At 60.8% G+C, this 57,016-nt stretch overlaps 3 protein-coding genes across 21 annotated transcripts; all 3 read left to right on the top strand.

The window, feature by feature from the left end:
* Positions 1 to 437: 437 nt before the first annotated feature.
* Positions 438 to 14,351, top strand: SF1 (splicing factor 1). Of its 18 annotated transcripts, none has more exons than XM_074273641.1 (14): positions 438 to 684; positions 1,890 to 2,018; positions 4,632 to 4,707; positions 7,860 to 8,012; positions 8,176 to 8,265; positions 8,523 to 8,706; positions 9,753 to 9,868; positions 9,976 to 10,083; positions 10,971 to 11,151; positions 11,407 to 11,680; positions 12,002 to 12,061; positions 12,187 to 12,363; positions 12,926 to 13,130; positions 13,591 to 13,853. In XM_074273641.1, the coding sequence occupies exons 1-14, from the start codon at positions 654 to 656 to the stop codon at positions 13,715 to 13,717; spliced, it is 1,911 nt and encodes a 636-aa protein (XP_074129742.1). In that variant the 5' UTR covers positions 438 to 653; the 3' UTR covers positions 13,718 to 13,853. The 18 variants fall into 18 exon arrangements, with proteins under 18 accessions (XP_074129742.1, XP_074129746.1, XP_074129744.1 ...); XM_074273645.1 differs by having other exon boundaries at positions 12,007 to 12,061; positions 13,591 to 13,767; XM_074273643.1 differs by having other exon boundaries at positions 11,407 to 11,684; positions 13,591 to 13,767.
* Positions 14,352 to 17,466: 3,115 nt separating this feature from the next.
* PYGM (glycogen phosphorylase, muscle associated) lies at positions 17,467 to 31,532 on the top strand. The gene is made up of 20 exons (XM_074273630.1): positions 17,467 to 17,806; positions 18,438 to 18,539; positions 18,657 to 18,735; positions 18,948 to 19,051; positions 19,210 to 19,341; positions 23,272 to 23,383; positions 23,596 to 23,678; positions 23,880 to 24,023; positions 24,342 to 24,434; positions 24,730 to 24,876; positions 24,959 to 25,122; positions 25,253 to 25,367; positions 25,936 to 26,037; positions 26,292 to 26,439; positions 28,291 to 28,349; positions 28,543 to 28,684; positions 29,934 to 30,141; positions 30,434 to 30,568; positions 30,855 to 30,921; positions 31,107 to 31,532. Exons 1-20 carry the CDS (start codon positions 17,564 to 17,566, stop codon positions 31,254 to 31,256), a joined length of 2,529 nt encoding a protein of 842 aa, XP_074129731.1. The 5' UTR covers positions 17,467 to 17,563; the 3' UTR covers positions 31,257 to 31,532.
* A 591-nt stretch (positions 31,533 to 32,123) lies between these two features.
* On the top strand, positions 32,124 to 43,538 carry RASGRP2 (RAS guanyl releasing protein 2). 2 transcript variants are annotated; one of them, XM_074273652.1, is made up of 17 exons: positions 32,124 to 32,801; positions 35,554 to 35,678; positions 36,374 to 36,476; positions 36,953 to 37,015; positions 37,174 to 37,305; positions 37,401 to 37,551; positions 38,189 to 38,362; positions 38,885 to 39,001; positions 39,224 to 39,505; positions 39,621 to 39,698; positions 39,820 to 39,942; positions 40,753 to 40,868; positions 41,393 to 41,534; positions 41,903 to 41,939; positions 42,075 to 42,248; positions 42,707 to 42,774; positions 43,345 to 43,538. In XM_074273652.1, the coding sequence occupies exons 2-16, from the start codon at positions 35,606 to 35,608 to the stop codon at positions 42,769 to 42,771; spliced, it is 1,830 nt and encodes a 609-aa protein (XP_074129753.1). In that variant the 5' UTR covers positions 32,124 to 32,801; positions 35,554 to 35,605; the 3' UTR covers positions 42,772 to 42,774; positions 43,345 to 43,538. The 2 variants fall into 2 exon arrangements, with proteins under 2 accessions (XP_074129753.1, XP_074129754.1); XM_074273653.1 differs by lacking the exon at positions 32,124 to 32,801 and adding an exon at positions 32,899 to 33,191.
* The last annotated feature ends 13,478 nt before the right edge of the window (positions 43,539 to 57,016 follow it).

The raw sequence follows: 57,016 nt of genomic DNA, 5'->3' as shown, positions 1-57,016 counted from the left end.
ACAACCTCTTCCCCAAAGAGGAAGAAACTGCTCCCCCGGGCGAAGGAGGCGGGGGCAAGAGCCAAGAACTCAGAGCAGCCAATCCCGACCTATCTGCGCGCTTGATAGACTGAATTCAGCTCGGCCAATGGGAGGGCCGCTTCTCCTTGACGTCATAGAGTTCGCCTCCATCCCCCACACGCACCCAGATAGCCTAGAACTCTGTTCGCGCAGTAACAAATGGATAGCGCACCGCGCTCCCTCCCACCCCCGCCGCCATTTCCTCTCTCCTCCTAACGGCTCGGGCCAATCCCGGCTCACCCAGCTTTGAGGAGCAGCTCGGCCAATCCAAGCGCTCCCGTCCCCTCTCTGGGCCGGCCCTCCACCAATTGGCGACGAGCACCCTGGCCGCGGGCCCGCCCCCCCGGCCTCGGCGCCCCCCTCCTCCCTCTTTGTGCGTCTCGCGCCGCCCGCCCGCCGTCGTCGCCGCCGCGCCCGCCGCGTGAGAGGAAGGAGCTCGCGCTCGCTCCGCGGTGCGCTGCGGTCCGGTCCGCTCGGAGGAGCCTCGCCGCCCGCGCCGCGGCCCCAGGGAAGGTTCGCGAAGCTCAAGCCAAGTCCAAGTCGCCGCCCCGGAGCCGCCCTAGCCGCCGCCGGCGCCGGTCCCCGGGGGCGCCATGGCGACCGGAGCGAACGCCACGCCGCTGGGTAAGCTGCACCCGCCGGCCGCGGCCCCGCCCGGCCTCCCCCCGGGGCCCGGGCCCAAGCGGGCCTTCGAGCCGCCGCCGCCGCCGCCGCCGGGGCCTGGGGGGGGCGGGCCGGGGCCCGGGGCGGGGCTGCCGCTGGGGCCTGTGGGCCCGGGGCTGATGGCGGCGCCGCTGGCCGCGGCCTTCCCCTTCGCGGCGCTGCCGCCGCCTCCCCCGCCGCCGCCGCCCGCCGCCGCCGCCCCCGGTCCGGCCTCCGGGCCCCCGCCGCAGCCGCCCCCGCCGCCGGGTCCCGCGTACCCGCAGGCGCAGCCGCCCCCTCCGCCGCCGCCGCCGCCTCCTCCGCCGCAGCCGCCCCAGCCGCCGCCGCCGCCGCTCTTCCAGCACGTGTCTCCGCCGCAGCCGCTGCCGCAGCCGCTCCAGGACCCGCAGCCGGGCCCGGCCGGCGGGGGAGGAGGTGAGTCGGACGCTGAGAGCGAGCGAGAGAGAGGCCGGCGGCGCGCGGACAGGCCGGCCGCCCGAGGGGCGCGCGGCACCACGGCGGCGGCACGCGGCGGCGGGGGCGCGCGCAGCGGGGGCCGGGGGAAAGGGGACGGGGTGGGGGTGGGGGGGCCGGGGGCCGGCCGGGCCAACCCAACCCAGGCCGGGCCGAGGGGCATGCCGCCGCCTGCGCGCGCAGCCCGAAACGGGGGAGCGGCTGGCGCGCACGCGCCTTCCTCTGCGGGGTGGGAGGGGGGGCTGGGCAGGCGCGGAAGTATTGCGCGCACGCGCGGGCTGCTGGGGCTGCTTGGTCGGCCTTGCCGGGACTGCTCGCTGCGCCTGCGCGCCTTTGAAAGCAAATCGAAGGGGGCGGGAGTGGGGGCAGGTTGAACCGCGGCCGCCTCCTGGTGGACGGGTGGAGAGGGAGGGGGCCGGGGCGCCCCCGCCTCATATGGGGCAAGCGAGGCCTGTGAGGAAGGAGGGCCGGCGGCCCGCGGAGGAGCCTCGGCCATGCTGGGCCGCCCGGGTGGTGAGAACGGGGCCGGGAGAGAGAGGGGAACCTGGTGGGGGCGGGACTCTGCCAGGGGGTCTAGGGGTTCCCATATGCCCCGGTCGCTAGCAGAGGCTCCCAGCGGGAGCCCCCGGGGGGGTTCACGGCCTTCCGCGGCGTCCCCAGGCTCCTAGCAGCGCCTGGTTTGTCTGCGGCTAACGGTCGGTGTTCGCCCTCAGATTTCCCCAATAAGAAGCGGAAGAGGAGCCGCTGGAATCAGGACACGATGGAACAGAAGACAGTGATCCCGGGCATGCCGACCGTGATCCCCCCGGGCCTGACCAGGGAGCAAGAAAGAGCTTACATAGGTAAATAGGGGTTCTGCACACACGTACGGGGTCCGGCGGCGGCCAGGCGGAGAGAGACCCGGTTCAGAATTCCTGAGCCTCTGGTCACTGTGGGGGTGACTGCTTAACGTCTGAACTCGCCAGCTTTTGCCCAGTGTGCAGCCTTGCCCCGTCTGACCACGACCACAGTGTCTCGGGGTTGCCAGAGGGGGTCCCTGGGGTGGGGGAGCTTAGTCCCACCTGCAGTTTTCCTCCCAACAGCTACTTAGTCAACTTCGTGGGGGAGGGGGGTGTCGGGCTTCTCTAAGTCAGGGTTTCCAGGAGACCCCAAGGAGCAGCACTTGTGGAAGCGAGTGGCCTCCCTTCCACGAAGGACCCGGCCCTCGTTTCCCCAAGAAGCCTGTCTTCTTCCCCGGGTTCCCACTTTGTGGCCTGAGGGGGCAGAAGAGTCTTGGGCTCATGGGTGCTTGAGAGAAAATTGGGTGATGGTTCATCTTTCCTCACACATTTGGTTCCAGAAACTTTCCCTTCAGCATCTGTGGTGGTTTGGTCTCTGGAACCGTTTTAAACAGAGGCTCTTGTGTCTGCTCACAAAGAACTGGGCTGGGGAAAGAGATACTTGCTTGGGAACGGAACTGGGTCTGGGGAGTTGAGAGCCTGGACAAGGGCAGACGGGACATTTCAAGTGTTTTTAAAAGATTTTACCTCTCTCGGGAATAACTGCCACGGGCAGTGCAAGTTAACCACAAATTGATCTCTTGTTTTTGACGTCAGATATTAACGCAGATATTTATCTTTATTTGCAAACGTGTAGATATATCTAGAGTTAATTTAACCATTCATTTCCTGTTACGGAGGCTGTATAGTTCTTCCTCTGGCATCTGAGGCTGTGGCCTTAAACAAATCCAGAGGCTTCTTCAAGGCAGGCAGCAAAGGTGTTTTCCTGGGTCTGTGCCATGGATTTCTTTATGTGCCTCTGTGAACCTGAGAGCTGTGGCCTCTTTTCTGGGCTGCTGTGAGGCTCCCCAGGTGCCCCGGACTCCAGAGGCAGGCCTTCTGATGGGCTTTCCCCTTCTCTGGGAAACCCGCCCTCTAGTGGAGGGTTGCTCTGGGAAACTAACACCCATAGAAAACCCTTATCCCTTGGAAAACAGCCCATTGCCATGGGCTTCCTTTGTACGTAGGTCTCTTGTGTTAATGGACAAAGCCCCAGAGTTATTTACAGCAGCAGTCTGGGCAGAGTTGGGGGGGGCCAACCCAGGCTAGAACGTAGCTAAACCCAAACCACAGAACTCAGACAAGACCAACTTCTAGTAGAGGGAATTGATTGAAGTCCTAAGTGTGTGGGGCTCTGTCCAGAAGACTAAAGGAGGCTGTAGCTTTAGGTCTCCTGTACCCACATCTCAGTAAGTAAGTTAACATGAAGGTGAACGTCACCTTGGGCTGCTGAACCTGGGTTATTTTGACGTTTGGCGTAAAAGAAGAAACTAGATGCCTTGAGTTTGGGAGCCCATTAAGTCCTGTTAATTAAAAGCTTGGTAGGTCATTGCCCTTGGTTGTAGGTTTGCCTAACGCTCAGAATTCTCAATGGGTCTAAAGGTAAGAAATAGGTGATTATTCAGACAATAACTTTTGGGGGGAAATGGTCTTGTGTCCCTGGGTACTACAGGTCTCATTATTATCTCTGAAATTAAGTAACATTGCTCAGGGACACTGGTAGGTTAATATCATTATTATCATTATCATCATCATTATTATTATGATTGTGAAACCCTCACCTTCCTTTCTTCTATACAGCCTCAAATGTCGAGAACCAAGGTGGGGGGTCACATGTTACTCCCTTTGTGCCTGTCCCCTTAAAAACCTTTGTGGTAAAACAAAACAAAACAATTCTTGCATCTGTGGCTATTGGTTTATGTATATTGCTTGTAATCTAACACTTGCATAGCAGGTATTTTGGTAGCTATATTCTAATTTGAATGGGCCTGGTAGTATGAACATTAGGATGTATGTGAATTTCTCTACTATTAACATTTTAAAGTGGTAACCAGATTATCTTAAGGGGATTTGGAAGAAAATCAGTCTGCCCACATTGGAAAGGAAATAACCCTTGCTCAACTGGTATCACTTCCATATTAATCCTGTCCTGTATTAATTGGTCCTCAGCACAAATCACATTACTTGTTTTAATGAGGGAAACAGAAGAAAAAAGACTTGCCCTGAAGAGGTTAATTTGGTGGGGTGGGGTATTGCTGACATCCAGGATTTATTTCTGTTACCAGTTGCAGCAAGCTTTTGTCACTTGGGACAGGTAGAGCAGACATGTCTCACCTCCCCAAGAAATGCTTTGTTGTCAGCCTTAGTCATTAGACAGCCTTTGTTGCTAACCCCTCTTCCAACAAACTGTTTGCTTCCCAATTGATAAAACAGAAAAATAGCTAGAAGTAGAAACGGACTCCTGCCGAACTATATGATTGGTAGGTGGTTGGGGGTTTTCCTCAGTTTGTACCCTGGTCAGTCATCCCTTTCAAAGTCTCCAAGTTCTTCATGCTTTGATGTTGAGATTTGAGATGTTTTTTGGTAACATTGTCTTTTTTCCATCCTTTTTTTCTTTCCTAACCTGGTTTCTTCCAGTGCAACTGCAGATAGAAGACCTGACTCGCAAACTGCGCACAGGAGACCTGGGCATCCCCCCTAACCCTGAGGACAGGTTGGGAAACAGTTTTAACCAGCTGACAGTAACGCTTTTACCTTTTTCTCAATACATTTTTGGTGGCAACATAATGTGTCAGTTCAATGAAATCCTGATAAGATGCCTTTGGTACTCTGACTCTTTGGGGAACTAAGAATTAAAATTCTATATCAATATATTCAGCAGTTAACAGTTAGAAATTTGGAATGAAACTTAATTTTTAGCAAAGTCAAAAGTCGCAGGAAATGGACAACTGGTTTCCAATTGGTAAGCGTGTAGGTTTGAACCTAATAATGGTGCAGGGCGAGTCAGGCGGCCAGTTAACTGACCTTTCAGAGCCTGCTCTGGCCATGAGCCCACGTAGCATCTTCCTCACAGGTACACACGGTGCAGGATTAAGAAATATTTTTTGTGCATCATTGAGGTTGAAGCAACCCAGAGATTCAATTTGGGTAGCTGATAAACGTCAGTTTTCTTCTCATGGTTTTGAGATGGTTTTAAAGTCAGATGAGATTTCTAACCAACTTCCTTCACTGCCAGCTAATAATATCGCAGCTTTGGCCAAAGCCTGGGGGTGTTGGGAGGAGGGCCTAGGGTCTCTCATCTGTTTGGGGTGAAATGCAGCCCTAAAATATTTTTTTGAAAGGGGTAATGGGGCCCTCCCAAACCAGCTGTGGTCACCTTGGTCTTTCAGCTCACAATCTCGAACCGTTTCTCTGAGAGGATCTCACTTTTTTAACCAGTTGTTTTATTGGCTTGTTGATCTTGGAATAGCTTCGATCTGGTTGTCTTAAGAGGAGGGCCAGAATCCCTCCATTTACATTCGATTTTCGGTTAGAGCATGCAGCACAATTGAGCTCATTTTGCTTTAAAACTCGACTTTTGTGTCTAATTTGTTTTTGGCTTTCATTACCCAATTAATGGTGCATTAAATCAGGAAGATGATGTAATGGGCCGCAGGCCACTCACTCATGCATCTTTCTGCTGCCCCTTGTTTGCCAGGAAACAAATTAACTTCCTTCCTTCTCCACATTGACCCCTTAGTTTTACTTATCCCATTACATTTCATTAATTTTTCACTTGCAGTGTTTTGTCGTGGGTTGGGCTGTTTTTTTTCTTTTTCTTTTTCTTTTTTTTTTTTTTTTTTCCTTTTTTATTTATTTATTTTTTGGGGAGGGTTACGTATTCTAGGTTACAGACCACAACTGTAGAGTGCCCTTTTGGCTTTTTTCCCTTTAACTATGTGTTTACAGGTTACTAAACCAATCTCTAAAAGGTGAATTTTTAACAAAACCTTTGCTCCCTGGAGGAATTGGGATTAGAGATCAGTTTTATCTAATTTGCTATTGTGGAGGTGAAGAAGTTAAACCAATCTAACCACTAGGAAACTAGCTTTTGTTTTTCCAAGGTCATGGGAAGGGGTGAAATTCTTGGGAGGCACCTAAATAGCCAGTGTGGTTTGTAAGGAAGGACCGGAAAGCCAAAGTTTGTCCACACAGCAGTCAGCCAGAAATGCCCATTCCCTGATAGCAGCACACAAGTCCAGGCGGGAATCTGGCCAGGGTTGTCTGATCTTAGAAACGTCAAGCCTGTGATTAGAAATCAAACCTGAGCAGAGCGGAGTTTTTCCTTCCCCTCCCATTCATTTGGAGAGAGTCCGTATGGCCAAGATTGGAGGCAAATGCATGAATCAGTTTCCAATATGACTAAACGATTGCTTAAGAAGGTATAACCTTGAAATTAAGCCACTTAATGCAATTTCATTGCTGCTTAACTTGCACAGTTTAAATCGTTAATGAACTTCTCTTAGCTTAAATGTGTAAGGTGGGGTAGTAGAATGACAATGGGGGAGTCTTGTTTCCTACTGTTGACTTCTTGGATTGTGCCAACAGTTTATCCAGATGCTAGAAACGGAGGTGTCCTTTAGCCGTCATTAGTCATGAACAAACCTGACCTTTTATCCTACCGTGTGTCTAACAAACATGTGGCGTGACATGGTTCCTTTAGGCTGAGAAGACAGTGGGAGCAGCCGCTTTCAGTCCTTGCTCTCCAGCTAGGCAAGGCAAGGGCCTCTCAACTCAAACAAGGCTACTTCCAGGATGGTTTTTGATAACCTGATCCATATGCTCTCTCCCTTCTTGCAGCTGCTACTAAATTGTCATTCACAATGTCAAGCTCTGGTCCTTTTTATAACCATACTCAAAATTCTAGGAGTGTAACCTCTTTTTTATCACCGCAAAAACAGCTGTGGTAAACTGACCTTTTTATAATTGGTATTTTTTTACTTGTAGCAACAGCATTTTACTCTTTAAAAAAGAGAACGAATCTGCTTTGCTTTCTGGGCTTGTAAACCCTGGGGGAGAGCGAGACGGGCTCTCCCCAATCTTGCTGTTTGCAGGCTCAGACTTAGGCAGGTGTCTGACCCAATCTGCATTTGCAGCCTCTTCTAGAAGCTGCCTTACCATTTTAACGATTTTCTCTACTCAGACTCCCCAACCTCTAACCCTTAAACAGCCAGAAAACAGGTTGACTCGTGGGCCTTTGGCGCAGCCTGCCAGGACATTGATGGAAAAGCAGACGCGAAGCCTTGAACCATCTCTCTCCATTGTGGCAGCCATGTAGCTGCGGTAGCCTTGAGTCCCAGTTAGTCTGAATCAAAGATTTAATAATAACGATAGCTTACATTATCGAATAATAAATAGTTGTGCTGTTTTGGGGGTACAGGCTTTCTTCTCTCCCTAATAGAGCACAGGGTCTCTAAGAATATCTAAATTTTGGCTCCTTGGCTCATTGCGTTGAGTGGAACGTTCATGCCAATTCAAGTTTTTTCTCAATTCAACACCACAATTCATATGCTCTTTCCCCCCCTACCCCCCCGGGGTGAGTGTGGCTGAGGCCCACAATTATTATTATTGCCCCCAGCACACCCCCCAAGGATAGCACAATTTTTTCCTCTCACCCCCTTAACTCTTCTCTCCCCATCCCAGTGTTGTAAGCCAGCTTACGCCTCCCCATTGCACACTAGATTGAATAGCACACGTTATGGTCGGTTCCTCCGAAGAGAGTGGCATTAGGGTCTGAGAGGTAGCGGGGTCCGGGGGCAGACTTTAGTAGAGTCCTCCTGGGACAGGCGAGGGGTGGAGAGCTTGACGCCGGGTTGTTCCCCACAGGTCCCCTTCCCCTGAGCCCATTTACAATAGCGAGGGGAAGCGCCTCAACACGAGGGAATTTCGGACCCGGAAGAAGCTGGAGGAAGAAAGACACAACCTCATCACCGAGATGGTGGCGCTCAATCCCGACTTCAAGCCTCCTGCAGATTACAAGTGAGTGCCGGGCTGGGGACAGAGGCTTCGACCCGACTCCCTTTGGCTCCTCTGCCCCTGTGAGCTGAGGGGATGGGAGACCAGCTATTAGGGATCCCATTGTGGGCTCGGGGGAAGAGTGGGGGTCCGAGAATGGGCTTTTGAGAATGTGTTTGTTGTGTAGACCTCCAGCGACCCGGGTAAGCGACAAGGTGATGATTCCGCAAGATGAGTATCCAGAAATCAACTTTGTGGGACTTCTCATTGGGCCCAGGTGAGTGCTGTCTCTGGAGAGAAGCCTTATAGATATCAAGGGCCAGCACTGGGGTGGGGTTGGGGGGGCTCTGTAGGTGCTGCTCTTGCTTCTTTCTGCATTTTGTCCCAGAGAAAATAAATAGAACTGGCCACAGTAGACCCCTGGGGGCATGGAGGGGGCAGTGGTTTGGATTTCCAGGGCCTCCTTGGCACTGCTTTTACCCCATTTTTTTGGCACCCACCCGTTAGTCTCATAATTGACTATTACTTTCATAGGGGCAACACCTTGAAGAATATTGAGAAGGAGTGCAACGCCAAGATTATGATCCGGGGGAAAGGATCTGTGAAGGAAGGCAAAGTTGGGCGTAAAGATGGGCAGATGCTGCCTGGGGAGGATGAGCCCCTCCATGCCCTAGTTACTGCCAATACCATGGAGAATGTCAAAAAGGCAGTAGAACAGGTAAATGAATATTAGCAAGGTTTTCCAAAACTTTTTTTTTTTTTTTTAACTGCTGGCCAGACTTTCTATCACCTTCGTTTGCAAATACCTGTTCCCAGAGAACCACCCCTTTTAACAGGCAAGGAAAAGGTTGGGGGGGTAAGAGGGAAGTGGGGCGTTCAGCAAATTGATAGCAGATCTCCGTGGAGAAGGGGAGGAAAGGGGCTTTTTACTTTTTTCAGGGCAGAGCTAGGCAGTCCATTTTTATTTTAATAGTATTGTTTTAATATATTTCCATGTGAGTAATGTTGGAAAAGAATAATCTGAACAAAAGGGGAAAACCATGAGAAAGAAAGAAAAAAAAAGTGAAAATGCTTCAGTCAGCAGTCTTCATAGTTCTCTCTGGGTGGCAATTGGTATTTTTCATCCCAAGACTCTTTAGAATTTTCTTGCATTACAGCATTGCTGAGGAGAGCTCAGTCTATCATTCTTGTTGCTATATACGATGTTCTCCTGGTTCTGCTCACTTCACTGGCCATTAGTCCATCTTAAGTCTCTCCAGGCCTCCCTGAAATCATCCTGGTCTTTTCTTATAGAACAATAATATTCCATAACATTTATATAACTTATTTAGACACTACCCAACACAAAAGTTTCTTGCCACCACGAAAAGGGTTGCTACAAACATTTTTTGCCCAGGTGGGTCCTTTTCCCTCTTCTGATCCCTTTGCGACCCAGAAGTGAGATTGCTGGATCAAAAGGAAGGCACTTTTATAAAGCCTGATTGTCTTAATTGAATGTATTTTCATGTTGGTTTTTTTTTTTTTTTCTTTCCCATCTTAATATGCTCAGGTTTTCTTTGCAAGAAGCTCAGTAATACTCCCAGACTCTGATGTTGTAACCACTTTTTTGATGATTTGATACACAAGTCTGTTCTTCTCTTGTTCTTTGTTAAGACACAAATAGTTTGATACAGATCTTTCTTTGGCATATTACTGAATGGCATTTTTTTTTGTTGTTGTTTGACCTGTCTCTTTTTTTACCCCTTGACCCTTGTAATTTCCTAGATCCGGAATATTCTGAAGCAGGGTATTGAAACCCCAGAGGACCAGAATGATCTCCGGAAGATGCAGCTTCGAGAGTTAGCCCGCCTGAACGGGACTCTCCGGGAGGATGACAACAGGTACTTGGAGGAAGAGTTTTCAGAACCATCCTAGAGGCGAGGGATGAGGAGATGGGGGAGGAGCGAAGTGGAACTTAGCCCCAGAGTTGACCTTTCTCTCTTGGCAGGATCTTAAGACCATGGCAGAGCTCAGAGACCCGAAGCATTACCAACACCACGGTCTGCACCAAATGTGGAGGGGCTGGCCACATTGCTTCAGATTGCAAATTCCAAAGGTGAGATTCTGCGGAAGGTCCTGTGGAGGGGTGGTTTTTGCTCACTGGACTAGAACCGGGATAACCAGGGCATTTACCTAGCGTCTGACGAGCAGGGTCTTACAACAGCCCTGGCAGGCACTCCCATTTCACAGATGAGGAGACAAGCAGATTGAATGACTTGCTTCCCTGAATTTGTCTCCAGATCCGGCCCTGTGCTGGCCCCAACTGCTAAAATATGTTAAAAGTAGAGGCAGGTTAAGCACACCAGCTGCGGGAAGCAGGCCTTTGTACTTTTTTTTTTTTTAAGCTCTTGAGGCATGGGAACACTGCCCCCCCCCCCATGATGGTGAGCATCTGGGGGGGATGTCAACACTTATTCTTGTCCTTTCTGTGGCCCCAAGGGCAGCAGCTTGGGCCCCTCTGGAGAATGAGGTGTTTGCTCCTGTACCGAGGGCACTAATTGCTGCAGAAGACAGGTCTACGATCACAAGTAGTTTAAATTTCGCCTTAGATTGCAAAAAACTTGTCAGTTCTTCTACTGATAATAGTTATTCATGGATTTTCCTATTTCTGGTAGTTCAGAATGGGGGGGGGGTGTGAGGGCTTTCAGAAATCAAGAGATTGTGCTCTTTTAGCCCCCTCTGGTGAGCGTTCTCCTGGTTTGCAGGCCTGAGCTGTGGCTCTGGCTAGCCCTGAGTCTGTGGAAGGTGGCCAGCTTGCAGTTGGCACAGCAGCTGGATGATCTAAGGTGGGATGCCCGCATTTAGGGCCTTCGTGGGTAAAATAGAGGGTTTGGCCTCCCACGGATGGGCACAGGCTTTGGCACAAGGCCCACCTGGTGAACTCCAAGGACCCTGGGTCTCTAGCATGTTGGTGAAAGACTTTTTTTTTTTATTTCCTTCTAGGCCTGGTGACCCACAGTCTGCCCAAGATAAAGCCCGCATGGACAAGGAATACCTGTCTCTCATGGCAGAGTTGGGTGAAGCTCCGGTTCCGGCTTCTGCCGGCTCGGCCTCTGGGCCTGCTGCCGCCCCGCTGGCCAGCGCGCCTCGGCCTGCCGCCCCTGCCAACAACCCGCCGCCGCCGGTGAGTGCCAGGCGGTTTGCTTTCTGGCCGCACTGCTCCCTTTCCTTTGGGTTTGGGGGCAACCAGAGCCAGGTCGTCAGGTTTCATGGGGTCATTTGGGCAACATTGTTCTCCCAGGTTGTCGGGCCATTGTGAGACACAGCGATCTTTTGAGGTTCTCACCCTGCGTTTGGGGGCCGCCTCCACGGCCTGAGAGAGCAATGTTGCCAGCAGCAAATGCCGGCAGGGGTCTAGACGGGAAATGCTCTCACATAGTCTCTCATGTCCACCACCCAGAGCCGCCCGCCATGGATGAACTCGGGGCCCTCAGAGAATCGCCCGTACCATGGGATGCACGGCGGAGGGCCCGGTGGCCCCGGCGGTGGGCCTCACAACTTCCCACACCCGCTGCCCAGTCTGACAGGGGGGCACGGTGGTCACCCCATGCAGCACAACCCCAACGGGCCCCCGCCCCCCTGGATGCAGCCGCCGCCACCGCCGATGAACCAGGGGCCCCACCCACCTGGGCACCATGGCCCTCCTCCAATGGGTAAGTAAGTGTCAGACCAGAAACCTTGGGGATTTGGGGTAGGCTGGGGGGGGTCATGCCAGGCCACTGTGAGGGTCAAGAGCTGCTCTCGAAGTGACTGGACTAGCACGGGGACGGGGCGTGGCCGTGGCATTCCACTGGCCTGTCTCGGGGGAGGAGCGCCGCTCCCCGGGGGCGGGCAGGAAGGGATCAGCTCTTCCAGCGGGCCGGTCACGGGTGCTTTGCCGGGTCACCTGGAGTCCTGGGCGGCCGCAGGGGGGCGGGAGTCTCGTCCGGCCGGTTCAAATGTCCTGCTAAGTCCCTGCTCTTCCTTCCATCAAGATCAGTACCTGGGAAGTACGCCTGTGGGCTCTGGGGTCTATCGCCTACATCAAGGAAAAGGTAATGGAGCCGGGTGTCCGGCATGGGGGGGTACCCCCCCTCATGTGGCCGCTCGCCTCCCCTGCCTCGGGAATTGTGAGCACGGCCAGGCCCCAGGAACTCACCTGCCGCTTCCTACCTCACAGGTATGATGCCGCCGCCGCCTATGGGCATGATGCCGCCGCCGCCGCCTCCCAGTGGGCAGCCCCCACCCCCTCCCTCTGGCCCTCTTCCCCCATGGCAGCAGCAGCAGCAGCAGCCTCCGCCTCCCCCGCCGCCCAGCAGCAGTATGGCTTCCAGTACCCCCTTGCCATGGCAGCAAAGTGAGTCCGGGATTCCTCGTTGGGGGGTCGTGGGGGGTGGAGTGGGTTAGTCTCTGAGACAATGTCATTTGGGTGCTGGGGGCCTAGAGTGGGCGTGGCAGTCTGGGGTTCTGTGATGTCTGGTGTGGCGTGAATCTGGTCTGGCCGGTGCTGGGGCCTGGACGGGGTTGGGGGGAGGACGCAGGGCCTTGGAGGCTCTTGTTGCATGGACTGAGAGCCTGATGGGGGGTGGGGGCGGGGGGGGGGGGCCGAGAGCGACTGGTCTGGAGGTTGAAAGTGCCGTTGACGGGGGGAGGGCTGTCAGGGCTGGTTCTCGTGTGTTCCCCTCCGCCCGTACTGGGGCCTTGGTGATGAGGGGCTTTTTCAGTGAAGCCCCAGAGACCTTTAGGCTGAGCCCAGGGTACATGCTGTCCCTCCCCACCACGCCCCTTCCCCCCCGGCCCCACGTTAACGCATGCCGAGCAAGGAGCAGGCGCCCCCGGCCCCCAATCCCGAGCCAGCAGCCGCAGAGAGCCGCGGCGTGCCCCCGCGCGTGTGACCTTGGGCTTCTTTACCACCCCAGATACGACGACTACCACCACGAGCGCTGGCACAGGGTCCATCCCGCCATGGCAACAGCAGCAGGCGGCTGCCGCAGCTTCTCCAGGAGCCCCTCAGATGCAAGGCAACCCCACTATGGTGCCCCTGCCCCCCGGGGTCCAGCCGCCTCTGCCGCCCGGGGCCCCCCCCCCTCCGCCGCCTCCGCCACCTGGTTCCGCCGGCATGATGTACGCCCCGCCCCCTCCTCCTCCGCCTCCCATGGACCCTTCTAACTTTGTCACCATGATGGGCATGGGGGTGGCGGGCATGCCGCCCTTCGGGATGCCTCCAGCTCCCCCACCGCCTCCACCACAGAACTAGACTTGATTTTTTTTTTTTTTTTTAAGAAAATATATATATATTATATATATATTATATATATATATAATTGGTCTCGTTAAAACACACGCCGAACCTCACCATATGGAGCCAGACATTGGGACGCACGCATGTTGTGTGTGTGTGCACGCACAGGGCTGGGCTGTGCGAGGAAGCCTGTCCCGGGCGACTGAGGACTCGCTTGGGAGCAGGCAGGCGTTAGGAGGGGCGCCAGCTTGGGCTCTCCTGGCGCCCCGTAGCATCGAGTCTCTTCTTTGTCTTCTCTCTCCTCACCCAACTCCCTTGCCCCTCCCCAAATGGGGCCGCCAGGACCCGTCCCCGCGGCGGTGGCCCGCGCCATGCGACTGAGGACTTTCCGCGCCCATTGGTGACCCTTCCGGGGAGACAGCCTCAGCAGCGCCCCTGGTGGACGGGATGGTTCGGCAAAGCGGCCTGACTTATTTTTGTGGACGGAATCGGAACGCGCTGGCTCCATATCGTGAATTTTTTATTATTTTTTTTCTTCCTCTTCCTTTGTATTTCCTTCTCTCTTCTTCCCTCAGACTCCGTCCAAGGAGATGCTGTCCCCCGTCTTCTGCTGCAATTAGCCCCCTTTCCTCCCCAGGCCTAGATTGTTAGCTTTCTGTAGCGGAGGGAGCAAATGGAGATTGCCCTTTCGGTGGGCCGGGCGGAAAGGGCGTCGGGGGCCCAGGGCCAGGCTCCTCACTTCTCGGCCAGGGGGGGCTTTAGAGCCCAGCCCCTCACGGCCCCCCCCTTGTCGGGGCCCTGGCAAGGGCGGCACGTCGGCCCCCTGCCCGGCCTTCGATCCCGTTTGCTCCTCCTGCTGACAGAACGTCTTCATTTTATTTTAGTCCCAGATGTCTGAATGTTTTGTGGTGGGGGGGGAGAGGGTCCCCCCTCTGCTCCCTCCCTCCCCCCTTCCCTCTCCATGGAGTGATTATGTGGACAATGATGTGTAAAGCGCTCTCTCCTCCTCACCGCTTTCTCTGCAGAAATTTCTTTTGGCCTTTTATTTGGTGTACAATAAAACACTGCATTAAAAGGGGGATGTTCCATTGAGTAAAACAGCAGCCTGCCTTCCTGGGCCTCTTCTTTCTTTGGACACGTTCCGTTCTCTGGGCTGGGGCGGGCCTCCGTCCCCCACGTAGGGTGGGCTCTTCTCCCCCGGGGCCAAGGCAGCTTGGAGGGCGCTCCCCTGGGAGCGGGTGCGGGGCTTTGGGATTTATGTCTGCAGGCGGCAGCCACCTGCCGGCCCCTGGCGCGGGGAGCCGAAAGGTCAGGCCGCCTAATCCAGCCTGTTACGCACAGAGGGGCTAAAATTAACCCCGCTGAGTGGCTTCTTGTGTCTGTGGAGCCTGGGGAGGGAGTGGGAAGGCAGCTGAGACCCCTCACCAGGGGAGTTGCCCAGCTGAGTCGGGCAGGCCCAAGCCTTGTGGGCAAGCGGTCTGTCCCACCTAGCTGCTTGGCCTGGCGCCCCCTGCCCCAGCCTAGGCCCACCCTTCTCTGGCCAGCACTTGGATGCAGGGCAGCTCCTCCGTAGAAAGTGCTGCCGCCAACCCCCCTTTTGAGGAGTTTGAGGGCCCCAGGCTGGGCATGGTGGGTTCAGGTGTCACAGCTTAAGGCTAGGAAAGGCCCCCCCTTCCCCTCCCAAACACAGAAGGGTGAAGCCTTATTTCCTCTTAGCTTTCTATTGAAGTGGAAGGACGATGTCCAGAGCCCAGTTGCCCCTTAGTCTGGGTTGCAATTGCCCTCCCCTTCCTCTAAACTTTGAAGGAAAGAGGTGGGGGAGGATTCCCGGGCCCTTGGGTCTCATTGCTCCCCTCCTGCCTTAGTTTCCCTGGTGGGCCCATGGGGTGGTTAATTAGTCTCTGAAGCTGGGCCACGGGGGATTAACACAAAGCGATCAATCGATGGCTTAACCATAGCCCAGCCCTCTGGGGGTGCCCCGCTCCAGGGGTCGCTCCCTCTGCTTCCCGCTGCTGCCTGGCATTTGGGATTTGGTTAATGAGGAGCCCCTTGCCAGGCCAGTGAAGGGGGAAGGCGAGGCAGGGAGTTGCTGAGTCTTCCCGAGAAGCCCTGAGCCGCTGCCAGAAATAGATGGGGCTTTCTCTGCCAGGCAGGTCCTTCCTGAAATGGGCAAAACCTGCTAGGAGTTCCCCTCCGCCTCCGCCCCCTCGGAGAGGAGGAGGAGGGTCAGCTTAGAAGTCCGTGGTCCACAAAAGCGGCTGAGAACTGATACCACCAGGAAAGGTCACAGCAAATGGGCGGCAGCCGGGCTCCTCTTACCAGGAGTCAGCCGTGCTGGTGGAGAAACCCAAGATCCACACGGAAACAGGTGCCCTCCCTGCAGGTGCGGGCCGGGCTGGTGGCTGCCAGGCTCCCAGGAGAGTGGGCAGCCCGGCCCGGCGACCCCACCACAGCGCTGGGAAGTTTGCTCCTTGGACCTCTCCTCACCTGTATATAAAAGGAGTGGGCCGGCCAAAGCGCCCAGAGTCCCTTTCTGCTCTAGCTGTGTCCTACGGCCTTTGGGAATGATGAGATTGGGGTTGTGGGTCGAGAAGGGTCCCCACATTATGACCCCCAAAAAGACGAGGGATTTGAATGTAGCCAAAACGGGCATAGGTGCCGGGGGCAAGTTGGGCATTTGGGGCCGAGGCCGGCCTGGCTCAGTTTCCTTCTCAGGAAAGTTGGTTTTGTCAGGGTAGGAGAAGGCTGCATTGCTTTCTCTAAATCGAGCATTTAGTCCCATGTTCTCATTTTAGAGATGGAAAGACCGAGGCTGGGTCGAGGGGAAGATTGGGCTCCTTGGGGCGCCTCCTTCCCATCGCTTCCATAGGGCTGCAGAAGAGAAGCAGGCCCTGCCCCAGAACCCCCATGGCCAGGGTCCAGCACCCTCGGTATCCCAGACCAATAGGGCTGCCCAGATGTCAGCACAGAGGCCACCCTGTGTGCCCGGGAGGGGTACCCCTGGCATCAGTGCCCTCCACAACAGGCAGATGCACAGACTTAGAACCAATGGTGACAGCTCAGATGGGCAAGAAACGCAAGGTTCCCCCAGGCAGCCCAGCCCGGCGGGGGGCCGGTATCCCAGAGCAGCCCGGGGACCCAGGCAAGGAAGCTTGGGCCTCCCGGCCTTGGGGACTACGTTTCCCAGGGATCTCTGCTCTGGTGAGAGGGAGGGCAGGCTGGCTGGAGACAGCTGGCCCGGGCCCAGGCCTGTAATCTGACCTCTCCTCCCTGAAGGTCACTATTTAAGGCCTTCTTGAGGGACAGCGACAGGGGGCCGCTAGGAGGGATTGAGTTTGGTGGGGGGTGGGGGCTCGCTCTGCAAAACATGTTTTCAACCAGGGCCCGGGCCCGTCTCCGGAACAGGCCACGATCTCCACACCCGCGGGCGCCCCGCTGCCCCCGCCACTCTGGGCTTGGAGTCAAACAGCCTTGGCTCTGCGTGCAGCCTGCACGGCTCAGCCCGTCCCAACTCAGAGCTGTTTTCTGAAAAGTGGGAACAATCCCTGCGCCAAGCACCTGGTCCGGGGCGGCCCCAGTGGGGTGTTCTGGGGGCCTGAGCAGGAGCCTGGGCTGGGACGGGGGCCGGCCGGCTCTAAGGGCCCTTTGTTCAGGGTGTCCCAACTCCCGGGGGCTCCTTAGCAGTTCTGAACCACAGGCAATTCCGAGGGCATTCTGCAGGTGCCCCCTCTGCCCTGCTGTCAGGTTGGCAGAGAAGTCGCTCGATCCAGGGACTCCATGACTGCCCTGCCAAGGGGCTCCAGCCCCCGGCCCTTCTCCCTGGCTCTTCTGCCCCCTCCAACCCTGGCCAGGGGATCCAGCAGCCCCAAAGCCCCCTGGGAGCTCGACTCCCCTCAGTCCCTCTGCTCCCAGCTCCTCTGCTCCCAGCCCTTCAGCGTCCCTGGGAACGAGGTGGGCCCCGGAGACCCTCCCCTGGCTTCAGGACAGGGAGGAAAGGACCCTTTGCTCATGGGCCGGAGGCCCACAGGATGTGGGTCACGTAGGCTGGGGATGGTGGCGGGCCCTGCCTGGGGCAGCTGGCAGCCGGCTCGTCCCCAAAATAGCCCTGAAAGGAGGCCCTGCACCCACCATTATGCATTCATGAGGGGCGGGCAACCTCCCCCACAGCCCATGCATAATGCATCAGGCCTGGCCTTAAAACCCCGGCCCAGGGGGCCAGCCTCCACTCCCCGCTCCGAGGCCGCCGGACCCACCCGTGGGAGAGCTCCCGTCCAGCGCCCGCCACACACCGCGTGCCCCCCCGCTCGCCGTCGCCATGTCCCGGCCCCTGTCAGACCATGACAAGCGCAAACAGATCAGCGTGCGCGGCCTGGCGGGCGTGGAGAACGTGTCCGAGCTGAAGAAGAACTTCAACCGGCACCTGCACTTCACCCTGGTCAAGGACCGCAACGTGGCCACCCCCCGAGACTACTACTTCGCGCTGGCGCATACCGTGCGGGACCACCTGGTGGGCCGCTGGATCCGCACCCAGCAGCATTACTACGAGAAGGACCCCAAGGTGCCCGGGACCTGGGGCCAGGGGTGGGGGCGATGGGGGACACACCCTCAGGTCAGGGCCGGAAGGGGCCGTGGGGGGTCCCGGGACCACTCCCTCCCTCTGTGGAAACCAAACGGCAAAGGCTGGCCAGGTCACACAACTGGGGTTCCTCTCTGGCCTTCAGTTTCTTCCTCTGAGCTGTACTTGGGGGCCTCGAAGGTCCCTCCCAGCTCTGCCCTTTGGATCTACTGCACCAGGAGTTAACCTTCTGGGAAGGGGGGGTTTGACTGCGAGCCCCCCAGGGCCAATGGCACAGGGCAGAGTGCCAGGGCTCGGGCTGGGGCAGGAGGGGCCGGGAGGCCCCAGGACTCTCAGCCCAGGACCCCCAAGGCCCAGCTCAGCTCAGGGACCAGCTGCCCCTGCTTTGGCCCTGAGCCAGAGGGACCTATGGGCAGAGCCAGTGGCTGGGAAGCAGCTGCCTCCGGGAGGGGGGTGGGGGCAGGATCAGGTAGCAGGGTCACTGGCAAAGGTCAGAAACCTAACACTGGCCGGGGCAGGGGAGGCTTCCTCTGAGTGGGACCGGGCAGGGCAGGGGGGCCCCCGGGCAGGACGGGCACACCTGGGTAGGGCCAACCCCCTGTGCCGTCCCCAGCGGATCTACTATCTGTCCCTCGAGTTCTACATGGGCCGAACCCTGCAGAACACCATGGTGAACCTGGCCCTGGAGAACGCCTGCGACGAGGCCACGTACCAGGTACTGGGAGGGGGGAACGGGGGGGGGGGGGAGAGCAGGGGCCGGCCCAGGAGGCACCGGGGGACGGCGGCTGAGGACCGGCCCTCCCCTCCTGATGCCCCCCCCCGTCTCCTCCAGCTGGGCCTGGACATGGAGGAGCTGGAGGAGATAGAAGAGGACGCCGGCCTGGGGAACGGGGGCCTGGGCCGCCTGGCCGGTAAGTTAGCGCAGGGCCTGGGCTGGGGGCCAGGTGGGGAGCCTTGGGGTGGGGGCTCCGGTATGGGGGTTGCAGGGTCAGCTCTGGGGTGGGGGTGACAGGGAGCTGAGGGAAGTGAGGAGCTCTCCCGGAGCAGGGGCTCTGGGGGGCAAGAGGGCGGCCTGCTGGGCCCGCCCTGCCCCGAGCGCCCCCAAGCCGTGGCTCTCTTCCAGCCTGCTTCCTGGACTCCATGGCCACACTGGGCCTGGCTGCCTATGGCTATGGGATCCGGTACGAGTTTGGGATTTTCAACCAGAAGATCAGCGGGGGCTGGCAGGTGAGGACCCCCCTCCCCCCGCATGGACTCCTGACCCAGAGTCTCCCTCCCCCACCCCGTCCGTGCTGCCCCCCAAGCCCTCCAGTTGGGCCCGTCTCTGACCTCGTCCCTGGGGGCTCTGTCCCGCCCCCCCCCCCCCCTGCCCCGTTTCTGCCCAGATGGAGGAGGCGGACGACTGGCTCCGCTACGGCAACCCTTGGGAGAAGGCGCGGCCCGAGTTCACGCTACCCGTCCACTTCTACGGCCGCGTGGAGCACACCCCCCAGGGCGCCAAGTGGGTGGACACCCAGGTAAGCCCTAGGACTAGAAATCGGGGCGTGGGAACACAACGGTCCCTCCGGGGACGTCCGGGGCCCAGGAGATGGGGGAGACTCCGAGACCACCTGCTTTAATCAAGCATCCAGATTGAGGAGAAATTGCTGCACTGATCGCCATCGTTTTACTCAGGACTTTTCCCCTATTAGCCAAAATTGATTCCCCCGGCCCCCGCCCCCACTAGAAAAAAGGAAAGGAAAGGAAATGAGCATAATCGGCCCCAGCTAAAGACTGAGCGAGCTTTCCACTCCGAGCCTGGGGCGGGCATTGGGTGGACCCCGCCATGTGATGCTTGGAGGCGTCCAACCATGGGGAAAGCCATCCTCTCCCCTGGCGGACTGCTCTCAGTGTCAAAAGAAAGTCAGACTTTTTCTGCTTTTTCTGCATCCCCCTTTCCCTTCCCACCGATCCCTCCATCCTCCTCCTTCCCCTGGCGAATGGGCTAATTCCTGGGGACTTGAAGTCCGGGAGCCCGAGTGGAGATTTCTCCTCTGAAGGGAGCCGTTATTTCCCTTTTGGGGCCTGTTTCCCTCTCTGTACACTGAAAGAGTGGGACTTGGTGGCCTCTAAGGCCTTTTTGGCTCCAAGTCTGACACTGATTTTCTTTCCCTTCCGTGGAAATTTTCCTTTTTGGGAATGTCCACCCCTCTCTTGTTCCTTGTATTGCAATGGATAGAACTATGTCCAAAGCCGGAGCTCCAGGCCCTCCAGGCCGGAGCCGCAGCGGGGCACTGCTCGCGGACCGGTCCGTATTTCCGAAAAGGCTTCGCCTCATTGGTCAGCCGGCGAGCAACACTCTTAGTAACTGGGGATTCAGGGATGGTTCTCAGAGAAGGAGCTGGGGCTGGCCTTCCCACTGGTGGGAGGGCTTACGGTCTCTTAAAGGATCATTAGGAATCCCTGTTTGCCCACAGAGAGACTTGGGCACCTAAACAGACTGCCCAGCGGGTGTTGGTGATTCCATCCTTTTCTATTGACTGCGGCTCATTCGTCACGGGCCCAACAACTGATCCTAGCTAGCTGGGGTCAGTCCCAGAGGGCCCCTGGGTTCCCGTGGGCGGCGGATTCTGAGCAGGGAGACGTGGGGGGCGGGAGAAAGGTCCCGGATTCGGGGTCAGAGAACCTGCTCTCTTGTGTACTTGTCCATGTGACCCTGGGCTAGCCCCACCTTCCCGGCCCCCATGTCCTTGGCCGTACAGAGACTGCCCAGCTGACTTGTGGTGCTGAGGATGGCTCTTGGTCTCCCTCCCTCCGCCTTTGGGAGTCCCAGGAGGCCTTTTGTCCCAGAGCCGGCCCTGGAGCCTCCAGGCCCCATCCCGGCTGAGGGATGTGTGGGAAGGGAGCTGGGGGGCCGGGCCCCGGGCAGCCGGAGACCTTCTTCAGACACTTTGACTGCTGGCTTCCCGGAGAGCTGGTGTCCTCTAACTTAAATGGCTAAAAATGGCCAAGAAGGGCGCTATCGGCCCCAGGGGACTGTCCGAGGGACCTACCCACACCCAAAGGGGACCCTCAGCTGGGACCAAACATTCTGCAAGGGCCGAAGCTCTGTCTGGTCCTCTCCTTGTCCCTGGCTAAATAATAGCGGGGATGCTCCTGAGCCTGCTCAAACCTTGTTCTTGGGGAGCACTGGGCCCAGGGTGTAAAACACTTACAGACCTCCACGGACCCTCACGGTAACTCAGAGAGAAAGGGATTATTGTTTTGCAGATGAGGAAGCTGAGACTAAGAGTTGTCCACTGATTTGTCCAGGGTTATCCAGTTGATAAGCCTTTATTGAGCACCTACTGTGTGCCACACACTTACGAACTTCATCTCTCTCATAATGGATCCTTATGATAACCCTGGAAGGGAGGGGTTATTATTACTCCCATTTTGCAGATGAGGAAGTTGAGGCTAAGAGTTGTCCACTGATTTGTCCAGTTTATCCAGTTGATAAGCCTTTATTGAGCACCTACTGTGTGCCAGACACTTACGAACTTCATCTCTCTCATAATGGATCCTTATGATAACCCTGGAAGGGAGGAGTTATTATTACTCCCATTTTGCAGATGAGGAAGTTGAGGCTAAGAGTTGTCCACTAATTTGTCCAAGCTCATTCAGTCAATGAGCATTTATTGAGTGTCTATTGTGTGCCTGGCACTGAACTAAAGAACTGAGGAGGCCAAGACACGCAAAAGACAGCCCCCGCCCCAAAGGAGGCGCCGACATGGGAGCAGATTCCCGAGAGATCTTTGAGTCGGCCCCAAAGCTAGTAAAGCTCAAAACGGGCTTCGACTTTGGGGAAAACCCGGGTCCCAGTTCAGTGGGAAGTGCCCTTCGAGGGAAGGAACTGGCCGGGTCGGGAAGGAGGAGGGCACCAGGAGTGGGAGCCGAGAGGTACCTGAGGCAGGACCGGGGCCACGTCCTGCTGACCCCAGGCCCGAGCTCCAGCTGCCTCCTCTCTGGATGGAGGGGCCCAGGGGGCAAGGGGACCAGACAGGGCTGGGAGGGCCTGGGGAGCAATCTGACTGTCTCATTGTACAGAGGGGAAAACTGAGGCCCAGGGGTCCTTTTTGTTAAAGCTTGCCCCAAGACTCGGCTGGTGGAGACGTCCCGGGGGGAGATCAGCCCCTGTTCTCACCCACTGAAGGACTTAGAAACGGGCCTGGGGTCCTGGGAGCTCAAGTGACTGGCCCAGGGTCACCGTGCCAGGCCTTGGAGTCAGGGGCCTGGCTTCCGCCCCAGCTATTTTGCTCTCTACCTGCAGGACCCTGAACACTTACCCCTGATCATTTTTGGGAAAACTCCCTCTAGTTGAGCCTGGTCAGGGCGAGAACCCAGGGGTCTAAGAGCTCCTTCAGCAGGCATTTATTTCATACCTGCTGTATACCTCCTTTCACTGAGATGACACTGCATCTTGTGGTCATTTCACACTGACCTGAGGGAGAGCCCTCTGGGGCCCAGCAGCACCTGCCTGCACCCCTCCATCCCACTTCCCTGTCAGCCCTGGGGCATTCTGGGGAGCCCCCTCCTGCACCCCTCCATCCCACTGTGCCGTCGGCCCTGAGGCGTTCTGGGGGCTCCACCCTGGTGCGCTTTGGGGATCTATGATGGGCTAATCAGCCTACAGCGGAGCCCGGCTCCCGGCTTCTCGAGACGCACACGGCCAGTGTACTTGGCTATTGATCGCCCGTGAGCAGGGAGTGGCTGTTAATGTCTTCTGCATCAGGAGGGAGAGTGACTGGGCCATGCGTGACTTCCTTGGTCGGGGGTATTCCCTGGAGAGGAAACTCCCTTCACCCATTTGGGTCACTACCCACCCCAGCCTTTGGGGGCTGTTTGGGGCCTCTGGGCGAGGTCAGGGACCCAGTGGCGAGGTTTTGGAGGCTCCTCCTGCATCGGGGCCCGCCGCCCGCTTTGTCACTCATCAGCAAGCGTGCTCTGTGGGGGGGCCACAGGGAGGGAGGCGCGAGGAACCTAGATGTTGTCGCGCTTTGCAGGTGGGCCGACGGAGGCCCTGAGATGGCAAGTGACCCGGAACCCAGAATGTTAAAGCTGGGGGAACCTTAGAACTTAGAACATGGGCTTTAGAAGCTGGGAGGAGGCTTAGAACATTAGAACGTGGAAAGTCAGGCGGGAGGGCCCTTAGAACTGGAATATCAAGTGGGAGAGACGCTAGAACATAGAATGGGGGATGTCAGGTGGGGGGGACGCTAGAACATAGAACAGGGGATGCCAGAGGGAGGAAAGCCCCTCGAGACTGTTTAAAGCCTGTTCTCATGGAGTCCGAGGCTCCGGAGCAGCTGTTCCACCTCAGATGCAGTGAATTAGTGGCAGGGGCAGGAGCGGGACTTGGGGTGCCCAGGTCCAAGGGGAGCTCTGTGCGGCCCTGCTGCTGCCCCCTGACACGCCCTGGCACCCCCTAGGTGGTGCTGGCCATGCCCTATGACACCCCCGTGCCCGGCTACCGCAACAACACCGTGAACACCATGCGCCTGTGGTCCGCCAAGGCCCCCAACGACTTCAACCTCAAAGACTGTGAGTCCCCTGTGGCCTCGGCCGTCTGCCTCCCCTGGGGGCCAGTCCAGCACCGTCCTGGGGCTGCCGCCCCTCCCCCCCAGCAGCCCCCCCCTTTCCCACAGGCTCTGGGGGCTCACCAGCACAGCTGCGGGGAGGTGGGTCCCGGGGTCCCGGGAAAGGGGGCTCCCGCGGTCAGACGACGGCCGCTCTTATTTCCCTGCTTCCCACAGTCAATGTGGGCGGCTACATCCAGGCCGTGCTGGACCGGAACCTGGCCGAGAACATCTCGCGCGTCCTCTACCCCAATGACAACGTGAGTATTGTCTCCCCGGGAGCGGGGGGGGGGGGGGGTTGAGAACCTGGGGACCGCGGGGGGGGGCCTGGGCCGGAGCGGACAGGACTTGGCTTGAGAGGGGGCAGGATCCCAGGGCCCCGTCCTGCATGGGGGGGCAGCCTCTCAGCGCTGCTTGCTTTCCCCTCCCCCTCCTACTGAGCCTCCCTCCTGTTCTCCCAGTTCTTCGAAGGGAAGGAGCTCCGGCTGAAGCAGGAGTACTTCGTGGTGGCCGCCACGCTCCAGGACATCATCCGCCGCTTCAAGTCCTCCAAGTTCGGCTCCCGGGACCCCGTGCGCACCAGCTTTGACGCCTTCCCGGACAAGGTGGCGCCTCCCCCGGGCTTCCGGCAGGGATGGGGGGTGGGAGGGTTCCTGGGGGGAGTCTGGAGGGTTGGGGGGTCAGAGGCACCCAGCCACGCCCCTTGTCCTAGGAGGTGCTGAAATGGCCTTGCTGCTCTGCGGTCCCTCGGCCCCTCCAGGGCAGCCCTCCTCCCTCGCCCGCCCAACCTGCTTGTGGTGCCCGGCCTGCTAGAAGGAGACCCCCTCCCTGTCTGACCCCCCCTGGCGTACATGCGGCACTCACTAAGTGCTGACTCGGGGAGGGAGCTCAGGGCTGACCGCGCTCCTTGGCATTGGGTGCAGGTGGCCATCCAGCTGAATGACACTCACCCGTCGCTGGCCATCCCCGAGCTGATGCGGATCCTGGTGGACCTGGAGAAGCTGGACTGGGATAAGGTAAGGCGCTGGAGGCCCCGGAGCCCCGCTTCCTGTGGTTGGGGCCGGCCCCTTTTTCAATGGCCCTGGCCCCCTTTCCCACGGCCTTCAGCCCCTGTCTCACAGACAGAAGCCGACAGGGCCACAGCAGGAGTCAGCTCTGGCGGGAGGAACGGGTGTCCTGCAGGAGGCGGCAGGGCCGGGATCCGCCCGGCCCTTTTCCATCCCCCTCTCACCGGCCCCGAGTCAGCCGCGTCCTCCCCCCCGGACTCGGGGGCCGTGGCCGGGGGACGACGTGTCCCCCGCCCTCCCCCAGGCCTGGGATGTGACCGTACGGACCTGTGCCTACACCAACCACACCGTGCTGCCCGAGGCCCTGGAGCGCTGGCCCGTGCACCTGATGGAGACCCTGCTGCCCCGGCACCTGCAGATCATCTATGAGATCAACCAGAGGTTCCTCAACGTGAGCACCAGAGCGGGGGGCGGGGGGTGGGGCCGGGGGGGCTCACGGCACCAGCCCGGCTGAGCCCCGTGTCTCCTGGCAGCGGGTGGCGGCGGCGTACCCCGGGGACATGGACCGGCTGCGGCGCATGTCGCTCGTGGAGGAGGGGGGCGTGAAGAGGATCAACATGGCCCACCTGTGCATCGCCGGCTCCCACGCGGTCAACGGCGTCGCCCGCATCCACTCTGAGATCCTCAAGAAGACCATGTGAGACCCCAGCCCTCCCTCTGGGACGGGCGGCGTTACCCCGGTGGCCCCTGCAAGGCCTCTGGGGGGCTGGGCCAGCCCCTGTCCTTCTGGGGTTAGCTCACCCGCCCTCCCTCCCTGGTCTCTGCAGCTTTAAGGACTTTTATGAATTGGAGCCCCACAAGTTCCAGAACAAAACCAACGGGATCACGCCAAGGCGCTGGCTGGTGCTATGCAATCCGGGCCTGGCGGAGGTCATTGCAGAGGTGAGGGGGGCGGCCATGGCGCGGACGAGGGCACCCACCCCTGTGCCCAGCTGGCAGAGGAGTCAGTCACCCACAGGCTGGGCAGAGCTGGAGGGATCGGAATAGGGGATGTGGAGCGAGGGGGCTTAGAACAGGGGACGTTAGAGCTGGGGGGCTTAGAACAGGGGACCTCAGTGCTGGGAGGGCCTTTAGAGACCATGCGGCTCAAGCCTCCTTTCCCTCTGGAGGCCCAGAGGAGCCTGTGACTTGGCCATGTTTCCTGGTGAGTTAGCTGCAAGGCCAGAGGTTGTCAGGCAGGAGGCCTTGCTGGAGGCTGGGCGGGATTAGGGGCCGGGGAGGCCTCCCGAGGGGCTCTGTGCTGCTGGGGAGGCGGAGGCTTGGAGCCCCCAGAGGCTGATTCCTCCATCCCTGACTATCCCAGAGTTGAGGTTTCTTCCGGGGTTGGAGCTCTCCAGGGCAGACACGGCTGTGGCTTTGTCTTTGGGATCCCAGGCCCGGCACACAGTAGGAGCTTCATAACTGCTGATTGACAATCGGGGGGCCACTTTCCCATTTTGCCCCCCTACAGAGGATCGGGGAAGACTACATCTCGGACCTGGACCAGCTCCGGAAGCTGCTGTCCTACGTGGACGACGAGGCCTTCATCCGAGACGTGGCCAAGGTCAAGCAGGTGAGCCGGGCGAGACGCCAGAGAGAGGGGCCTCCGGGGACCCACCGAGGGCTTCTGAAGGATGGAGAAGAATGGACTTTTCAGTCCCCTCTCTGAGCCCCCCCCTCAGCAACATCCACAGCGCCGTTCCACGGGGGGACAGAGGCACATGGGGCTGGAGCGGGAAGGGGGAAGCACACGGAGGTGGCCCGTGAGCCACGGCAGCCCCGTGGACGTGAGCCGAGCCACCTTGAGACCTGTGGTCCCCCCAACAGGAAAACAAGCTGAAGTTTGCGGCCTATCTGGAACGAGAGTACCACGTGCACATCAACCCCAACTCACTGTTTGACGTCCAGGTGAAACGGATCCACGAGTACAAGCGGCAGCTCCTCAACTGCCTCCACATCATCACCTTGTACAACCGTGAGTGCCCGGTCCCGGCCCCTTCCCTCTCCAGGGCCGCCCTCCCCCCCTTCCTCCTGCTGCCCCCGGGGAGAAACAGCAAAGAGCTTCCCAGATGTGAGCCCCCCTCCCAGCCCTGGCCCTCCCCTACTCTGGGAGGAGGGTGTTAGTGGTCAGCTGGTCAGTCGACAGGCGTCTGAGCTAGGTGCCCGCTGGGGATGCAAAAGCAACAACCGGCTCCCCTGCCCTGGCAAGTTTCCACTCTGGTGGAGGCAACGTAGCTCTAAAAAGAGTCAACATGGGAATATTTTGGGGGGGAGGTAAAGGAGGTCAGGGATTTCTGGGAGGACAATCGAGGCACACTTTGGCTGGCCCGCGGCGTGTGTGAAGGGAAGAAAATGTAGTAAGCTAGAAGGGGAGAGCGCAAGCAGATTGTAAAGGATTTTAAGGGCCAAACTGGACGAGAGCCACAATTACACCCATGTTACAGAGGGGGAAACTGAGGTTTAGAGATGGTATGGGACTGCTACTAAGTGTCAAGGGGCAGGACTCAAGTCCAGGTGCTCCTTCAGCCCTCAGGCCACTGGACAGTAAAACAATAGAATATCAGCAATAATAAGTTGACACTTATAATCAGGAGTGTTGCACTCTGGGGTAAGCCAGAGCTCAGTCCCAGCCCCGCCTCTCCCTCTTGCTAACTCTGGGATGCAAGCAGGGGATTTCACCTTTCCAAAACTGTTTCTTTTTCTGTAAAAAGTGAGGCTGGTAATTGAGGCCCTGGGACTCTGCCTCTGAGAACTGTTGTGGACAAGACCCTAGTGGGCCCCAGAAAGAGCGGGCTGGCGTCACTGGCCATGAGAAGAGCGAACTCCCTGGGGAACGACACCGGGGGAAACTGAGGCTAGCCAGGCTTTTAGACCGGCCTGGAGGGAGAGCGTGGGGCAGGACAAATAGTCTGGAGCTCTGAGGAGACTTGGAGGCTGAATCTCTGGGTTGAAGGGCTGGCTATGCTTCTCTCAGCCTCGGTTTGTCATCTACAAAATGGGCATTTTAACATGTACATGACCCGCCTGACCGAAGTGTGGAGGAAAAAAGCTTAGTCAGAAGCTGAGTGGGAGCCATGTTCCTTGAGAAGCTGGGGCTCAGGGGGAGAGGCTGAATGGGCTGAGCCGGGCGCACGCAGCCCCAGCGGCAGGGCCTTGGGCCATGGAGAAGGAAAGGGTGGGGAGCCTCCTGAGGGTTTCGCTGGCCTCCAGCTGGTCCTCAGAGGCCAAGAAGAAAGGATCACGTAACTCCCACGGTGGGGAGCATCATTATTGGAGAGGTGACTCATGCTCCGCGGGGGGAAGTCCCAGGAGCTCCCTGTAGCCATGACACCCCAGGGACACGCACAGCCTCGCATCCCCCGGGAAGAGCCATCTGGTCTTCCCAGCGCCCCGGGAGGGAGGGAGGAGGCCAGGGGGGCCAGGAGGCAGATACTGGTAACGGGCGTGGCAGGAGAGCAAGGCTGAAGGGAGGGGTCCAGTCTGCACTTGTTGGAGGAGACAAGTCCCTCCCGCCCCGGGACCCTGACAGAGCCTAAGTTGTCTCTGGGAAATTGTCATTAAGGGTCCTCTCGGCTGCCCCTCCCAAGCCTAGGGTGTAGCCGCTATTTTGGCCTTGTTACAAATGGGGAAACCGAGGCACTGGGGCCCACGTCCAGGTGGCAGTCAGGCTTGGTGGCTTTCCAGACCAGAGCGAGGGGAAGGAATCGGGCTGAGGTTCAGGGGGCGGCCCTCACCCTCGCTCTGGGGTGCCCGGTGCTTGACGTCAGGCCAGGGCCTCGGAGTCCCCTGGGAGAAGCTGCTCCCAGCTCTCCCCTCTTTGTCCTAGGCATCAAGAAGGACCCCAACAAGTTCTTCGTTCCCCGGACGGTGATGATCGGGGGGAAGGTGAGTCCCCCACTCTGCAGGGAAAGGGGGTGCTCTAAGAGCCAGCCATCATGGAGGACAACCTGGGGGCCGTGGGGGCTGGGTCCTCGGAGGGGGTGACAATGGCCTCTGACTTCCGGGGGAATGCTGCAGTGGGGATCAGGAGGGGTGGAAAGGGGGGGCGGGGCTCTGACCCCAAGGTCTCCTCCTCCAGGCAGCCCCTGGTTATCACATGGCCAAAATGATCATCAAACTCATCACGTCCATCGGCGATGTGGTCAACAACGACCCCGTGGTCGGGGACCGGCTCAAAGTTATCTTCCTGGAGAATTACCGCGTGTCGCTGGCCGAGAAAGGTCTGTGGCTGGGCTGGGCAGGGGTGTCTCCGGGCAGGGTCTGTGCTGCCAGGAGCCTGGAGGCCCCTCAGTGGCACCCCAGACCCAGAATGACCGGAGCGCCCCGTCACCCTGGCTGGCGAGCTCAGTATGGGCACCTCGCTACGTCCCCTTGCCCCAGCCCAAGTCCTGTCATTCCTGCTTTCACAGATACATGCCCTTCCTAATGTGCAGTCCCTCCTCCCCCCACATCAGTCCATCCTCCATCACGCTGACTTACCTAAAGGGAGGCACCCCTCACTCCTCAGACTCTGGTGGCTCCCAGCTACCCTCAGGATCAAATTCTTCTGCTCCTGGCTGCTTGGGTCCTCCCTTCCTACTCGTCTGTCCCCTTCCCCGCCCCCCCACTGTTCTCTGCTCCAGCCCCATTGGCTCCATGGGGTCCCCAGCCCCTTCCTCTCCTGCTTGGGTAATTGCCTGGGCCTGGAGCAGTCCAGACTTAGCTCGGACTTGGCCTTTTCCATCGTCCCCCACTGCTGGCGCCCCTTCTCAGACCCCCCCCATGTGTGAGACACAACAGGTCCGGCTCTGTCTGAAGCCCCCCAGTGTGAGGGGGAGCTCGTGCCCCCCACGGTCGCTCCTTCCCAGGGGCTGGCTTTTCTGGTGCCCGTTCCCTTTGGCCTCTGTGCCAGATCCACCCATTGCTCCCTGCTGCCCTCTGGGGTGGAAGTAACTGACTGGCTCCAGCCTTGTCACTCACCGCAGCCCAGAGACCTCCCAGTCCTTGCCCACGGTCACTCAGCTAGGCCCCCGGGGAGTGTCAGGCTGCGCTCCTGCCTAGGCCGGCCTCCAGAGCCTCACAGAAGCTGCGCTCGTGTTCTCCAGCTTCTGCAGCGGGGCTCTGGGTGCCTCCTGGGGGGGTCTCATGATAGCAGAGGACAGGGAGACTGCCTCTTCCCAGAATCCCACATCCCGCTGCAACTCTGTGGGCTTGCTGCTCACTAGGACCCTCTGGTCTTGCCCCCTACCATATTCTGGGGAAGCTTGGGGCCCAGGACAAGACTGGAGGCTCACTTCCCCTGAAGGTCTCGTCCGCTCCGGCCCAGAGCTGGGCTCCGTGAGGAGCCCGACTCGCTCAGGCCATGGAGGGAGCTCTGGAGTGAGGAGAGTCTCTCCCCCACTGCGGGCGACCACTCCCGCAGACCCCGAGGCCCTCTCATCAGGGAGCTGACCTCCTGTAACCCCCTCCTCCTCCCTCCCTTTCCCCCAGTGATCCCAGCGTCAGACCTCTCCGAACAGATCTCCACGGCAGGCACGGAGGCCTCGGGCACCGGCAACATGAAGTTCATGCTTAACGGGGCGCTGACCATCGGCACCATGGATGGGGCCAACGTGGAGATGGCCGAAGAGGCCGGCGAGGAGAACTTCTTCATCTTTGGAATGAGAGTGGAGGACGTGGACCGGCTCGACCAGAAGGGGTATGGGGGGGAGGCTGGCCCTGAAGGCCGGGACTAGGAGCTGGGGCTCCAGAATCAGCAGGCCCTGAAGGCCAGGATTAGGGGCTGGGGCCCTGGAATCAGTTGGGGAGGCTGGCAGAGACCCACAGCTGGGGGCAGGCCCTGAAGGCCGGGACCGGGAGCTGGGGCCCCGGAATCAGCAGGCCTTGCAGGCCAGGATTAGGGGCTGGGGCCCTGGAATCAGGCTGGCAGAGATCCGCAGCGGGGGGCAGCTGGCGCGCCATGGCCTGAGCCCGTGGGCCCTCCCTAACAGGTACAATGCCCAGGAGTTCTACGACCGCATCCCTGAGCTCCGGCAGATCATCGAGCAGCTCAGCAGCGGCTTCTTCTCCCCCAAACAGCCCGACCTGTTCAAGGACATCGTCAACATGCTCATGCATCACGACCGGTTAGCGGGGTGACATGGATGGCCATGCTGGGGAGCCCAGGGGCTGCTGGGGAGGGGGCGGGCCTTTGGAGCTTGGAGCTCCCGGAGGGTCCTTGTGTAGGTGGGCTAGGGAAGGGGGAAAGGGGGCCGGGCTCGACTGGCAACTGGACAAGTCACTGCCTTGGGGTTGGGGCGGTCGCCTTTAGTCCCTCAGTTTCTCCAGAGTGGAAAGGGCCAGAGCCGATCCATCCTTGATGGGGTTCCCCACCCCTTCCTGGCCCAATTTCGTCTTCCTCTCCCTCCCCAGTTTTAAGGTCTTTGCTGACTATGAAGCTTACATCCAGTGCCAGGAGAGAGTCAGCAATTTGTATAAGGTGCGTCTGGGACCCTGGACTCCTGGGTTCCAGGGCCGGGAGCGTGGAGGGGGAGGGGGAGGCCCCTGGTCTCCTGCCCCTGGCTTCAAGGCTCTGAGGGGAGTTGTTGGGCCCCAATGGCTCCCCCCCCCCCCACTGGTGGCCTGGGTCCTGGGTTCCAGAATAATGTGCTTTGGCTTTCTTAGAACCCTCGGGAGTGGACTCGGATGGTGATCAAGAACATCGCCACTTCGGGGAAGTTCTCCAGTGACCGAACGATTGCCCAGTACGCCCGGGAGATCTGGGGAGTGGAGCCCACCCGAGCCCGCCTGGCTGCCCCCGATGAAGTGGTCTGAGAGGCGGCCCGGCACCCCCTCGCTGTTTCTTGCTCTGACTCCCTAGTCCCGCCCCCTGGTGCCCATGATCTGGTGGCATCTCCAGGGGCCCCGACACTCCCACGGGCCCACTCCCCCTGATTGCTCCCCAAGGTTCTCCCGGCCCCTCCCGTGTTATTTATGCTGGCTGGTGGTCTGTGTCTGGGCCCCTTCTGCCCCGGGGAGGGGGGGCTCGGCTCAGAGCCCTGGCCCACTTTCTGGAGCAAAAACTTCACCAATTAAAAAAGTGTCACCAAAGGCCCACGTCCGTGTCTGAGTGTGTGGGGGATGGGCCTGGGGGGGAGGGGGCCGCGCCTGGATAAAGGTGGGAGGGGGCCAGACTGGGGGGGGGGTGGAGGAGCAGCTGTGGGTCCCGCCCCGCCCTCAGGCCAACAGGTGCTCGGGAGCCGGCGGCGCAGGGCCCGCCCTCCCCCTCGCCTCGGTCCCGGCGCCCCATCCCTGCTCAGCGCCGTGCCCATACTAGGTCCTGATCCAGGCCCTCGGGCTTGGGGAAGGGGGGGCCGGCCTCGCCTCCGCCCCCTCCCCCGGGACGAGCCCTTTTCCTCGGAGCCGGGGGCGGGGCCGCGCGGGGCCAGAGAGTCACGCCCCCCCCCAGTCTCGGGGTCCAAATCTCCGCAACCCCGGGGCCGGCCGGGGGCAAGTCCGGCGCAGGCACCGCCTCCTGGAGGGCCAATAGGCGGAGGGCCGGCCCCCGAGCCCGCTGGTGGGGAGGGGCGGAGGGGGGCGGCTCCTGGGCCGCGGTCCGGGCCGGGGCGAGGGGGGCGGCTGAGCGGGGCGCGCCCTCCGGGCCGGGGCAGGGAGGGCTGGGGCCCGCGGTTTCCCTGTGGGGACTTGGAGCCCAAACGGCCGGAAACCATTTAACGGTTTCCCCAGCCCCCAGCTCCCTTCTCGGCTGCGGGCTGCCCCCCATGCGCCCCCCCCGGGACCTAGGCGTCCGGGGCTTCCTTATCGATGCCCTCTTCCCCTTCCTGCCGCCCTTCCTCAGGGCGCCAGGCTCCCGTGCGCGCCCCGGCCCGGCGCTAGGACGGCGGGGGGGAGGGGCCGGGCGCCCCGGGGTTTCCCCCTTCACCTCCAGGCCAGCGGCCCTTCGGGGACCACGACGCCGGGGCCCCGCCCCGCATGGACGAATGGCCCCCTTCCCTCCCGGGGACCCCCTCCCTCCCCGCAGGAAGCCGGAGTCAGGGCGCGGAGGGAGCCCCGTGGGAACTGTTTGTTTCGAGAACAGGAACCGGGGCCGGTTCGGGGCGTGGTGCCCCCCTCACCGCAGCCTCTTCCTGTCCCTCCCCCAGTTTCCTCCCGCTTAACCCCAGGCCGGGGGGAATGGCGGGGGCGGGGTGGGGGGCTTCTTCGGCCTCGGCAAGGACCCCGCTCCCTTTCCCCGCCCCAGGGGGGCGAGCTCGGAGCCCGGCAGCCCGTCACCCCGCCCCCCTCTCACCCCCGGGGGGTCCCGGGCCCTTCGGCGGGGGACGGGTTAATATCCTGCAGCGCCCCGCGTGTGCCAGGCGGGTGAGCGGCATCGGGCACGGGCGGCGAGGCCGGGAGGGGGGGAGCCAGAGGGGGAGGGATCGAGGGGAGGAGGCGGCCGAGGGAGGGGGCGGAGAGAAGGAGATGCCGGGGAGCCGAGCGCTCGGGAAGGAGCCAGGGACGTCGGTGGTCCAGGGCACGGCCCGCGACAGACGGGAGATCCGCGGGCGCGCGTGGGAAGGGGACAGGCGGAGGGAATCCCGGAGCCTCGGGAGAAGGGGGGGCGGGAGACTAGAGAAGGTGCCGCCGAGGAGAGGAGAGGACGCCGCGGAGAGCGGGAGGAGGAAGAGGAGGGGGAGGAAGGCTCGGCCCCCTCTAGCCCCCGGGAGCAGCAGCCTGCAGGGGGCTCTTGCTGGACCCCAGCAGAGCAGGGTGAGTGGTGGGCTTTCCACCAGGGGGCACTGGAGGTGGGGGTGGGGCTTTTGTAGGATTCCCCTTTCCGCCTGGGACCCACCTGCCCCGAGCAGGTGGGAGGGCAGGGGCCGGAGAGAGGAGGGGCTGCGGCGGCTAAGGAGGGACTCAAGTCCCGGGGAAGGGTCCTGGGGGGTCAAACCGCGGAGCGCGGAGAGCAGACTGATCCTTGGAGGGGAAGGGAGGGGGGGAGGGGCTGGTCCTCAATGTGGGGGGGGGGGGCAGAGCAGAACAGGAGGGCCGGGATGGGGAGGGGAGGGCGCTTTCACACGGAGGAGCCGGTGGGCTGCAGCTCCTGCCCTGTGCTCTCTAGGTGTGAGTGTGCGATATGTGTGTCAGGGTGTGTGCGTGTGATTGTGTCAGTGGTGTGTTGTGTGAGTGTGTGTCAGGGTGTGTGCGTGTGATTGTCAGTGGTGTGTTGTGTGAAAGTGTGTGTGAGTGTGTGTGTGCGTGTGATTGTGTCAGTGGTGTGTTGTGTGAGTGTGTGTCAGGGTGTGTGCGTGTGATTGTCAGTGGTGTGTTGTGTGAGTGTGTGTCAGGGTGTGTGCGTGTGATTGTCAGTGGTGTGTTGTGTGAAAGTGTGTGTGAGTGTGTGTGTGCGTGTGATTGTGTCAGTGGTGTGTTGTGTGAGTGTGTGTCAGGGTGTGTGCGTGTGATTGTCAGTGGTGTGTTGTGTGAAAGTGTGTGTGAGTGTGTGTGTGAAAGTGTGTGTGAGTGTGTGTGTGCGTGTGATTGTCAGTGGGTGTGTTGTGTGAAAGTGTGAGTGAGTGAGTGTGTCAGTGGGTGTGTTGTGTGAAAGTGTGTCAGGGTGTGTTGTGTGAAAGTGTGAGTGTGAGTGTGTGTGGGGGCCAGCCATGCATCCGTGAGCTGCGGGAGGGTGAGGTGCCCGGTGCTGACAGTGCCAGGGCCTGGCCTCTGTGCCCAAGCCTGGAGCTGCCCACATGCTCAGGTGTCCTGGAACACGCCACTGTGGCACCTGCTGGGGTGGGGGTGGGGGACGGCAGTCACCGGGCCTTTGAGGCTCCAGATCACCTCCCGTGGCCCAGAGAAAGGGGTAGCTCATCAGATCACAGCTGGAGATCTGGGGGGGCCTAGGAGGCCAGTCAGGTCCACACCCCTAATTTTGGGCAGAGTCTGGCCCAAGGTCACCCCCAAAGTAAAAGGCAGAGAGGAGATTGGAATCCAGACTGTCTCCAAGCTCCTGGGACTTTCCTGTCCCCCACACTCAGTGGGAGAAGAGATGGGTGGGTCAGCCTGAGCCTCTGGTCTCCCACTCTAGAACCCCCCCCCAGGTTTGGATCTGGGCTCTCTCAGGCCTCAGTTTCCACCTCCGATGGGGGAGTTGGGTGGTCTCAAGCCCCTGGCACCTAGGCCTAGATGTCCACCTTGGGGGGATGCCCGATTCCTGTCCCGGGGAGCCCCGCTGGCTAAGGTTCTCAGGAGTCGCTCCCTCTCATTTTCCCTCTGCTTGGGTGCTGGGCCAGGGGAGCGGGGATGCTGGGAGATCTGGGGCTGGGGCACCAGTGGGGGGCTCTGGGAAGGAGCCCTGCTTGGGGAGGGGAGGGGGCTCCCGCCAGCGCCTGGGGAGGGCCCCGTGGGTTCAGGATCAAGCCCCCCCTCGGCCTTCCCAGGCCCTGGGCCTCCCTCCCACTGACTCATCTGTCCCAGGCGCAGGAATGTGTCTCCACTCCCCGAGCGGGGCAGGCCCCGGGGGGCTCCCTCAGCCCGATGTCTGCAGGCCTCCGGTTGGGGAGGCCTGAGCTCTCTTTCTCCCTCTCCCCCCCCAACCTCTGGCTCTGTCCTCCCACCCACTGGGGGAGAAATTCCTCTAAGGCTCCTTCAGGCTCCCAGTTCCCAAAATAACCCTGCGGGGGCAGGGAAGCTGAGGAGCTTTGGAAGCCTGGGGTGGGGAGGAGGGGCTGTGCTAGGGCTGGGGGAGGCTGCAGGTGCCTCCTGGGGCTCGGAGGAGGCCCGAGCCTCCCCCCCCTGCCCACCGCTGTGCCTGGGCCCAGGATGGGCGGCGGGGCGGCTGCCTGGTCCTCCCACGGCTCCTCCATCCCCGTTCCTGGCCCAGCCCCACGGGCCGTGGCCCCCATCCCCCTGCTCCTGGCCCGGAAGCCTCCGGAGGGAACATTTCTCCAGCAGAGAGTTACACAATCCCTGGGTCACGGACCGTTCAGCAGAACTGGCCAGGGAGGGGGGATCCTGGGCCCCCCCGGCTGGGGGGAGCGAGGAGGGGGCGGGCCCTGTCTCCCCACCCCATTCCTGTCTGCAGGCGGGACGTAGCGGCCCCTCAGTGCTCTTCTCTCTTCTGGGGGTGCAGGGCTCTGAGCCAGGGGTTCCAGTGTCCCGGGGACACAGCCCCGGGAGTCGCCATGTCGGGGACGCTGGACCTCGAGAAGGGCTGCACCGTGGAGGAGCTGCTGCAGGGCTGCATCGAGGCCTTCGGTGAGTCTGGGGGAATCGGGGCCCGGGGCCTCCACCCTGCCCTGCTCCCCACAACCAAAGGACCCCGAAAAGCTGGACTGCCCGGAGCCCTTGGCCCAGAGGGACAGGACAGAGGAGCCAGGAGGGCAACGGGGAGGACCAGTGAGCTTGGGACCCCGGGCCCAGGCACTGGCCTCCAAACCCGTTCGGCCTGGGCCCGCTGTGTGCCCCCCAGGATCCTTTCATTTCCCTGGGCCTCAGTTTCTCCATTTTGTCAGTGAGGGTGTTAGCCGCAGTGGTCTCCAGAAGCCCCCTGGCCGTGCTCCTAGCGGGGACTTAGTCTGCTGGGGGATCCCCCGCGCTGCTGGGGGGTTGCGGAGGATACTATCTGCGCTCGAGGGCTGCAGGAAGTCTCTCAGCTCAGGGGACTGTTTCCGGCTGATGGGGAGCTTATCTGGGGGGAGGCCAGGGGGGTGTCCTCCCTCGTCTCTCCTCCCCCCTCGCCCTCAGGAAATGGCCTCTGGATTCCTGAGCCCGCTGGAACCCGGGCTCCTTCCGCTCCAGCTGGGGTTTTCCCTGATCCTGGAGGTCCTGGGGGGGAGGGAGGGGCGTGGCCTCCGAGTCACTCCCATGGGGCGGGGCCCTGGGTCGGTGGGCGGGGCCAGAGCCCAGCGGAGGGCTCCCAGTGAGGTGGCCCGGCCTCCGCCCCTCCCCAGACGACTCCGGGAAGGTGCGGGACCCGCAGCTGGTGCGGATGTTCCTGATGATGCACCCGTGGTACATCCCGTCCTCCCAGCTGGCTGCTAAGCTGCTCCACATATATCCTTGGCGAGGCCCCGCCCCGCTCCGCCGGCCACAGCAGCAGTTCCAGTCCGGACTGCCGGGAGTGGCCCCGGGCCCAGCGGCCCAGGCCCCCCCTCCCCGGCCTGCCGCCCCCGGGGAAGGCCCTTTCCCGCCCTGGCCCTGCCCGGACTAAGGCCCCGACCAGCTGAGGCCCGGGATGCCTCGGCTCCCATTTGGAGTCCGGATCTGGGGGCCCCGCCCCCTCCTCTCCGAGGTCCCGGCACTTGTCGTGGGGGCGCACTAGGGCCGGGGACACGGGCGGGGGACCCCGGGAGCTGAGAGCCGGCGCTGGTCCCGTGAGCTCCAAATCCCGAAGCGGCGCCTTGAGCCTCTGGGAGCCCCGCTTTCCTCCTCTGCAGAGAAAGGGGCGGCCAGGGTCCCCCCCAGCTGTGGCCCCCGGGGCCCCGCCCCCGCCTGCCCCCCCCTGCCGCGTTTTCCTTGACCCCCTTCACCTACCAGCAGTCCCGGAAGGACAACTCCAGCTCGCTGCAGGTGAAGACGTGCCACCTGGTCCGGTGAGTCCTCCCCTGCGCGCCCCTGAGCTCCCCTCCCGGGACGCCCGCCCGGCTCGGGCCCCTTAGGCGGGGTGGGGGGGCTCGGCTGGGCTCCCGGTGCCCGCTGCCCCAGAGGCTGCCGGGAGGAGCGGTCAGCGAAGGCGCCTGCTCCGCCCCAGGTACTGGATCTCGGCCTTCCCCGCCGAGTTCGACTTGAACCCGGAGCTGGCGGAACAGATCAAGGAGCTGAAGTCCCTGCTGGACCGCGAGGGGAACCGCCGCCACAGCAGCCTCATTGACATCGAGAGCGTGTACGTGGGGCCCGGCGGGGGGGGGGGGGGGGGGGGGGGGGGCTGCGGGGGAGGGGGGCCGCCGACCGGCTGCCGACCCCGCCCTCTGCCCCCAGCCCCACCTACAAGTGGAAGCGCCAGGTCACCCAGCGGAACCCCGTGAGCCAGAAGAAGCGCAAGATGTCCCTGCTGTTCGACCACCTGGAGCCCCTGGAGCTGGCCGAGCACCTCACCTACCTGGAGTATCGCTCCTTCCGCAAGATCCTGGTGCGGGCCGGGCCAAGGGTGGGCCGGAAAAGGGGAGTCCAGAGGGAAGTCACAGTGGGGAGGGGGCATGGGGCTGGGGGGGGCAAGCACAGGCAGGGGCCAGCAGGTGGTGCCCTCCTGTGGCCGGTGCCCTGTGGCCAATGCCCTCCTGTGGCTGGTGCCCTCCGTGGCTGGTGCCCTGTGGGTGGCGCCCTCCTGTGGCAGGTGCCCTGTGGCCAGTGCCCTCCTGTGGGTGGCACTCTCCTGTGGGTGGCGCCCTCCTGTGGCAGGTGCCCTGTGGCCAGTGCCCTCCTGTGGCCGGTGCCCTGTGGCCAGTGCCCTCCGTGGCTGGTGCCCTGTGGGCAGCGCCCTCCTGTGGGTGGCGCCCTCCTGTGGCAGGCGCCCTGTGGCCAGTGCCCTCCTGTGGGTGGCACTCTCCTGTGGGTGGCGCCCTCCTGTGGCAGGTGCCCTGTGGCCAGTGCCCTCCTGTGGCCGGTGCCCTGTGGCCAGTGCCCTCCTGTGGCCAGTGCCCTCCGTGGCTGGTGCCCTGTGGCCAGCGCCCTCCTGTGGGCGGCACCCTCCTGTGGGCGGCTGCGGGCCTGCCGGCCGAGGGGGAGACCAGGAGGAGAAGTGGCAGCTCGGGGCCTCTTCTCCGCAGTTCCAGGACTACCACAGCTTCGTGACCCACGGGTGTACGGTGGACAACCCCGTCCTGGAGCGCTTCATCTCCCTCTTCAACAGCGTCTCCCAGTGGGTGCAGCTCATGGTGCTGAGCAAGCCCACAGCCCCGCAGCGGGCCCAGGTCATCACCCACTTCGTCCACGTGGCCGAGGTGCTGACCACAGACTCCCCCCCAGCTTCCTTCCCTCCCCCCAGCCCCTGGGGCGCAGCAGGGCTGGGGGAGAAGCAGCTCGGGCCCTCCCTGCCTGCAGCTCTCTCCCCTCCACTGGCTCCTCTGGCTCGCGCCCTGGGCTCTCCGTCCCTTTTCTTCCACGTGCTGCTTTGCTGCCCGTCCCTCTGCCGGCCCTTCGGCTTCCTGCCCCTGCGTCCGAGCACCCTCTAACCTGTCCCTGATCCTTCTGTTGTTCCCATTGTCCCTCCGCCCATCCGCCCCTTCCTCCTGTTTGTCCGTCCATCCTTTGGACGCGGTCCGTCCTGCCGTCTGCTCGGTTCCCTGCACCTCTCCCTCTGTGCGTCCGCCTGTCTGTCTGCGGTCCGCCTGTCCATCAGTGCGTCCGCCTGTGCGTCCGTGCCGCCTGTCCGTCTGGCCTTTGTCCCTCCCCTTCCGCCTTGGTGTCTCACTTGTCTCCTTGCCTTGCGGACTCCTGCGGCCTCTCCCGTCTCGGGGCCACAGAAGCTGCTCCAGCTGCAGAACTTCAACACTCTCATGGCCGTGGTCGGGGGCCTGAGCCACAGCTCCATCTCCCGGCTCAAGGAGACGCACAGCCACGTCAGCCCAGACACCGTCAAGGTATGGCTGGGGGAGGGGGAGCCAGGTGGGGGGGGGGCTGGGCTGCCTCCGCCCTCCGACCTCTGGCCTGCGGCCCCTCCTCCCAGGCCCAGTTGGAGGGCAGACGGAAGGGCCAGTCTGGCTCTTTACCTCTGGGCGACTGGTTGTGCTGGTGTCGAGCCGGTGCCCAGGGCCTGCGGCTTCTGCTGTGGCAACTTCTGACCTTTGACCCCCTCCCCCCAGCTCTGGGAAGGCCTGACGGAGCTGGTGACGGCCACGGGCAACTACAGCAACTACCGGCGGCGGCTGGCGGCCTGCGTGGGCTTCCGCTTCCCCATCCTGGGGGTGCACCTCAAGGACCTGGTGGCCCTGCAGCTGGCCCTCCCCGACTGGCTGGACGCCGCTCACACGCGCCTCAATGGGGCCAAGATGCGGCAGCTCTTCGCCATCCTGGAGGAGCTGGCCATGGTGACCAGCCTTCGGCCGCCCATCCAAGCCAACCCGGACCTGCTGAGCCTGCTCACGGTGAGCCTGGGCCGGGAGCCCGCTGGGCCGGGCCGGGAGCCCGCTGAGCCGGGCCGGCCGCCGGCTGAATCGGGCCCCGGGCCCGCTGGAGTGTGACTGGGCCAATGCCTTCCAGGTGTCTCTGGACCAGTACCAGACTGAGGATGAGCTGTACCAGCTCTCCTTGCAGAGAGAGCCACGCTCCAAGTCCTCGGTGAGCCGGGCCCTTCCCCTTGTCCGTCCCGGACCCTGGCTCTCTGCCATGGCCCGTGGGGCAGCCCTCGCCCCTTTGACCCTAAGTGGGGGGGCTCCCGGCTCAGACTCTGTTCCTGCAGCCAACAAGCCCCGCGAGCAGTACTCCAGCCCCCCGGCCCCCCGTCCTGGAGGAGTGGACCGCAGCCGCCAAACCCAAACTGGACCAAGCCCTGGTGGTGGAGCACATTGAGAAGATGGTGGAGGTGAGGCCGGAACCTTCCTTGGATCCCTGGGGAGCCCCCGGCCAGGTTGGGGGAAATCCCGACCAATCAGGAAGCAGGATGCTTGGGCTGGTGGAGCTAAGGCTGATGGGAGGGAATACTGGAGCCTTCCTGGGCATGATTCTTAGGCAGAAGGGGGCGGGGTCAGATTTAGTCTGCTTGGCCCCCCAGGGCAGAACTGGGAGCCGTGGGAGAAGTTGCAGAAAAGCAAATTTCTTTCTTTCTTTTATTTTTTCCAGTGAACAAAAATCTATTTTCTCTTCCTCCCACCTCCCCCACCGCCCTACCCTGCCTTGGGGAAAAAAAGAAAAACAAAATCCTTGTCAGAAATATGCAGAATCAGGCAAAACAAATCCCCAAGAATCTTCCTCCTGGGTCCTGAGGACGGCACCCCCCCCCAAAGTTAGACCCGGGAAGCTAAAGCTCCCTGATAATCCCAACTTCCCCAAAGGAGGTAGTGAGACCCCCGTGCCCAGAAGTCTGCGAGCAGCAGGTGGATGGCTAGCTGGGGGATGTTTACAGGAGATGGGGACTTGATTCCTGAGCTTCTGTGACCCTAGGAGTGACTCTTGGGAGGACTCAACAGCCTCTCCCAAGCCCTGGGGAGGACTCCCTGGGACAGGAGCCATAGCCGGCCCTCTCCTGCACGGATCTCCCTGGAGTCTGCCTGGCCTGGAGAGTCCGGCCATCGGGGCCACAGGCGCCATGGGGGACCGGGCCGCTCACACTAGTGGAGGTTGGGCTGGAAAGGGAAGGCTGACTGTGGCCCTCTCCTTTGTGTCTCCCCCTCAGTCTGTGTTCCGGAACTTTGATGTGGATGGGGATGGTCACATCTCCCAGGAGGAGTTCCAGATCATCCGGGGGAATTTCCCTTACCTCATCGCCTTTGGGGACCTGGACCAAAACCAGTGAGGCCGGAGCTGGGGCCAGGGCTGGGTCCGGGGCCGGGCCGGAAGCTCGGTGGGCTACTCCCTGGGGTTGGGGGGGGTGGATGAAGGCTTCCGGGAGCATGAGCAATCTCTTCTGGAGAACTCAGGAGCCCCTGCTTTGATGGGAAGGTAACAGGCTTCAGACTGAACTGACCCTCCTCCTTTGGACTAGTGAGGGAGGTCGAGGCAGTGGCCCAATTAGCCGTGGAATAGCCTTAGCCGTCGGCTGGTTCCGGTGCTGGCCCACGGCCCTCGTGCAGGCCCTGCTTTAATGCTGGGAGAATGGCCTGTAGTTAGCAGGCCTTCCTCTGCCTGCTAAAACCTCTGAGAACCTAAGTAGGTTAAACATGGCCCTTGTATTAGCATGCGGAGGATCAGCTCTTTTAGTCAGAAGGGACAAAGGGAAGCCAACTTTCCCAGCTCCAAGACTGCACTGGGGGGAGGACGGACACAGGCCTTGGGCTGGAGGCTGGCCCGGGCCCTGACTCCGCCTGCCCCCTCAGGGACGGGTGCATCAGCCGGGAGGAGATGGTCTCCTACTTCCTGCGCTCCAGCTCTGTGTTGGGGGGCCGGATGGGCTTCGTGCACAATTTCCAGGAGAGCAGCTCCCTGAGGCCGGTAGCCTGCAGGCACTGCAAGGCCCTGGTGAGCCCCCCTTCTCCCCCATCCCCCGCTCTGAGCCCCCTCCTCCTTCCCAGCTCAGCCCGCTCAACCCTTTGAAGCGGGCCAAGATACAGCAGGTGAAGGAGCACGTGGGGTTCCCGGGCCGGAGCCGGGCTGTCCTGTGGAGGACCGAGCCCCAGGGGCCTGGAATGAGGCTACTGGAGGCAGACGTCTGACTCCACGGACACGCCCCAGTGCTGACCGGCCGCCAAGGAGGAAGAGGGCTCCCGTTCATTGGGATCCCCACGTGCCAGGAGCCGGGGTGCAGGGTCAGAGTTGGGAGTGTAGAAGCAGAGGGACCCGGGCCCCCGGGCCGGGCCAGGACTAAAGGTCCTGACCTTCCCTTTCAGATCCTGGGCATCTACAAGCAGGGACTGAAATGCCGTGGTGAGGAGAGCCCCGGGGGGGGGGGAGGGAGAGGAGTCCTGGGGGTTGGGGGCACTTGTCCAGGACACGAGGACGCCCGCAGTGGTGGAGGGCAGACCTCTCAGGCACTGACCCTCCTCCCTTCCTCGAGTCCAGCCTGTGGAGTGAGCTGCCACAAACAGTGCAAGGATCGACTATCGGTGGAGTGCCGGCGCCGGGCCCAGAGCGTGAGCATGGAGGGGCCGCCGGCACCCTCCCCCCCCCCCACGCACCTCCGCGCTTTTAGCTTTTCCTTGCCTCGCCCCGGCAGGCGAGGGTCCCGGCCACCAGGTAGGAGGGTGGGGTACCCGGAGGGCTTGGGAGTCCGGGAAACAGGCATTTCTTTGGCATTCAGGGCTTGACACATTTTGTCTGGGAGATGTTTCAGTAGAGCAAGGAACTCTTATTTTGGTGGGGAAATGCATGCCCTACTTCTGCTGGAAGCCAACTTCCATCCTTAGGGGTTGGGGTTCGAGGGTCTATCTGTAGGGAAGGAGGAATGGAGGACTGCAGTTGCAGGGCTTGGGGGGTGGCTGGGGCGGAGCTCTTGGTTTGTAAGGAGGCAGGGCTTGGTGCGGGAGCCGCTGAGCTCCCGGGGGAAGTGCCCCTCTCTGATAAGCCTCCCGGCCTCCACTGCCCGAGGTCCCAGCCCGGGCCCCGTGCTTTGTGCGGTGGGAGGCTCTGGGAAGGCTCTGGGTGGGCGAGGGGCATCCTGGGCGCCTCCGACTCCTCCCTGGGCGTCCCCCCAGCTCCGGAGATCCAAGAAGAGGGTGTCCAAGCTGTGGAGGACGGCGTGTTCGACATCCACTTGTAGCAGGTGAGTCCTTGGGGAGCCCCAAATCTGAGACAGCGTGGTAACGTGAGGTTGGGAAAATCAAATACTATGAAATATACAAACAACAAAGAAACCGGGAACAAATGAGTATTTCCTGACATTGCCAACGTCACGTATTGAGAACTAAGAACCGGCTTTATATGTACCATGGACAGGGATTTTCCCAATAAAATCAATGGTGAAGAAAAAGAAGGCCCTGGGGCGGCTAGGGGGCGCAGTGGTTAGAGCATCAGCCCTGAAGTCAGGAGTTCAAATCCGGCCTCAGACACTTCCCAGCTGTGGGATCCTGGGCAAGTCACTTAACCCCAATTGCCTCAGGAAAACAAACAAATAAATAAACCTTGGTGGAGTTAAAAAAAAACAAAAACAAAAAACAGCCTTTGGGGGCAGGGAGAAGATATCAGGTGGCATAGGGGGGCAGTGGGGGAAGGTTCAGCCACAAGCCTCCCCCCCCCAGAAGGAACGTTGGGATCCTCGGAGGACAGGGGGCGCCCCCTCCCCTTCCCAGGCAACCCCTCTCGCTGTTGGCATTGTCTCCTCGCCTCTCTGCAGGTCTCCCCTGGCGCGGACCCAGCCCTGCTACAAGAGGGACGCCTACCGGACCAGAGATGTGGACCTGGGAGAGCGGGGGCTGCTGGGGGGGCTAAGGGGGGGGCGGGAGAAGGGGGGCTCGGGTTCTCCCAGGTTGTACAAATTCTTGTGAATATTTGTATTTTCCAGATGGAATAATAAAACAAAACCCCAAAGGCTGATGGGTTCGGGTGTTTTCCAGCCCCAGGTCTCGGGCTCTGAAAGCTCGGAACCTGGAGCATCTTGGAGCTTTGGTCTGTGGGTCCCAGGCTCTTGGGAGCCGCACCATCTGGACCCACAGCATCTCGGAACCTCCCCAGCAGGGAAGCCTCGCAGCCTCCCAGCAGCAGGAAGGCTCAGGAGCTCCAGACCGGCCTCCCACTCACTGCCGGAATTCCCTCCGTGTCCCAGACAGGGGCCACCAGCCACATCCAGGGGGAAGGAGCTGCCGGAGGAAGGGGGGGGAGGGAGGCCTGGTGCCGGGCCTGGGCCTGGAGGAGCGGCGCGGATTCCCGGGGGCCAGCCTCGGCTTCTCCCCGGCCTGCCTGGTCTCCCTCTGGGACCCAAGTGTCCTGTCCCCGGCCCTACAGCTGGGGAGGAGGAGGAGGAGGAGGAGGAGGAGGAGGAGGAGGAGGAGGAGGAGGAGGAGGAGGAGGGGGAGGAGGAGGAGGAGGGGGAGGAGGGGGAGGAGGAGGAGGAGGAGGGGGAGGAGGAGGAGGAGGGCTTCAGAGGAAATGGGTATCGATTTGAGGCTCCGAGCCTCCGGCGGGCCCCTGTCTCACCCGCTGCCCTGGGCAAAGATCCCGGAGGTTCGGGAGCCGCCTGCTGGAGCCTCGGGATGGAGACCTTGGCGCTCGGGACTCGGAGGGTGCTCTAGAACTGGGGGAGAGCGGCCCCTCCCCGGGAGGCTGAGGCAGGACTCCTCCCCAGGGCTGCACCTGCAGACTCCGCAGATTGGGGGGGTGACGAGTAGAGGATGATGGGAACGACCCCAAATAACACGCGACAGCCCCCCCTCCCACTCTCCAAGGTGGGGGAGGAGGAAGTTCATCGTGAATGGGCCCTGGCCTTGCTCGGCCCCCACCCCGGGCCGCCTCCTCTGCATTGGCTCCCCCCCAGCTCTCCCCTCCCCCTCTCCAGGCTGTAATATCCGTTTCACGATTTGGGGGCCGAGTTGCTATAACAACAGACGGTGATTGTGTTGTGAAGCCGTTCCCGCTCCTGCTCCCCCTCGCCTGGCAGCTCTCCCTCTCTGCCTGCCTTCCCCAGCCCCAGCTAGCTGCCGCCTTCCCGCCGGGACCCCCAGCGCCCCTTGCGGCGGCCCTCAGCGCTCCTCCCCGGGCTCTGCGCCCTGCCCCGCGGCCCAGAGGCCCCTTTGGCGCCCGGGCTGGGGCATTTTAAGGGGGGGGCCGGGTGGGCCCCCTCCCAGGCTGTGGGTGGGGCTGGCCTGGGGGCCCGGGGGCAGGGGCAGGCTGCTTCTGGGCGGAAGAGATGAGGGAGGGGCTGCAGCCCCGACCTTTCCTGCCCTTGAGGGTTAAGCTCGGTTCCTGGAGATGGGGGGGCTGGGGGAGGACAGTGGAGGGAGCGAGAATGGCCACAGCCAGGAGAGACAAATGAGAGGGGGCGGGGAGCAGGGGGCGGGAGGGGGCCCGGAGAGGGGCTCACCCTCTGCCCACATTCTCAGGGCTCAGCCCTGACCTAGCCAGCCAGCTGATGGGCGCCCAGGGCTGGGGGGCCTGCCTGTGTGTGCGAGTGTGAGAATGTTAGGAGACTGAGGGAGACTGAGGGGTCTTCAGCACCCCAGAAGGGTGGTACTAGGGGCCTGTGGAAGCGTGGGGTGCGGGGCAGGACAGGTGGCCGGTGAAAGGGGGGGCCTTTCACAAAGACTCAGTTCCCCCCCCCTTGCACTCAGCACTTACTGTTGCGCTCCCCTCGGCGGCCGTGGGCAGGGGCGGCTCTCCCCAAGGTCACCCGGGGACGGGCCTAGACAAATGCTCCTTAACCTGTTACTCCTGAGCCCACGGGGAATGGGGCTGGAAATGGGGCTGGGGTCTTGTGCATAAGTGGCACTAAGTGCCAGGCAAGGCGCGCGCTGGGCGCTGGGTCTGTGTTGGGAGCAGGGCTCTGGCCTGACCTTCCCCCTTCCCCCCCCCCCAGAGAAGGAAGGCCCAAGTGGCCGAGGTGAAGGGAGGCCCCGGATCCTGAGGGAAGTGAGAGCAAACCTCTGCCCCCAGCCGGGGTCAGGGCCCGATCCCCTGCCCATGTACTGGGCCTGGCCCACCCACCGCCGCCCCCGTGGGGTGTGGAGTGACTGAAAGTGTGGAACATCACCGCAGCTACACTCGCACAATCACACACAGACACAATCACAACCACACAGTCACACACAGAGACACAGTCACACAAGTCACACACAGAGACACACAGAGATAGTCACACACACACACACACACACACACACACACACACACACACACACACACACACACACACAGAGCGCAGCTGCCCATCCTGGCCCCTCACTACAGGCCCTGGGGGAGAGGAGGCAGAAGGGAGACAGCTCCCTCCCATTCTTCCTGGACCCCCCCCTCCTTTCCCCTCCTGGCTCTGTTTGGGGCATCCTAGCTCCTGACCAGAGAGGACTTCCCAGCCAGAGGCGGGGAGGGGAACCCCAGATACACGTGCTCTTCCCCTATCCCCCCTACTCAGATTCTGGGGGGCCCGACCCAGAGGCTGCCCCACAGCACCCCCTTTTCCCTCTGCCTCAGTCCTAGCCAGGAAGGCCTTCCTGGGTGTGAGCAGGAGGCTCAGGGCCAGGGAACGGTGTAGCCCTCTTAGGGGGGCTGCCATGGTGGGCATCCACTCCCTGCAGCCAGACTTGGGGTTCCTGTTTGGCTCCGCAGCCGGGAGGCTGAAATGTGGGGGTCTGCCAAAGTCCGGGTGCTCCCTGCCTGGCCCCCCTCCTCCAAACCTAGCTCCAGGACTTCCCCCAGAACAGTGGGGGGGTGTGGTGGGGGGGGTCTGCGACCCCTCCAGCTGCGCCACTTTTCTGGCTGGGGATCCTTGGAGGGTCCCGGGAGCCGGGGCGAGGAGATGGGGGCTGGGGGTCAGCACATCTCGCTTGCAGCACGGGGCCTGGGACCAAAAGCCTCCCATCCCCCCGCTTACGCCCCTTCCGGGCGCCGGACGCCCGACCCGGGAGCCCGGGGAGCTGGGAGCCCGGACGCCTGGCTTCGGGGAGCAGGCAGCCGATGGGGGGTTCGAGGAGCGGATCAGGGGATGGGGAGAGAACGTCTCCGCTCGCAGCCGCCCATTGGCCGCTCGCCGCGTCCGTCCAGGCCGCGTGGCCCAATGAGCCGGCGCGGGGGGCGGGGGCGCGGGCGCTGGTACTGATGCTGCCGTCAGTCGCTGTTGCAGGGATGCGGCGGCGGGAGCAGCCGCCCTGACTCCCTCCCTGACGGAGCATCCTCCGAGCGCCGCGGCGGGGCTGGAGAGGGAAGGAGAGGGGAAGCACGCGCCAGCTCCCGGCTCCAGGCTCTCCCTGCCCCCCCATCCCCACCCCCCGCCAGCCAGCCAGTCCGCCCGGGACGGGGTGGCCTCAGGGCCTCCGGCACCCCCAGAGCCAGGTATGGGGGGGGCTGCGGCGGAGAGGGGCGGGGGCCCGAGAGGGGGAGGGGAGGGGGAGGCGCGAGAGCACGGAGGGCGGCGGGGGGGGGGGGAATGGTGGTGGTGGGAGAGGCCGGGGTCTCGACTGCGGGGGCGGGGGAGCAGCGCGGGGGGGGGCGCGTTTGTGAGAGGGGGTGGGGCTGAGGGGGTCAGGAAGGTTGGCGATTTGGAAGAAGACTGGGAGGGGGGAGCGCCTGAATGGGAGGGGCTGGGCTTGAGGTGATGGGGGGGGGTCTGTGGAGCGGATGCTTTATTGAGAGGCCATGGATGGGGGGCTGGTTTGGAGGATTCTCCCTGGAGCTGGTTGGGGTGCCGGATGTTGGAGCCGTAGAGGACCCCCCCCCAATCTTCGCCCCCTCCCCGCTTGTGGCAGTGCCCGGAGGGGGAGGGGAGCAGGGGCCGTTGTCTTCTGAAGGGTCTGCAGAGGAGAAGCCGGAGAGGAGCGGGATTAGTGGGAAGGGAGGAGAGACTGTCATGGAGGGGAGGGGAGAAGGAGAAGGGGAAATCGCTGCCTCCAGCCCGGGGTGGCCTGGGAGTAAGTGGAGGAGAGCTGGGGGGCGGGGAGGAGAAGGGGAGGTTACCGCCAGGAGTTGGGGTGTCTCCCGGGCGGGGAGCGGGGAAGGACTGAGGCTGAGACCGGGCAAGACGGGGAGAAGGGAAGGGAGCTCGTGGCCGGGGGGGAGGAGGGCTGGAGCGGGGCGACGAGGGGGGACGGGGCCCGGGGTCGGGCTGGCCGGAGAGGGAGCGCTGGGGGCCGGGGAGGGGGGGCCTGGGGGCGGCGGCGGCGGAGGCTCTGGCCACAGGAAGGAGAGGAGGAGGCAGCGCCCGCGCCGCGCTCCCGCCTTCCGAGGAGGGTCCCGGGGAGCCGTGGGGGCAGATCTGGCTTTTCGGGGGGCGGCCCCGCTCTGCCTCCGGGAGGGGGGAGTTAAGAAGGGCTGGAAGGGGCCTCTTCCGAGGGTGGGCGCCCGCAGCGGCCGAGGCGCAGGGAGGGGGCGGGGGTGCCCGGGTCCTCATCGGGGAGCGCCGGGGGCCCCCAGCCTCAGAGTTCCCACGGTCCACAGTTCTGAGGGCCGGGTCTACCTCCCACTCTTCCCCGGGCTGCCACGGCCGTCACGGCCTCGGGAAGGGGGAACTCAGGCCTGCTGCCTCAGAGAGCTCGGCTTTTCTGCGGCCCCGCCCCTCCCCCTCCGCGCGCCCCTCCCCCTCCGCGCGCCCCTCCCCCTAGCTTTCCCACATTAGGGCCTGGAGATATTGGTTTATTTTTTGTCGGGAGGGGGCTGGCCCCTGTTTCATTGACTCCCATCTTCTACGGCTCAGGACTTCTCTTCTCCCTCCTTCCATCTCCCTCCATCTCTTCCTCTCTGTCCGCCCTCTCCCCCCCTCTGTCTCTGTCTGTCCCTGTCTCTCTGTCTCTGTCTCTCTCTGTCTCTGTATTTCTGTGTGTCAGAGAGACACAGACACGGAGAGAAGGGGGGGGTCGGTGGCGTGCCCAGCCCCCTCCCCCCCTGTCTCTGTCTCTGTCTGTCTCTGTCTCTGTCTCTGTCCCTGTCTCCCTCTCTGTCTCTGTATTTCTGTGTGTGAGAGAGACACAGACACGGAGGGAAGGGGGGGGGGTCGGTGGCGTGCCCAGCCCCCTCCCCCGGCTCTTGCTGGGCAGGGTTGCTTTCAGGTCCGAGCTGGAGGGGCCGTGGAACCTGGGGGAGGGAGGGCGGGAGAATCAGCTTCTCGCTGTGGACAAGGGGAGCGAAGGCCGCTGGCTGCCGGCTGAGGTATCCCCGAAAAAAACCGGGGCAGAGGGGGGCGCTCCCAGGGGGTGGGGCTCGGGCTGAGGGCTGGCTCCTGGATCTCGGGGGGCTGCAGCCCCTCCCCCGCAGCTCCCCCCACCCAGTGACACGGATCGGCCCCGCCCCCAGACGCCCACCTCCACGCTCCCTTTCTTCCCTTGCTCCCGCACACACCTGTGTATCCTCCTCCTCTTGCTCGCCGCCCACACTCGCCCAGACACGGCGGCCTCCCACAGGTGCCCGGCTCCCGGGCACACTCACACCCACTCACACCCACAGACCCCGGGCTCAGACGCACCCGGCCGTCCCCGGCCCCCCCCCACGAGCTGCAGTTTTGTTGAGCACACCTGTGGGCTGGACTCTGTGTCCCCCAGACATCCCCCAGCCCTTGGGGTCCTGGCCCTCTCCCACCCCGCTCACTGCTGGGGGAGGGGAAGCTGGAGCGGGACTCTTGCCAGCTGGGTGAGCCTCAGCGAGTGCTTAACGTGCCTGCCTCAGTTTCCACAACCATGAAATGGTGGTAATTATAGCCCGGACTTCCCAAAGTTGTTGCAAGGATCAGATGAGATGTGTGCCCAGCTTAGTGCCTTCCTGGCACATAGTAGGTGCTTAATACATGCTTGTTCCTTTTTCTCTACTTCCCCCCCACCCCGTCCCTCCACACATCTCCGCAGACCACAGAAAACTAAAAGCCAGTGTCCACACCGAGGGCTCCTCTGGCAGAGGCTGCCCCGGGCACAACATGCCCTCTCCTCTCTCTGTCTCTGTCTCTGTCCCTTTTTCTTTCTCTGCCTCTCTTGTCTGTCTCTGTCTTCCTTTGTCTCTGTCTCTCTCTGCCTCTGTCCCTTTTTCTTTCTCTCTCTCTCTCTGTCTCTCTCTGTCTCTGTCCCTTTTTCTTTCTCTCTCTCTCTGTCTCTCTTGTCTCTGTCTCTCTCTGTCTCTGTCCCTTTTTCTTTCTCTCTCTCTCTCTGTCTCTCTCTGTCTCTGTCCCTTTTTCTTTCTCTCTCTCTCTCTGTCTCTGTCCCTTTTTCTTTCTCTCTCTCTCTCTGTCTCTCTTGTCTCTGTCTCTGTCTCTGTCCCTTTTTCTTTCTCTCTCTCTCTCTGTCTCTCTTGTCTCTGTCTCTGTCCCTTTTTCTTTCTCTCTCTCTCTCTCTGTCTCTCTTGTCTCTGTCTCTCTCTGTCTCTGTCCCTTTTTCTTTCTCTCTCTCTTTCTGTCTCTCTTGTCTCTGTCTCTCTCTGTCTCTGTCCCTTTTTCTCTCTCTGTCTCTCTTGTCTCTGTCTCTGTCTCTCTCTGTCTCTGTCCCTTTTTCTTTCTCTCTCTCTCTCTGTCTCTCTTGTCTCTGTCTCTCTCTGTCTCTGTCCCTTTTTCTTTCTCTCTCTCTCTCTGTCTCTCTTGTCTCTGTCTCTCTCTGTCTCTGTCCCTTTTTCTTTCTCTCTGTCTCTCTTGTCTCTGTCTCTGTCTCTCTCTGTCTCTGTCCCTTTTTCTTTCTCTGTCTCTCTCTGTCTCTCTTGTCTCTGTCTCTGTCTCTCTCTGTCTCTGTCCCTTTTTCTTTCTCTCTCTCTCTCTGTCTCTCTTGTCTCTGTCTCTGTCTGTCTCTGCCTCTCTGTCTCCCTCTCTTTCTCTCTGTCATTCTCTCACATTTTCTCTCTCTTTTCCCCTCCCCTTCCTTTCTCTTCTTTTTCTCTTTTCTCTCTGTCTCCTCATTTTATAAAACAAGGTCATGAGATCATAGATTTTTGAGCTGGAAGATATCCCAGAGGTTGTCAAATCCGCTCTCCTTTTCTTATTAAATGGGGAAATTGAGTCTCAGGGAGGTCAAATGACCTCCTCAGGGTCACGCTTGACCCCTCAGCACCGACCCCCCCACCCGTGGTTCGTGCAGGACAAGCCCCCCGCAAGCCCACCGACGCCCGTCCTCGGCGCACACACATGCTCACAGCCTGAGTCAGCTGCACACATGCCAGCAACACTTTACTCCAGTCGCAGGCAGCCCCACGGCACGTTCACAAGCAGCCTGTGTTTCCCAACACGGCTTTCCTGAGAACCGCACCCCAACATGGCCAGGCTGATTCCTCTCCCTCTCTGTCTCTGTCTCCCTCTCTCTGTCTCTGTTCACTGTTTCTCTGTCTCTGTCTCTGTCTCTTTCTGTCTCTGTCTCTCTATCTGTCTTCACTGTTTCTTTGTCTCCATTTCTCTGTCTCTGTCTCTCTGTCTCTCTATCTCTGTCTGTCTCTTTCCCTCCCCTTCTTTCTCCCTCTCTCTCCCTCTCCTCCCTCCACCCTACCCATACATGCCCAGTCATAGGATCACAGGCCTACAATTGGAAGGGGCCTTGGAGACAATCTGGTCTACTCTTTCCCGCTTCCATTTCACCAGTGGGGAAACTGAGGCCCATAGACCCAAGGGCCTTTCAAGCTAGGTCCACGCTGGCAGTGTGGGATGGTGGACAGAGCACTGACCTTGAAATGACAAAGGTTTGCCTCAGACGTTCATTAGCTGAGTGGTCCTGGGCAAGTCTCCCGAGCCTTGGTTTCCCTATCTGAACTTTTGTTTTTCCCTGAGGCAGTTGGGGTTAAGTGACTGGCCCAGGGTCACACAGTTGGGAAGTGTTAAGTGTCTGGGGTCCTCTTGACTTCCGGGTGCCGCCCAGCTGTCCCTAGTTTCCTTATTTGTAAAAGGGCTTAACCCCCTCCTTCACAGAGTTGACAAGAACCTTGTGTGAGGTGATATAGGTGAAAGGCCTCAAAAACTTTACAAGAGAGAGGTCAGGGCTTTGGGTAACTCTTGAACCTTTCTCCAGGGTGCTGCTGGTCGCTCTCCCCACTCCCGTCACATTGCCCCCCATTTCCCCTGCAGCCCCCCAGTTCCAGTCTCCCTCTCTCCATACTCCTGTGAGCCCCTCACAGAGCCCCAGGGCGTGCCCCCCCTAAGCCGGCACGGGCGGTCCCTGTGCCCAGGCACCCTCGGGTCACTTGGAGGTCCCTGTGCTTGCCTTCCTCCTGGGCCTTGGCGTCCCCTCCCTCCAGTGCCTTGCCTCTCTAGACCTGCCAGACGCTGCTCCTGGGGAGGAGTGCCCGTGTGTGTGGGCAGACTCCCCTTCCCACCGCCCCCTTAATCCTTCTACCTTCCCCACCATCACCTGCTCATTGAGAGCCTGAGCGGGTCGAGGGTCTGGGCAGCCTGTGCCCTCGGAGCGCCTCTGGTCTGTCCCCCCTGGGGGGGCGTCGGGACAGCCGGGGCCCCAGAGGCCACGTGGACCCAATCCCTCCTTGTGCAGGGGAAAAAACGGATCCTCCCGAGATCACTCACGTGACAGTCAGAGCCAGCAGGGACCTTAGAACATGTGGAAGGGAAGGAATAAGAGCACCTACTATGCGCCAAGTACTTTCTAAGTGATTCTACAAATGTGATCTCATGGCCTCTTTACAACTACCTGCAGAGAGACAGGGTTAGGTGTTTTACAGATGGGGAAACTGAGGCAAACGGTTACAGTGCCTGGGGGAGTCGGGTCCCGGGGATCTCCTCGCTGTGCTTGTTTGTGGCCCCGAGACTGGAAGGCCCCCTCCTCCCTCAGCCGGCGCTCCCTGCTGGGCCCGGGGATTCCCTGTGGGGGAGCAGGGAGAGGGAGAGGAGGAGGGGAGTGGGCTCATTAGGCTGCACTGCCCTGAGCCTTCTGAAAGGCGGGACAGGAAGCGCAGGTTTCTCCTGGGGTCCCCGCCCCTCTGCTCCATCCGGGCAGGAAGGGCCTTGGGAGGCCCGGCATTGCCAGGTAGTGGGGCTGTCAGGGGAGTCCTTGAGAGCCCGTCCGGGACTGGCCAGAGATTGTGGCATGTGGAAACCGAGGCCCTCCCGGAGGGATTCTCCCCCTGAGTCTAGGGGACCCCGGCTCGTCAGCTCTCTGGACGGCGCGGGAGCGGATGCTCGCAGGGATCTCCTCTGGCTGGGCCGCTCGGGTGGTGGGACCTGGCAGAGAGGAGGAGGGGGGAAGAGAGAGAAACAAAGCTCGGGCCCCCGCGGCCGCCGGCCCTGCTTGCCGGACCCAGGGTGGCCATTGGCTTGGCAGCCTCTGCTCCAGCCACCCCGGGACCCAGAAATGTGGGGAGGCCTGGATTTGGAGCAGCCTCCCAGCAGAGCTCCCTCTGGGGAGACCGAGGCAGGAGGAGGGGGCCTGCTGGCAGAGGGAGCAGTGGGGTCTGTAGAGAGGGGAGGCAAGGAGGCTGTGAAGGGTACAGTGTCCTGGCGGCCTTGGGCCTCCGGGGGCCTAGCCTTGGGGGCCTCCTCAGAATCTCTGTAGCCTCGGGGAGCCAGAGTCATTGGGGGCTTCTGGCTCCTTGGTCCATACTGTGAGGGAGACCAAGAGAGGGGGCTTGGGGACGGATCCTGTGTTCAAATCCCATTCTGCCACTAATTCAACCTTATGCAAGCCCCAACTTCTCTGAGCGTCCATTTCCTCCTTTGAAAAAGAAGAGTTTTGGTTCTGGGAGGTTCCTTCCCAAGCCCCCCCACCAGAGGGGAGGGGACCCTTGCGCTGGGGCCAAAGGGGAAGCCTGCCTGACTTCCTTGTTCTAAGTCACGTGGCAGGCAGGGGAGGCCGGCCCAGGATGGCAGAGTGCCCCCACTGCCTTTCCCTTGGAAGGTGCCACGGGGCCCGTGCCCAAGATCACACCAGGGCCCAGGCTGGCCAGGAGCAAGGCAGGAGCCCCTGAGAGGGAAGCTCCACCATCTGGCACTAGCGGCCCAGGCCCGCGGCTGGCAGGGACCGTGTGCAGGGGACCAGGCCCCAGAGCGCTCAAGGTGTCCGCGTGGGCTCGCTGGCCGGATCTCGAAGCTCGGCTGGCTCTGGGAGGGGGGCGGAAGCCCCCTGCCCATTGTGGAATGGGCACTCACGTTTGCTGCCTGCTGGCCCAGGCGTAGCTCCGGGCTGGTAGAGGCCCCTCTCTTTGCCTTTCTCTGGGTGATCTCATCTGCTCTCCAGAGATATCTCCAGAAGATCCCAGATTTCTATATCCAGCCTTCAGCTCTCTCCTGAGCTCCACCTGGGCCTCCAGCGGCCGGCCGGCCGCTCCCCCAGAGGTCCCCCCAGGCAGCTCGTGCTTCCCCGCTCCAGAACGGAGCCATTTTCCTTTTCGCTGAGCTCCTCCTTCCCCGGTTCTGTCAAAGGCATAAACTTCTGGCCACCCAAGTTCAAACCTTGGTATTATTCTTGGGGTCTTCTTCTCTTTTGCCCCTTGCCTTCCATCCAGTCAGCTGCTAAAATTTTCTTTTAAAAAGAGCTTTTGATGGCTATTTTGCTTTTTCACTGCTCAGATTCGCCAGCACTCCATTCCAGAGGGCCGTTCCTTATAAACAAGATTTGTTTTTAGAAAAAAAAATGGAAGAAGATAAAAGCATTTCAGCAAAACCTGACTGACCTAGCCAAAAATCTAACGTTGCATTCACTGCTCCGTCCCCACAGCCCCCCACGTTAGGGGAGGGGTCTTTTTGATCTCTCCTTTGGGGGTGTGTTCTTTGAAACTTTGCCACAGTCACTTCATGCTCACGTGGCCATTGTGTCTCTCCCTCTGTGTCCTGTGTTCCTGTATTTTTATGCCTCTCTGGAGGCACCATATTGGTCACCTCTTACAGCCCAGTCCCATTCTCTCCTCACCTCTGGCCTGGACCCTTCCATCCTCTTCCATCTCCAACCTAATCTCCAAAACCAGCTGCCCAAGGGATTTGATTTTTTTTAATAGCTTTCCCCCCTCCCCCAAATTCATGTCAAGACAGTTTCCAACATTCACCTTTGCAAAACCTCGGGGTTCCCAATTTTTTCTCCCTCCCTCCCTCCGCCCCTCCCACAGACAGTGAGCAATCCAATATAGGTTAAACATGAGCAATTTTTCTAAACGTATTTCCCTATTCATCATGTTGCACAAGAAAAGTCAGATCAAAAGGGGAAAAAACGAGCAAACAAACAAACAGCCATCATAACAAAAAGGTGAGAATCCTGAGCTTTGACTCACTTCCAGTCTCCGTAGTCCCTCTCTGGGGGCAGGAGGCTCTCTCCATCACAAGTCTATTGGAACTGGCCTGAAACACCTTGTTGTTGAAAAGCCCCAAGTCCATCAATTTTGTTTCTGTTTTTATTTCCTTTTTTTCTTTTTTTTCATCCAGTGATTTTCTTAAAGCCTGAATTTAACCCCTTGGTTCTCCTGCTTTTTCCTGGCTGCCTATTGGCTTTAGGAGGAGGACCGACTCCTCTGTTTGGCCTTCCGAGCCCTAGCTCCCCTTGTCCTTGTAGGAGGGTTTCACCTCCATCTCCATCCCTCATTGTGTGTCGGGTCTCTCCGACTTCACCTCTTGTATTGCTGGCCCCTCATTCCAGGATCAGCGGAAGGAAGGGTCACCTCCTGGGAAAGCTCTCTGGCTCCCACCTTCTCCCTCCAAGTTGTCAGCGCTTTCCCTCTTCTAAGTGCTTGCCATGTTGTCCGTCCTTCTCCCGGTGGAATAGAAGCACCCGGAGGGCGGCTCTGTCTGGTCCTTGTCTTTGTAGCTCAGGGCCCTTCCCAGGTCATGCCTGATGGCTTGAGTTGAGCCTAAATGATTCTTACTGACTCCTTCTCTTTCGGGTCAAGCAGAATAATAGTTCTCGCCTCCCCCAATGGCTCTGTAGGAGTTGCAGTCATGAAAATGGCAGCGTTCAGGGTAACCATCCCCTTGGTCCACACCACGGCCATCTTGGTTGCCATCAAGGTGCCAGGAGGACAGAGAGAGCCAGGATCTCTTGAGCGGGACTTCCTAGTCTGGGGGGCAGGATGGGTGAGAGGAAGTGGGGAGCAGGGCAGGGCCTGACCAGGTGGGAGGCCAGGACCAAGAGAGGGGAGCAGGTGCTGGGAAGCTGAGCCTCTCAGAAGCACCGGGGGCTGCCTCTGCCTCTCCAGCATATTCTCCAGGGGGCAGGACGCAGGGAACCCAGGTGTTCAGCAGAGCTTGCCACCGGCTCCCTGTCCTCCTGGGGAAACATCGATGCTTGCTTGGAGGCTCCTGGGTTAGGGACACCGAGTCTGAAAGGGCTTCCGAAGTGTCACCCACTTTTCCCTGCTCCTTGCCCTGATTTCAGTCTTTCCGGTGGGTGGAGAATAAGCCCGGTGGGTGGAGGTGGTGAACAAGCCCGAGGGTTGTCTCCCCATTCCACCCAGGCTCTCCGCCGCCGCGCCGCTGCCACCTTCACAAGCCCAGGTGGAGAACCGCCCTGTAGCTCGCCCGGCCTGCTGAGTCACACCCTCCTCATCCAAGCTGTGGATGGCACGCAGGTGCCACCCAGCACTCCCTTCCCCTGCCCTGATGCCTATGGCCACACACTAGCACTGGAGGTAGGAGCTCAAAGCGAAGGACCAAAGGGTCAGCTCCCCACTGCCTCAGGGCTCCCCCAAACCTTTCCTGTACAATCCGGGGCCTCAGCCTCCTCCCCCTGGAGACGGAGCATTGCCCAGCTTTCCTCCCTCTCAAATGGAATAGAGATTGCCAGCCGGCAAGGGACCTTGGACAACTGAGCGGAGAATGTCAGAGCTGGGAGGGCCCTTAGAATACAGAGCATCAGAGCGGGGGGCACAGCATGTCAGAGCCAGGGGGCTTTTAGAGCAGTGAATGTCAAAACTGGGAGGAACCTTGGAATTCAGAACATTAGAACTGGCAAGTTCTTCTGGAAAGTAGAATATCAGAACTGGGAAGGGCTCTTAGAATCCAGGATGGCAGAACTTGGAGGGTCCTTAAATACAGAATTAGGGTTAGAGTTAGAACTGGAGGGGAGAGGCTGAGAATACAGAGCATCAGAGCAGGGGGCACAGCATGTCAGAGCCAGGAGGGCTTTTAGAACAGTGATTGTCAAAATTGGGAATTGGAAAGAAAACAGAACCAGTGGAACTCAAACTTTGTAAACAGGGGGCCAGTTCCCTGTCCTTCAGACTGTGGGAGCCCGGAATAGAGTAAAAACAAAGGCTCCCACTCTGTCTCCGCCCCTCAGCCCGTTTGCCTTGCCATAGTTTGAGAACCCCTGATTTAGAACACAGAATATCAGAACTGGGAAGGGCCCTTAGAATCCATGATGGCAGCACTTAGGAGGATTCTTAAAATACGGACTTAGGATTAGAGTTTGAGCGGGGTGGGGGGGTGTTCTTAGAATAGGGAATGTTGCAGCTGGGAGGAGAACCACAGAATGTGGACT

This window comes from Sminthopsis crassicaudata, chromosome 6 (assembly GCF_048593235.1).
Source record: "Sminthopsis crassicaudata isolate SCR6 chromosome 6, ASM4859323v1, whole genome shotgun sequence".
Taxonomy (NCBI): domain Eukaryota; kingdom Metazoa; phylum Chordata; class Mammalia; order Dasyuromorphia; family Dasyuridae; genus Sminthopsis; species Sminthopsis crassicaudata.
Note: the sequence above shows the minus strand (reverse complement) of the source record. Positions and strands in the feature narration are given on the sequence as shown.

Bases quoted from the DNA above. Each gene is read 5' to 3' on its own strand.
- SF1 (XM_074273633.1), top strand. From the start codon at position 654: ATGGCGACCGGAGCGAACGCCACGCCGCTGGGTAAGCTGCACCCGCCG. The intron at 2,019-4,631 runs GTAAATAGGGGT...GGTTTCTTCCAG, and splicing joins GCAAGAAAGAGCTTACATAG to TGCAACTGCAGATAGAAGAC. The intron at 11,152-11,406 runs GTGAGTGCCAGG...GCTCTCACATAG, and splicing joins CCAACAACCCGCCGCCGCCG to TCTCTCATGTCCACCACCCA.
- PYGM (XM_074273630.1), top strand. From the start codon at position 17,564: ATGTCCCGGCCCCTGTCAGACCATGACAAGCGCAAACAGATCAGCGTG. The intron at 26,440-28,290 runs GTGAGTGCCCGG...TCTTTGTCCTAG, and splicing joins CATCATCACCTTGTACAACC to GCATCAAGAAGGACCCCAAC. The intron at 28,350-28,542 runs GTGAGTCCCCCA...CTCCTCCTCCAG, and splicing joins CGGTGATGATCGGGGGGAAG to GCAGCCCCTGGTTATCACAT.
- RASGRP2 (XM_074273652.1), top strand. From the start codon at position 35,606: ATGTCGGGGACGCTGGACCTCGAGAAGGGCTGCACCGTGGAGGAGCTG. The intron at 37,306-37,400 runs GTACGTGGGGCC...CTCTGCCCCCAG, and splicing joins CTCATTGACATCGAGAGCGT to CCCCACCTACAAGTGGAAGC. The intron at 39,699-39,819 runs GTGAGCCGGGCC...CTGTTCCTGCAG, and splicing joins AGCCACGCTCCAAGTCCTCG to CCAACAAGCCCCGCGAGCAG.